This window comes from Leiobunum rupestre, chromosome 2, assembly GCF_980474605.1.
Source record: "Leiobunum rupestre chromosome 2, qqLeiRupe1.1.hap1, whole genome shotgun sequence".
In the NCBI taxonomy this organism is placed as follows: Eukaryota; Metazoa; Arthropoda; class Arachnida; order Opiliones; family Sclerosomatidae; genus Leiobunum; species Leiobunum rupestre.
The window spans coordinates 48,818,965-48,891,053 of NC_143385.1; the positions used below are offsets into that span (position 1 = coordinate 48,818,965).

General features: G+C 38.4%; 1 protein-coding gene across 6 annotated transcripts; it reads right to left on the reverse strand.

The window, feature by feature from the left end:
• Nucleotides 1-20,712: 20,712 nt before the first annotated feature.
• On the reverse strand, nt 20,713-55,288 carry LOC149957745 (uncharacterized). Of its 6 annotated transcripts, none has more exons than XM_090164885.1 (3): nt 55,066-55,288; nt 22,004-22,084; nt 20,713-21,332 (listed from the first exon to the last, which is right to left on the reverse strand). In XM_090164885.1, the coding sequence occupies exons 2-3, from the start codon at nt 22,026-22,028 to the stop codon at nt 20,770-20,772; spliced, it is 588 nt and encodes a 195-aa protein (XP_090021011.1). In that variant the 5' UTR covers nt 22,029-22,084; nt 55,066-55,288; the 3' UTR covers nt 20,713-20,769. The 6 variants fall into 6 exon arrangements, 1 of the variants encoding a protein (XP_090021011.1); XR_016478266.1 differs by lacking the exons at nt 20,713-21,332; nt 22,004-22,084 and adding exons at nt 52,465-53,551; nt 53,630-53,891; XR_016478262.1 differs by lacking the exons at nt 20,713-21,332; nt 22,004-22,084 and adding exons at nt 52,465-53,551; nt 53,630-53,897.
• Between the last annotated feature and the right edge of the window lie 16,801 nt (nt 55,289-72,089).

The following is a 72,089-nucleotide window of genomic DNA, read 5'->3' on the forward strand; positions in this document are numbered from 1 at the left end:
AATGTAAATATCACAAATTCACAAGCTTCTCTGCCTGTAACCATCAGTTGACCTTGGCACTGGTAATAATAATCGGACGTCTTCTTTAGCATCAAAACTTCATCTACAAGTTCCAAATAGGGAACAGTTTGCTCATTTATGACATTGTTTCGTGAAGTATATGGGCATTTTACTTCAATGACTGTATCATCTCCTATCAATCCATCAGGAGAAGCCCCAATGAAGGCGTAGTTTTCCGATACAAAAAGTCCACATTTTTCAACAACTTTATCAGTTACTTCCATATATCTTTCAATGGCATAATTTTCGTAACGCCTACCATGTAGTAAAACTCTAGTATTAAATTTTGTCGGGTTAATTATGGAATCTACCAATTTAGGTATGTCCCTTCTGTCAGATAATTTGCAGATGGTCCCAAACTTTGAAGCTGTGAGTCTTAAAGCTCTTTCTTGCTCCCAGTCTTTCGAATTAGATTGATTTCTGGTTTTCAATTCTATACCTTTTATTTGGTCTTTACTTATTTTGGTTATGCAAAGCTTCTCTAAACATATGTCAGACAACATATCTTCCAAGTAGTCATGATCCTTTTCAAAGTCTCTCATAGCGGCAGGCATGTACATTTGCAAAATGGGAAATTTAGGTTCATTATAAGCAAAATTTATGCTTACGTTTCTAATATAATCATTATACCCTGGGGAATGTTTAAATATGGGCAATCGTGGATCATAGTTCATGTACTCCAAATTTTTCAAAGTGGTTTCACCATTCTCTAGAAATCGTTTTAAAGGCAAATCTTTGGCTTTTACTGGAGAGCCACAGTATTTTCGCTTGGGTTTATGAAAATCTTGAAGTTGTTCTGTTTTACTCTGTGACACCTTTACCGACTTATTAATGCTGAAGTCGGCCACAGCTAAAAAAAACTATGATAATATGCTTACAAGCTGCTCTTGGACCATGGCCTACTGTGCATTCGCAATGACATTCATTAACCACACCATGAATATCTAGTTTAACATTAACACCATAGAGTACGTATCTTTTCATTTCAGCCCTAAAAATTGCTTTTAAAAACCAAAAGGTCTTGTTGTATTTAGGTTCTGTCATGGAACAACTTCTTAAAACCACTAAATACCTATTATGCTACATTTGTGTTGCACTATCTGGTATATCAGGAATTTCTTTTTCTAATAGGTAGGTCTTTATTGCCTCCATATTCATAAATGGCAGGTTTGAATTTGCGTTAATGTCCATAAACTTTGAGGTATCAGGCATATCCATAACATAATCATCTTTAATATTTTCTTTCAACTCATTCCCAAAATTAGAGTTTCTGTCATAACTTAAAAGCCTGTAAAAATGCATCATATAAGCAAGGCTTAGAACTCAGAGATAAATTTCAAACCTTTAATATCACTTACCGTTCGACTAGATCCTTTTTTCGACCTAAAACCTTTGCCCCTCGCTTTTCCAACTCTTCTCTGAGTTCTTTTAATGTTTTTCCGCCATAATATTTATCTGACATCTTTGACTAGTTACGTATGGACATTACAAAACCAAAATAATGCCCCGGATTCAGTGTTGCACAAAAAAAATTATATCTATCTTTTTCGTATCTTTTTACATAGATGGCAGCAGCTATACTATACTATCAATTTTTTCCCTCTGAAATTTCTATAAAATATCATTTTATTTTTGATATTTTTGAGCATAGATTTCGACAAAATCATTCACAATCTTTCATTTTATTTAGTTTTGGCCCTTTGATTTTTCACGATCTTTCAAATTTCTTTTTAAGATATGAGAGTTTCAATTATTTTCAATTCTTTTTTGCCCTTGCCTGAAAAATATCAATAGAAATCTTTAAAGATTTAGATAAGTATCATTTCAAATACTTCTTTAGTTTTCATTATTTTGAAAAGTATATTTAAAAATATTTCAAGTACGTTTCACGAGAAAGTAGAATAAAAAATTTTCATATCAAAAGTTCGAAGTATTAAAATGAATATTTCAATTTTTATCTTTTGATTATTAATTTAGTAGTAAACCCTCCAACATTTGATTTTAATTTTATGGATTAGAATCGATTTTAATTTTATGGATTAGAATCGATTTTAATTTTGATTATGGAAAATAAATAAAGCTATTGCATCGCCACAGCCCACACTGCCAGTTTGCAACACACGTGACACTCTAACTGCGTGGGAGTTGGGACGGTGGGAACAATAACTTTTGAGAGTTTTGGTTTTAGTTTTGAAATCGCCTTTCAGGCTGCGCGGCGCAGCTTCTTATTGCTAGAATCAGTCTTTGCTTTCCCTCTTCTGTCTGCCTAGTGATAGAGCGAATGATCCCCCCTCCCCCAGCAGAAAAACCGCGCGACCGTTGACCGCTCCTCTCCCTTCTATCACTTAACAGTGTTTCGGGTTTGGCTATATTTCGGTATCACGTGAGAGATGTTCGCCGCTCAAATAATTGTATATCGGCATATCTAGATGGCGTTAAAATATTTCCTCTCAAATACGAACAAAATTGAAGAGTAACCAGAAAAAATCTATCGTGTAATTTCTAATACAACAAATGGAAGCACTAGCTCTATTCCCGCTCTTTTTTTCGCTAGGCTAGGTAAGAGAAGAATCTTTTCAAATATAGTTCGCTGCCGAGTTTTTTTCTTCAAAATTCTATCGCGATCATTTTGCAATGTAGAAGATCATATCAAAATCGTATATTTTTATTTTTATTTTTCGGATAAAGTATCATCTCGTATCCTAAAAGTATCCAAAGATACGAGCGCGCCCATCACTGCCCGGATTACGCCATTAGGCCCATTATGGAAAAAACGCGTCGTCTACTTAGAGGACCTCTAGCTCGGTCACGCCGCGTGTGGCAAAAATCTTAGATTAGATCCCCGTTCGAAGAGAAATACTCTACGGGAGCTTAGTATAGAATTGCGAGTCCTGTAGTAAAAAATTTGAAATGAATTTCCCTGACATTTCCAGGTTTTCCCTGACCAATTTTTACAAATTTCCCTGACCTTTTTTGATAATTTCCAGAGCAATAAATTATAGATTTGAGATAAAATCTTTAAAAATATTTATTTTTTAGGTTTAGAAAACTTGAACATTTAAGTGTTATCACAAGTAGACTAGAATTATCATTTTTTGAGAAAAAAAATATTACAGTATCGCTCGAGAAAATGAAGTTATAGGATCTGTTTATCAGTTGTAATAATACATAGGAACTTTTTAATCACGATTTTTAAGATATGCCTGGAGGGACATGCTTACCGACTATGGCCGTAGGGATTGCGCTGTGATACTGAAGATTTATATGTATTGTTGCAAGTATAGCCCCCTTCAACTTTGCAGCGCCATCCAACGAACTATAGAGTAGACACACTTCCCTCAATACTATAAATTTCTAATGCTATTTTTTGGATATTTTTATCCAGTTCTTCGTCTTCTAATGAACGTGCAACTGAAAGCTTTTGCCTTTTTGCTTTTAAAGCTTAAGCTTTCTTTTCTTTGCTTCCTTAGCTTCTTCACTTTTCTTATCCTTTTCAACATTATTTTTCAAAGCAATTTCATACTTGGTTCTGGCGCCTTTTACGAAGCTAAGCATTCTTGAATCTACAATAACGTTGTTCAAGCCACCGGCAGCACAGATACCGTCGTTGACTTGTCGAAGTTCCTTGAGTGAATCTTCATGGAGGTTCTCAACTAACATTCCCTTGTTAATGGAAAATCCACTTTCGACAATGGCATTGCCATGCGAAATGGTCAAGATTAGTTTGGTGACAGTCCAAAGATCTTTATATTTGGACTCTGACATGGGTTTTAAGAAGAAAACATCAAGCGTATTTTCTCCTTTGCTTTCGTCGTCCTTCTGCTGTAAAAAAAAATGAAATTGGTCCTTTAGTTCGGTTTTGGAGGTTGAGGCCTTGCAAAATACGGAAAATTGCTGGGATGCTCGTTCAACCACGCCTTCTTCAATCCAGTTACTAATAAGTAAATCCTTTAAACCAGTCTTAAACCTTTCTTCAGCAATTTTGTTTAATAAGTTGTATTTGAGAGGTGACCTTTCAGGTATTTTTTTGGTTGTGGCAACAACAAAGTTTCTGCATTCCATCCTAAATTCCAACTTTTGACGATCACTAAGGCCCTTAGCTTTGACAAGTTGCGAAGACGCCCCGAAACCTATGTCAACTTTCGCAGGAGCGAGCGAGAACTCTTTGTTAGACAAGTCTATTTTCATTAGTTTCGCTGCTGTTTTGTTGTTTTCTATAACGTCAGGCATAACACATCTTCTTAGCAACATATGGACAACTTCTAGAAGGGATGCAGAATATAAGTAAGGCTCAAGAGGTTTATCACTTTGAAAACGTCGTAAAAAAGGTTCAAGATCACTCGTTATCGTTTTGAAGAATGCCAATTTGGGTAACATCAAAGGATCATCGACCCCATTCTTAACATTAGTAATAGAGACATTTGCAGGCAATTTAGCAGAACAAACGTATTTCTTAATATTGTGGTAAACTTAAATGGCTTTGTCGGCACAACACGCATTTTCTACCCATCAAATCGCGCAAAATTTCTGGGGAAACGTTGTTGAACCAGTAATTGCAGTGTAATCGGCTCGTCTTGCTGGAGTGTCCTTTAACAATTGGTATATAGCTCTTAAAAAAGATGTAACGTTCCATTTTACAGCCTTATGTCCTGTTTGTAAAGCTTCGTTTAATACGTTTAGCCCACAGGATCATAAGTCCAAAATCTTGCGGTCGTTGGGTTCGACCTCTTTTTCCGCTTTTAATTGCTTCAAAAATGACCAATTTACATTTGGACCATCCATGCTTAATTTGCTTATTTGAAAAATATTATCTATATCCAAAGGCGAAGTACCCTCTTTAAACTTGGCCAGTATATCTTGCGCTGTGGCGGGTCCCAAAAACACTGAATTCAAATATATAGTTGACACCCGATCAAGACCTTCATCCCAAAACCTTATGTGGATGTTCATTTGGCCTCTTTATGAAATTTTATTTAGTGCTTCGTCGAACCATATTACATAGGAATCAACTCCATCTAATGAATTCCTGAGTTGGTCGTGAAAGTAAGGATCCATAAGCTATCATGGATTTTGCTTTATTTTCCTTCATAGCAAACTCCTGAGCAATCTTACTATCGGGGAACATTCTTTGGAATAGGTCATTATCATCATTCACGGAGTGAAAAGTTTGTCTCTTGTTGACAAGCCTCAAAGCCCACAATACCTCAACTTCAACTCGACGGCACTCTTTCGTTCCTTCGTCACTCAAGGAATGGAATACCCTTCCGGACCAACTCAAATGCATTGTGGACCGCTCAAAGTTCGCCCGCGAGCTAAGCGCTTATTTAACCTGATCTCATTATCCTGTGTAAATTTTCCTGTATATACTCTTTGATCCCATTGTTTTATAAATTTACCTTGCAAACTACTGTACAGCCCTCTGGCGTGATGGGCATCGCCTTTTGCCGGAATAAAATACTTTAGAACTTTAGAACTTTAGATGTTACTTTTGTTTTCTCTAAATAGCCATATATAGTTGGTGTAGTTTCTTTTGAAGTATCCTTCTTTGAAGTTTCATTAGTGACATCACTAGATACTGTATCCACTGAAGATGTGTTGACCATGAAATCCACTGACTTGAATATTGTTCCAATTGTCAAAAAATGTAGCAAAATAACGTTTGTAAAATGGTCAATATTTGGTTTAAGGTCAAAATAACGTTTAATGGTTATTATCCCACTTATTATACATGTTTATATTTAGTAAAATATTGACCTCTTTTAGAACTCATGTTTTTATCAAAATAGTTAGGTTGAAAAAACCACGTTATTTAAATTAGATTCACCACATTCAAAAACGTCACTTTTAATATGGATATTTAGGTTAAAATAACGTTATATTATTATTATTTAACTTTTTTAAGGGTATATCTTTTGGCAAACATGAGACGTTTTTATGTTTGTTAGCTATCAACTAATTTTTTAATCCACTAATAATAAAAGTTTATATTTAGTTAAATATTAACCACTTCTTAAACATGTTTTAATAAGAATATTCTAATTAAAACATGTTATAGAAGTGGTTAATATTTAACTAAATATAAACTTTATTTATATGTTTGTTTGTCCTCGATAGGAATCTACAGTTTTCAACTACGGTCGACCACATTAGGTATACTATCTCATGGTACCCTGACTGTGGTTTTCGACGGTTACTGTCGGCAAAACATCCTTAATTAATTGGATTATTTTAATAATTAGGTATACCCGCTATACACAAGATACTACACTTTGGTCTTAGCCAAAAGACCGAGTTTCTTCATTCTTTGGCCCTGAACACGAAAAACGCTTAAAGTGTAGTAATGTTTTTAAAAGCCTTCTTCTATAGACACTAGGCCGTATTTTAAAAGGCAAATTATTGTGTAATCAACGTAAAATTGCGTGGAGAGTTATGGCAGCGTTGTATCTTGGAGGAATAAAACAAGTATACAGGAGTTGCGGAGAGCTGCGAAATCGGTTACGTCAGTGACCGTGAACTCGAGCGAGACGGAGGGGTTCAAACGCGACTAGCGCCAACTGCATACGGAATTTTGCAACTATTATCATTTTATAGCATTGTTTTCACGTCGTCTGGTTTGTTTTGAAACATTTCTAAATTCTTTGCGCCTTTTTCCAAAATGACTCGTATTTGTTTGGAGGAATAAAACAAACCAGACGACGCGAAAACAATGATATAAAACGATAATAGTTGCAAAATTCCGTATGCAGTTGGCGCTAGTCGCGTTTGAACCCCTCCGTCTCGCGCGAGTTCACGGTCACTGACGAAACCAATTTCGCAGCTCTCCGCAACTCCTGTATACTTGTTTTATTCCTCCAAGGTTGTATTTTCGACCTGAAAGTGACGGTGTTTGGCACTGGCGCTTTTGCCTGTACTGTTTTGTTAAAGATATGTTTCTAAGGGAAGAAACTGCCTTCCCTGGGAAATACTTGGTACCCCATCTTGTTGTCTAATGCCCCGGGTAGCAACGAAACGTTTCACGTTCGTGGATTTGTGGTTTTGTGGTCAAATTGACGTTTTCTCGTTTTTAATAACTTTATATTCGACGTTGAAAATAAGTGAATATTTCACAACTTATCCACTGCATAAATGTTAACGTCCATGTAACGTCATATTATCGTTTAACATAGATCGTAACGTTTTCGTTATTTCATATTAAAATCAAAACGTTTTGCTAACGTTTTTACTACAGACAATCGTAGAGGAGGCGAAAGGGTCTTCGTTAAAAAAATATACCAAAACATTTAGCGTAGCTCAAATGCTTGGGGGCATAAATTTGGCCGCCTTATGAGCCGAACCTGCAGGCAACAACAATGCTACATTCTTTATCTTTTAGTGTAAATATGAACTATATTGATATTATTGTGACCGCACTTTTGACAAAAATTACCCACAAATTTACTTAATAGAATTGCCAGCAGCCAACTGAACTTGCCTAAATGTCCACCTTAAAGTAGCAGATTATTCTGACAATAAAATTTGGTTTAATTCAGGAAATTCTTGTTATTAAAATAAATCAAATATTATTTAATTAATTAGGTAGATTTATTATTTAATTAATTAGGTAGATTTAAATAAATTATTTACTTATTTAATAATAAATTGAATATTCCCACCATATTACGTAAGTACAGCCGACTTAACTGCCATCCAATAAAAATTGAGTTTTACGTATGACAACCCTGTTAACGGTTTTTATCCGGAATTGAAATTTCTAACGGCGCAAAAAGCTTTCCTCAGTAACTGGTATTCTCTAAATATTTTAATATGGTTTGCACGTAATAAGAAATTTGTTAGTACAAGAATTCAATTTTTTGGTATTTTAAGTTTATTTTCTGCCCGATGATTCAGTTCCTTATTACCGAAAACCGGAAAGGTAATTTCTTTCAAAACAGCAGGGGTTAGTCAAGTTTTCGTAAGTACAGTGTTCAAAATTGATATTTTAAGGTGAAATTTAGAGCTTTGAAGGGGTTAGATAATGAGGTTGGTCAGTTAAATTTATTATAAAATATTAGTTAAATGGATTAACCCATATTTTATGTTTTTGATTTGCGACATTCAAGTAATTTCTTTCAAAACAACAGGGGTTAGTCAAGTTTTCAAAAGTACAGTTTTCCCAATTGATATTTTAAGGTGAAATTAAGAGCTTTGAAGGGGTTAGATAATGAGGTTGGTCAGTTAAATTTATTATAAAATATTATTAAAATGGATTAACCCATATTTTATGTTTTTGATTTGTGACATTCAAGTAATTTCTTTCAAAACAGAAGGGGCTAGTCTAGTTTTCAAAAGTATAGTTTTCCCAATTGATATTTTAAGGTGATATTTAAAGCTTTGAAGTGGTTAGATAATGAGGTTGGTCAGTTAAACTAGGCTGGTCATAACAAAATGGGTTTTATAACCCTACTTCTGAAAGATGTTGTTATTGGTAATTTTAATCAACTGTATTTCTTACATTAAATATTTTTGCAAGTAAATTTTTTGTTTTATAGCTGCAGTACGGTCAAACGAGTGCTTTAACAAAGCGGATGAGTTTGTAATTGCAGCTGCGATTAAAATATTCCAAGACTCGTTTGAAGAGCCGAAAACAGCTTTCTAGTACCCCCGTGAGCTCTACAGTAACTTCAGAATCATCTTTGACTGAATCGAAAGAACCAACAGATCCTACTGAAAATGCAGCAAAGACAGCTAATGCTCAAGCTCTTATTATACATGGGCTAGATAAAACCAGGCTTATTGCAAGATTCTTGTTTTGTTAATGTGTTTTTTTTTTAATATTTAATTAGGCGTACAAGACTGTCGCTAATTTTTTTAGTATTTTTATTAAATCATACCAAACCTTTTTGAAACACCACGTGAATGGACAGTTTCTAAGTAATTTTTTTTATAAAAGTTTGTTTTAATAGATAATGGTTTTGAGAATATTTGTTCTGCAAAAATATATATTTTTTAAGAAATTCAAAATTTGATCTCAACTAGCTAATCGTTTAGTTTTTTCTGCATTTAGACTAACGATTCCATTTATCTAAGATTGATTTTGGTAAAGTGTTTTGTTATGGTTAAAATGTGCATGCTGTGATAACGAGTACCGTATTGACCTCAACCTAGAAAGTTTTGTCGACTAAATAGAAAATGACTAAATAGAAACTACCTCGTTTTAAAAGTTATATAAAAAGTAACCTGATATTAAAATCTTCATAAAAAGGATCTGATACTTAATAAACAAATTGAAACAAAAGTACCTTCTTTAAAATACGCCTAGTGTTAAAAGCAATCATTTGATTTTATTAACTAGCATTTGATGTTAAAATCTACCACAGGGTCAACTGTGGTTAAGTGAAATAACTTAAGCAAAAAAAATATTTTGTTGTAAAAGTTAAAAAAAAAGTTTTTGTAAATTTCATTTTATGGTTTTTTTATTGTATTTAAAAGCCGTTAAAATAAAATATCGTCGTTATTCTGTGAGTGTGACGTTTCTTCAACCGTTTTAAACATCGTTTAATTGCCAGACTTTTTCAACGGATTCATAACGTTTTTGTTTAAATTGGTATCACGTTACAAAAACATGTTAATAGAGACGTTCTAAAGACGTTAAAATTAATATCGTGGATATTTGGTGAGTATAAAGTTGTTCATAACGTTTTTTCACCAGTTTTATCTGTCGTTTTATTGCCGGACATTGTTGACGATTTCATAACGTTTTTTTAACAACAAGTTTGTAACCGTTTTACAACCGTTAATCAACGAAATTTTGCTACCCGGGAATTGTTTAAATGTTTAATATCGACATTTAATCGACCATATAAACTATCACAGGAATAGAAGGCCCTGCCTTTGTACGTGCTTTACTAAGATGACACGGGCAAAAGGTTATCACTTCATTTCCGGTTATCTCTGGTCCAATAAAAAAAAGCGTTAGAAATGACGGCCAATTAGATTCAAGCGGAAATGAACGGAGAACCTTTTGCCCGTAACACAATTCATCGACTCTTTCTATTCCTCTTGTAGTTTCTATGAATCGACGTTAGTCCTATAACATTTAAACTTGGTTCATTTTGCATCTTTTAATAGTGTTACAATCATCTCATATTGACGTTTAATAGACGTTAATCCTACAACGTTAACACTTGATGAATTTGACATCATTTAATAGTTTGGTTTTCGTTTAATATATACGTTAAATAAACGTTAATCATATAACGTTTATACTTGGGTTTCTGTTAGAATTAAAAGATCAACCGTTTTATAAACCGTCTATTTTGGTGACATCGTCAACCATTTCATAACGTTTATCTCTCAACATAGTTTCAACGATTCACAAACGGTTTATCAACGAGATTTTGCTACCTGGGTGTCCCTGCGTTCCACTTTTCAAGTTTTTAGCTTCTCGTGGCATCGAAGAGATTGCTCATACGCGGCGGTAGGCTTGAGGCCTTGGAGAGGTAAAACGCGAGCACGTCTTCATCTTTGAAAATTAATTTCCCTGACTTTTCCCTGACCTTTTAGCTAATTTTCCTTCCTTGTAGATGCGCCAGAAAAGCTCAACCTGAATTTCAACTATTTTTTCCAATAAACCTGCTTCTTTTATTTGTCAATGCAAATTTATTTTAGAACGTGAGTCTCCGAGAACTTCATTAATTTGCCAATTAATTACATTAACAGAACTTGACACTATATTGTAGTTAATTTTAGCTCCTAAGCCTTGGTTGTTCAAACCGGTTGGTTTACTAAAATAATGGCCGTCGGTTTATCAGACGTAGAGCTAATTGTGCGACGGCCTAATCGGCATTTGAGATTCGATGACGTCAAATATAACTTAGGGTACGGATGACGCAATATCTGTGAAAGAAACCGTTAGTGAATAGATAGAGCTAGTAGCATACTTATGAGGAATTATGTTACATATGATATCAGTCAATGCACATTTTGATAACTAATATTGAACGCGTTTATGACCTTTGTATAGAACGAAACTCGTTCCATTCTTACACGAAACGTCGTACAACTATGTTGCGGACACTATTTTGTCCCATATTTGTCAAATATATGTGATGTTTCAGTGACAACCCTTTGTTTTTTTGTGGAGTAACCCTTCGAGCTTCGAGCTCCAATAGAGCACGCGATTGTATTGAAATTTTGTATTTTCTGCAGTAAACACCTTTAAAACTATTATTTTTATGTAAAACTCGTGTAATTTTATCATATAATATATGCGTACTTAAAAATACTTTTAAAAGCATGAAAACCAAAGTTTTATATAAGTTAAAGGATAATGATAAAATGAATTGATAATAATTAACGCCAAACTGTTGGAGAGCACTTCTTATTTTCTCGTGAACAGCTTGTGTGACAGCGCTTACTGTACATTACAGAAAATTAAATTGGCCTTTTTCGGACAAAAAATACCCTAGTTATCCAAAACACGAGAAACATTCATATTTACATAAAACTAAAAGTTTTTCCTTTTATGTATTTATTTGTATGTCATGTTCCTAAAAACTCGAGAACGGCTTTGAAATTTTAACTCAATGTTCAGTTCCTGATTTCCAATTAAACGCGGCTTATTCCAAATACCTGACATGGTTATTAATTGGGCCTTTCTATAAAGTAACATTGGATGTCTTGTTTAGATGTATCGGGCGCGTCACTCGTGACGTAGAAGTGACGTTTCACTATGATAGCCAATTAAAATTCGACGAGTCGCCCTTTCCATAAAGATCTAACCTTCAAAACTGAACTGAACTCCTACGTATCTGGTGACGAAAGCGATACATTAAAACAAGTTCGGCAAGCGTAATGACTTTATAGAAAGGTTAAGTAGTTCAAGACTTTTTGCTACGCGTGTTACGTGTGTTACGTTTTTGCTACGATCACTTTTTGCTACTGCGTTTACCTTTTTTACATACAAATCAGACCCCGGGCGAAGCCGGGTATTAAAGCTAGTATACCCATAATTCATCGTTAATATTGTGTGATTTTTCAGTTTAGTTGAAATCAAGATTGCAGCCCTGCAAACTTAACCGAATTCGAACAACGCCTAAATAAATATTTTATTGTATTGGTTTTTTTTTAATTTCATAAATTTTGTCAAATCTAGTGAATATTTAAAGCAAGTGTCGGCTCTTTTTTCAAAAGATGTCGCTTGTGTAGAAATCCAATAAAGATGCTTACGCTACATTTTGACCCAAAAAGCCGGACATAAAAGTACCCCTCACGTTGATTGGCTCGTTTGTAAATTTGGCAATAACCTAAATTATAGTAATTTTTAACAATACATTTTATAAGGGATATATAATTTAGGTTAAAGTCCACTAAAAAGAGTATAAGTTCTCTAATTATAATACTCTACAATGGTTCGCGGATGACGTTATTGTTTCGATATTTTGAATTTTAGCTTCCTTTACCATTAATAGATGGCACCACGCTCTCCAGTAAAGTCGCGTTTTTCGAAGAATCGGATAGATTCACATTTCACAGCCATCTCAAATAACAAATTCCCGATCATAATACTGGTGGCAACGATAGAGCCGACTGTTGCTTTAATAACCGAGGTAAATTTACCGGTAATGGTAAAATTTACCAAATTACCAATTATTTTCATAAAGCAAAAAACACCCAAAAATATTTTGTTAAACTTTTAATAAAAGAAGAAACAATTTTTTTACATTGGACCTGAAAACCAAATCATTTTCCTCTGTTAAAGACTCCGAATTTCCGGCACTGTGATTTTACGTTCCATACATGTAAATGTATTTCTAAGGGGTTATCTAGGAGGTTTCTCTAAGTTTAATGTAACCTAAGGCTTCTGGTAAAATTAAACCATTATTTTGATTAAATAAAAAAGTTAATGGTAAATTTACCGTTTTTATTTTTACCGGTAAATTCACATCACTACATACAAGGCCAATTTTTCGACATTCACATTTTAAATCGCACACATCTTTGCAGAAGCTCTTGCGGGGCTGGTTCTAGGGTGGAATTTATAGGGTTGAGTTCAGTGCCTGTTGTTAAATCTCGATTCTATTAAATTGTTTTTGAATTTAATTAATTAATTAAATGTAAACTAATAATTTTAATGTATATAGGTAAATTAGTGTATTGTTATGTTGAATTTAATTTTGTAATATTTGTAATTTCGGTAGTGTATTGTATGTATTTGTCATTTTAGTTATCAGTATTTCCCCACGTATTTTGTAGGCGCCATTTGGGCCAATACCTTTTGTTAATGAAATAGCTTATAGCCCCCCTATGAAGAGAAGCGAAAAAAGTGAAGTGTGGAAATTCCCCAAGTAGTTAGAGGGAGTTGTTTCCTCATGTTGAGAAAATGAAAGGGAATGTGGGCAAAGTGTCGACCATCCAAAAGAGGGATAACTGGCCGTTAGGGTCATTGTTAAGAAAGAAAAAAGGAAAACCGTTAGAAATCAGAAGAGTTTCAGTCCAGAAAGGAGCGACTGCAGCCGTCTCCAAGTTAAGCGCCCCTTGTTTTAGGGCATTTAGTAAAAGAAGTTAAAGAACTTACGAGTTAGTAAAATCAGTTTAAAATAAAGTAGAAATTATGTTTAATTCAGAGAAAACGGCATGGTATTAGAAGATAAAACTTATTTTATACAAGACGTTTCGAGCCGAGGCTCTTCTTCAGTCGTTCGTTTGATTTAAAATTTTACCACGCGCCATATTCAAGTTCTAATATCACGCGAGTAGAAGGTCAGCGTGTTAAAAAATAAACAAAAGTTTTACTGATTTTAACAATTTACGTGTGTAATAGAATCAATGTAACCGATAAATCCAAAGTATATGTAAGTCAGTGTGAATTATTAAAATATAAATATAAAATAAAATAAAATTTTAAATCACAATATTACCCCAATTAGTTACTTCTTGACATCCTTTATCTAAATTTAAATTACCTAGTTTACGAATATACAATCCTTCATAGAATTTTCTTTTGTACCAATTGGTTTCCCGTTTTAAAATTTTGTAATCATCCCATTTAATAGAGTGGTTTAACGTAGACCAAATATGTTTTGAAATTCCGTTATTCATATCGCCCTTAGCCACGCAAGATTTATGTTCACGTATCCTGTCTAAAATGGAACGTTTTGTTTCACCAATATACGTTTTTCCACATGAGCAAGGGATTTCATAAATAACGCCTCGAATGGCGGAATCTTCTATTTTAGGTTTTAAATGAGAAATTTGATTTTTTAGTATATTAGTGGTTTTTGATACTAGTTTCTCTGTGGTTTTAGGTATATAGGGTAAAACTAAAACCTCCTCTTTAGGTTTACTTTTCATATCATTTATTATTACAAAGATCTCCTCTTAAAATCAATACAATTCTTAAGCTTTCGGAATTATGTTTAAATAGTACTTATTTTGACTTTAATTCCCAAATTTATAAACAAAAAGACGGCCTAGCAATGGGGAATCCATTATCACCGGTTATAGCAATTCTCTTCGTGGAAAATCTAGAGGATACCATTTTTGGGTCGGACATGGACAAAAATCATTTGGCTTGCTGGCTTCGTTTTATGGATGATATATTTTTTGTATGGAAGGGAGACTTGGATTCATTAACGACTTTTCACAATGATTTAAATAATTTACATAACTCTATTCACTTCACTCTTGAACTAGAAGTTAACCACGAAATTCCTTTTTAGACCTATTTATTAAAAATGTTAATGGTAAACTAACCTTTTCATTATTCCAAAAGCCTACTCATTCAAAAACCTTTTTAAACTTTAATTCAAACCACCCCAACCATGTAAAAACATCAGTCGTAAAAGGTTTAAAACACCATATTGAATCCATATCTGATAACCCAATTGCGGATAAATTAAAAATTAAAAATCAGTTAATTGAATCAGATTATCCAAAAACACTTATAGAAACCATATTTGACAGAAACTTAATCAGCATGCCTTCTGATATGAAAAGTAAACCTAAAGAGGAGGTTTTAGTTTTACCCTATATACCTAAAACCACAGAGAAACTTAAACGTATTTTGAAAAATTATAAAATAAACTTAGTATCAAAAACCACTAATATACTAAAAAATCAAATTTCTCATTTAAAACCTAAAATAGAAGATTCCGCCATTCGAGGCGTTATTTATGAAATCCCTTGCTCATGTGGAAAAACGTATATTGGTGAAACAAAACGTTCCATTTTAGACAGGATACGTGAACATAAATCTTGCGTGGCTAAGGGCGATATGAATAACGGAATTTCAAAACATATTTGGTCTACGTTAAACCACTCTATTAAATGGGATGATTACAAAATTTTAAAACGGGAAACCAATTGGTACAAAAGAAAATTCTATGAAGGATTGTATATTCGTAAACTAGGTAATTTAAATTTAGATAAAGGATGTCAAGAAGTAACTAATTGGGGTAATATTGTGATTTAAAATTTTATTTTATTTTATATTTATATTTTAATAATTCACACTGACTTACATATACTTTGGATTTATCGGTTACATTGATTCTATTACACACGTAAATTGTTAAAATCAGTAAAACTTTTGTTTATTTTTTAACACGCTGACCTTCTACTCGCGTGATATTAGAACTTGAATATGGCGCGTGGTAAAATTTTAAATCAAATTAAAACTAACGAACGACTGAAGAAGAGCCTCGGCTCGAAACGTCTTGTATAAAATAAGTTTTATCTTCTAATACCATGCCGTTTTCTCTGAATTAAACATAATTTCTACTAATATTCACCATGGTAAATAATAAGTTTAATATATATAATTTCTACTAATATTCACCATGGTAAATAATAAGTTTAATATACAGGGTCTTTTTTTTTGCTCGGAAAAGTGTTTTTTTTTCAAAAACTATTTATAGTACCGATTTCAAATTTGGAAGGTCAATTCTCTATACCGGGGGACATCAGTTTGAGAAATTTGAGCGTTTTCGGTAATGTTTTTCACCAATTTTGAAAAATTATTTTTCGACCACTAGGTGCGAGATAAAAAATTTCTATTATAAAGTTGTAGGCCGTCATCGAAAACCCTTAAAAATTGTTCACTCGACGAAAAACAATTTATTTATCAGTGAAAATTCGAGCTTGAAAAATTTACAAGTTGGTGAAGCCAAATTACGATTGTTTGAAACGATAATTGAAAAGGGAACAAGTCTAATACAAACGTAGTAGAGTTTTCACACTTGAAAAAATGTACACGTTTGGTTTTTAAATGCAGATATTTTATTCACATAAATTTTTACAAAACATTTTCAATAATATCACCATTGGCTGCAACACAGGTTTGTGCGCGGACAATTAAGTTCTCAAACGCTTTCTCTACCATTTCTGGTGTGACGTCTCGGCAAGCACTGATTATTCGTCTAATGAGTTCCTCCCTAGTTTCAATGGGCGTGGCGTATACCTTTGCTTTAACGAATCCCCAGAGAAAATAATCCAGCGGTGTTAGGTCAGGTGACCTTGCTGGCCAATGCACTGGACCATTTCTCCCTATCCACCTTTCAGGAAACTCGTTGTTGAGGTGCTCAGTTACTTGCCGGGAAAAATGCGGAGGGGCGCCATCTTGCTGAAACCACAACTGACGTCTTTCAGCCAATGGAAGGTCGTCGATTGCGTCACTCAGTTCGTTCTGTAGAAAATGTAAATACCTTTGGCCGTTGAGGTTCGTCGGCAGGAAAAAGGGAACAATCAAACGGTTTCCAACAAGTCCAACCCAAACATTGACCCGTTCAAATTGAACCTGGTGATGATATTCAAAACCCCAATGTGGGTTAATGTCAGACCAAAGATGGCTGTTTTGATGATTAAAGAGCCCATCTCTAGAAAATGACGCTTCGTCGGAGAACAAAACATGGCGCAAAAATTGTCTATCTTCTTGGACAGCATTTAGTAACCAGTTGCTAAATTCATAACGTCTTTGATGGTCTCCGTCAATTAGTCCTTGGTGGAGCGTAGCTCTGTATGGGTGATAGCGATTCTTACGAAGAATTTTCCACACACGATTTGCAGAACAACCCAAATCAGCAGCGGCGTTAGCGCAACTGTGACGAGGATATGCCACAAAGTACGCGAGTACATTGTTCTCGAAGTCTAAATCCGGTTGACCCAATCCGCGAAACCTAGGTTGCAAGTTACCAAATTGATTGAAATCGTGAATTGCTCGTCTTACTGTATTTACAGATGGTGCTCCATTTGGATGTCTTTCTGCGAAGATTTCAGTCACTCTTCTAAGGTTTTGCGCTGCTTCTCCATAGTAAATGGCAACTATCTCGGTACGCTCAGCTACTGAATAACGAGGCATTGTTCGAAATATTATCAAACACTGATAATAATCTCCCAAAGTTTTCCTTTAAATACCCAATGCATGTTTAGGATTGACCTATAGCCTCGTGTTTTTTAAATCCGGTCGTTTTTTTAACCAAAGTTTCAACTGGATTAGGTAATTCGGTTTCAATTATCGTTTCAAACAATCGTAATTTGGCTTCACCAACTTGTAAATTTTTCAAGCTCGAATTTTCACTGATAAATAAATTGTTTTTCGTCGAGTGAACAATTTTTAAGGGTTTTCGATGACGGCCTACAACTTTATAATAGAAATTTTTTATCTCGCACCTAGTGGTCGAAAAATAATTTTTCAAAATTGGTGAAAAACATTACCGAAAACGCTCAAATTTCTCAAACTGATGTCCCCCGGTATAGAGAATTGACCTTCCAAATTTGAAATCGGTACTATAAATAGTTTTTGAAAAAAAACACTTTTCCGAGCAAAAAAAAAGACCCTGTATAAAATAAAGTAGTTGTTTTGTTTTTAAAGAGGTTTGGTTTAAATTTATTTTAATTCTTACGTAACCCATCGTGTCAGGTCAAGAAGTCAGCGATTGGAGTGTTTCAGTCCGCTTTAATTGCCAGTTAATTTAAGCTCTATCTACAAGTGCGTTTTGGTTTTAGTTTTCAACACCTATATGTCTTCAGCCCCAATCTGTGGTGTTAATTTTATTTCCAAACCTAATTTGAATTTGGTGATAAACACGAAATATATGCTGCTTTGCAGCTGCGCTTGTTGGTGGTAGAGATGCTAATTCAAAAATCAACCGCCTACAAAGAAATGGTTAAAAACAACTTCAGTTGGATCCGACGTATGAAGCTGCTCTAGTAACTACCTGAGCTAAGACAGCTTTGATCGTTTTCCTAAATGAAACTTCATCGAAGAGGGCTGGGGCGATTGGTGATAGCTCAAACTGGAGATATTTCTCTAAATTAGCTCCGCGTTTGTAATGCACTGGCTACCGAATAGTTGTTGTGGGTTGACTATTATCTCTTCCCCGTCAAGTCGAATTGTATTTTTCATCGCTCCCAATGGCTTCACCCGATCATTTCTACGGAGTTTGACGAAAGTGATACAAGAGAAGAATCTATAATAAACGGTGAGTGATCTTTTAACCATTCATGCAGTAACTCCACAAAAGTCTTCTATAAGGCCTCGCTTACTAACGCACAAACTGGAGTTGTAAGTACCCATCTTGCAATTGTGCTCTCCGTTAGGCCACGGCCACTTGTTAACCCACCAGATACCTTCATCGCTCTCATCAGAACTTGTTCGATGGTCATGTCAGACCATATTCCCAACCAAGATTTCTTTGAGCGTCTAACGATAATATATCCGTTTGTAGAGAAATTATTATATTATTTCACTGGCATGGTAGTAATTAGGTCAGACATCTGTTGAACATACAGATGACGCGGTTAAGTATGGAAGCATTTTTATAACGCTGCATAAGTGCAAAGACTCCGGTGCGTTCGGCTCTTACAAACAAGTGCATTATATCAACGAGTTCAAAATATAAAAGCCATAATTTAGCTGTTCGACCTGACTTATTTAGATATTCTTTCCGATTTCGGAAAATTTTAGATATTGTTTGTACTTCATAGCACTCTTGTACTTCGTCAATAGTAACTACATTAAACCTTAGTTCGGTGTGGATTCACCTGATATTTTCCCTCAGACTTTCATCTATATCGGGAATAGAGTCGAGCATAACATGTGCAATGGTCTTTTGGGTTAAGAAATGAGCTCTGAGTGTTCTGGAATACGCGTGTCCACTTAGTAAATGTCGTACCGAAGCTTTGGCATAGATTGTCTCCCATAATTCTAATAATCCACTACCAGCCATTATGTAGCCCACAGCTCCCATGAATGACATGAGCGTATGAAAACCTCCAAGCCGAACCACTATTGCTGATAGCTCTTCCGGTAATCCCAAAACCATTTCAGCAGCCTTAATACAAAGTGGCTGATCAAAAGTTACCACGCGAGACTTTTGTTTATGTCTTTGACATTGTTCGAGAGCGAATATAAGCGAAGTGTAGATTGTAGAGAGATTCGTTGGATTTAGATTTACAAATGGTTATATCAAGACTTTGCTTATTTCAAACTCTGTATCATTGCTCGTTGCTATTTGCATATAGCCACTCCATTCCGGGCTGGGACAAAGATGTTTCCAAATGTTTCCAAACATCCAAGTTAGATCAAGGTTTAGAATCTTTTTAACCCTGACCGGTGAGTTTTGTTCGATAATGTCTTTAATAAAAACATTGGTATAAGACCAGAAATATTTGGTTTTTTATACGGCTTGATTTCTATTTTACCGAAGGAACCGACCACGTCAGCTGATATTTTTCATTTTTTCTTGGTACTAACATTTTCATAAGGGTACACATGACGTCTTAACGGAGGACTATGGTGTTACACAATTTTTTTTAATAATAATAATAATAATAATAATAATCAGCTAGGCTAATACCCAAGGCACCACCTCAAGCGACTTTTGAAGCCTTTTAATTCAGGTGGCCGGGTTACAATGCGTAGGAGGGTGGTGGGAAGCCCTCATGCCACGCGAGCCAACAGCTCCCTACACTAACTATTGCCGTTAACCCCAACAAGTTTTTATGGATCGGGAAACCGAAGAGCTCGGGGGAAAACCCCTTAAACCAGTGGGGAGAAAACTTGCAAACTCAACGCAAAAGCAGTACATATTCACGTATTTTGAGAAGCGGACAGGTAGTCGCGAGTCGCGTGACGAAAAGAGGAGTTTCCGATGAACCGTGAATTAAAGAGCTGAAGCGTACTATATTTACAAAGTGTTTTCGAATACCTATGACTTTTACTATCCTCAAAGGGAGTACTAAATTTTACAGGGTTGGCACACTTCAGGGAAAGGTCGGGGAATTTTAAGAATTTGTTAGAATTCAGGGAATTCAATTTTATCTTGACACTTTTTGAAGGTAATTTTACTATAGATCTATGACAAATTCCGTGATTATCAAATTGCTCGTTTGTTTCTAATCCTCTAAACCTTACCTTTAGTTTATCTGAAAACCATATTGTTCACAACGTCTTCTTCGCCAATTTGCAATATTACGAAATGTTGGTTAAAAACGCAACATCGGATGGTATTCTGAAGGAAACTGTTACTAATTTATGAAATCTACCCCTTCCGGAAACGGAGTGTGGAAATTTACAAAATGGTTTTACCTATTGGTAATATCGTTTTAAAGATAATGTGTTTATTGTTTGTCGAAGATTACAAATACTTGGTTGGCGTTTAAAAAGCCCCACGACTATTGAAAATAGAATATACTATCTTAAATACATAAAATTTGTGTACACAAGTGAAATCACAGCTCTCCATTCGGATGGTTAGCAGCGTGAATCTTTCGCCTCAATGAAGCTTGTAGCTCAAGAACGTTATTAATACGTAGTTTTTTTCGACACAGATTTGCGTCCTGAGCTTGATGGTCATCCATCGCCGACTGTATCTGGCTTTTCAGAAATTCGACCAAAGTCTCGTCGCTTTTCGCCACCAATCCCGCGCCACTTCGGACGTCGTTTTGCCAACTTGGGTAAACGATGTCGAAATCTCGCCACAATATTTGTAGGTTTTGCCCCGCGATTTGGTTGAATTGACTGGCGTTGGCGAAATCGTGTTGCAGCTTTTCAATATACTTTCTTACCAAGTGGAAATGAACTCCTATTCGAGGGAGAAAGTATAACCGGCGTTGGGTCCCATCCAGACAATTGGTCAATACTTCGATTCTGTTCAGTACCCACTCAATCAAGTCGAAATTACGAATTATTTCCCGCTGAATTCGTTCCACCGTTGCTAAATTTCGCCGTACGTCTTCGAGATTTTTATCAATTTGTTGGAAATTTTGATTCGCTATTCGCGTGACTTGCTCGGCTATTAGTATTTTTGAAATAAAGAAATAAATTGAAAATTTCGATTTTTTAAAATAGGGACTTGACGACATGACGTCACGCCGTACCTATGGCCATGGCTGTCATGCTGTTGATCTTTTCTATTCCAATTGGAAAACGCACGGGTGACGTGTTATATTGACGCATTCACATATTACCTACAGGGAAATATTCAAAAAGGGTCGAAATCCACCCGAGGTACCTTCCTATTTAAATATGTTTGAGGTAGATGGCGACACTATAAAGTTTATGAAAAATAAACTTTTTTAAAATGTTATTAATTACTAATTATAGTACTTTATTATGTATATAATTTTTGAAATTTAAATTAACAATTACGTTTAACCGTAGTTAACACTCTTCGCCATAGATGGCACCATAATACGATTTTAAACTATCCAATCAGGGAAGATAATTTTGTATTTTAAATCTCTACAAAACCGTTCTCCACTAAAACTGAAAACTTTCAACTAATCGTTGAAAATAAAAATTATGACGTCATGTTGCAATCAGAGCGCCATCTACTAACAAATAACGCCATCACCACGTTACCTCGGATGAATTTTACCCCTTTAAAGTCGTCTTTGCCCGTTATAAATTGTAAATCGATCTATACGTCATGCTGGCAAGCCCCTATATCTCCGTTGTTCTTACCTTTCCTTTTCTTGGACTCGTCCATCTTACGCAGTCGCACGCTGTTTCGCCAAGACTGACTGTTCGTTTATAGTTTTTGACCTACATTTATTCAATTGATCAATATTTGAGTTTAAAAAAATGCCTTTTCAGTTCACACAGAGCCAAGTCGCGTCTTTAATCTACTAGATTTTCATTTGCCAAGTAAACGCAAATCGTTTGTTTAACAAACCAAATCCTGCATTTTATGCACTTCTCGCGTTGGACGCTACGTGGCTCTGCGTAAGCCTAACCATTTTAAACCAAGTGGGATGCCTAGTGTAGTAGCGTAAGACTATCAAGGCCCCCATAAGTTTGAATTGGGCATAAGGTCCCATGTATTCAGCACTAGACAGGCGAGGGATAAATCAAAATTAGGATATACGCTACCTGCATGGCGGATAAAAAGATCCAATCCTCCCAAACCCGCTAACCCCTACCTCTTTTACCCTCTCTCGCCATCCGGTAGCATACATTTGGGGATTTGCGCACAAGTTTCGGTTTTTCACCCCCAGGTGGATTCGTGTAGCCAGTTTGTCCAGTCGTTAGCCTAAAGTTAAATTCCCATTCGTTTCCAACTTAGGGGGCCTTGATAGTCTTATGGTAGTAGTAATAGATGTGGTAGTCGGCAGTGTTTCCGACCTATTGCTTTGTAGTGTATTGATGTTTCTATCTGTAAATCATATGGGAGTTCTCTATGTAAATTGTCTACCCATTATCAATTGTCTTATCGAGTTCTACTTTATCCAAACAATAACCTCAGTAGTAGACTAGAACCTTCTAGGTAAGCCCATTGAGTTGGCGATATAGTACTTCTAGAGCCACAATTTAATCTGCTGTGGTTGGGGTTTTGAGGAACACTTTTTAGAAATGATGTACGAACCGAAACAGTTATCATTAGTTGTAGTGCTCGGATTTCGATTAATTTTTATCCATGAATAAAATAAGCTCGGCGATATTTAAATAATATTTATTCAAATAACCAATAGTGAATAAAAATTATAAAATGTTTAAATAATCGAAAGTGAATAAGCCTTTTATTTAAATAAAACAAACAATTATTTAAATAAATGCCACTTTGGCCTGGAGTAGACGCGGCAACCGACTTATGATAACTGTTTTGGTTCGTCCCTCTTTCCCACAACGTACCCCAAATCCCCAATGGACGAACTACTGAAGGACATTTCTCCGGCTGCTTTTCACTTCACGCTAGCGTTCCGTAGCCGCCCACATGGGGTTAGTTGGTGTCACCAACTTGGTGATTTCCTCACCAAGGTGCGTTTAATAAATTTAATTTATTTGATCAAATCTTGAAATTTTTTTATCAATGTGATCAAAATGAGTTAAAGTAAATCAGAATGAGTTAAAGTAAATCAGAATGAGTTCAAATGAAAAAATATGCCTGTAATTGGCTAAATATTCTAAAATTTTTGTAAATAAAATTATATATTTAAAAAAATTATAAAATTTGAAAAACTTTATTATCTTGATTAAAACGAGGGTAAGACACTCTGTGAACTCGGTGTACACTGCCGCACCTTTAACAGTGCTAAATGGAACTCGCGAACTCTTGAAAATATGTACCTTTAACAGTGCTAAATGCACGAACTCGGTGTACAGATTATCTGAGACTGTCTTACCCCTTGGATTAAAATTGATCAAAAAGTTAAAATGGTTAAAAATTAGAAAAATCTAAAATATTAGAGAAAATATAATTTTGGGTAAAATATTTATGAATTTAATATATCTGATCAAATCATAAATTTGATCATAATGAGTAAAATTTATTCAAAATGTTATATAATGAGAAAATAGAAAAGGAAAGGATTTAAACTAGTTTTTAAAATTTTGATCAAAATTGATCATAGGAGGTTTGGCTCAAGGGGGGCCCATTAATAGAACGAGTTTTGAAGATTTTTCCGAAACGGCTCGGAGAGAGAGAGAGAGAGAGAGACGTGACGTCTTAAGTGGGAGACTCACGTTTTTTGGGTAGCCTATTTCTATATGTGCGTGTCAGTCAGAAACTAAAATAATCAGGTAGTGGCTCAAGGAGTACCAATTATTATTTTTAAAATTATTATTATTTAATATTTATTATAATAATAATAATAATAATCAGCTAGGCTAATACACAAGGTACCACCTTAGGCCTAAGTCATCAATCGACTTTTGAAGCCTTTTAATTCAGGAGGCCGGGTTACAATGCGTAGGAGGGTGGTGGCAGCCCCAACATGCCACGCGAGCCAACAGCTCCCTACACTAACTATTACCGTTAACCTCAACAAGTTTTTATGGAAAGGGAAACCGAAGACCTCGGGGAAAACCCCTTAAAACAGTGGGTAAAGAGCTTGCAAACTCAAAACAGAAGGAGTTATATAATAACGGATATATTATAAACCCAATAAATAATATGTAATTAATTAATGTAATAAAGTTATTCCTATATGATGACGTATGTAATGATTTAATATATCTTAAATTATCAAAAAATTTATTAAAATCACCTCAGGTTTATAGATTGTAGATAATTAGTTTCAAATTTATTATGGCTTTTCAAAAACTAAAAGAGTTTAAAACATTTTATTTAAAAATAAACTAGATAAACTTAACTCCAAATCAATGTACATATTCATAAGACATAAACCGATATAACTACATTAATTAACTACTAACTCATTAATTTTAAAAATGCTTTGGACTTAATTTTATCAATTTCATAAACAAAGACATTACATACGCTTTTAAAAGCTTAATCAGTACTTATACCATCTTGCCATTATTCACAAAAAGGAGAGAACAACGCGGCACCCATGCTGCAGCTAAGCCTTTCCCCGCTTCTTTGGTGTTGTAGCCACGTTTTGTAATTTTTTTCGACGAACCTTGGCCGCGAGAGAGGGAGGACTGAGAGCGCGAAACTTCATCAATCGGGGCGAAACGTGTCTCTACCCCCCAATTCTAAAAACAGGCTTTTGCTGATTTGAGAGACGCGGGAATGTTCCAACCTAAAAGTGTCATTTTTCTCGACGAACCTTGGCCGCGAGAGAGGGAGGACCGAGAGCGCGAAACTTCATCAATCGGGGCGAAACGGGTCTCTACCCCCCAATTCTAAAAACAGGCTTTTGCTGATTTGAGAGACGCGGGAATGTTCCAACCTAAAAGTGTCATTTTTCTCGACGAACCCTCGCCGCGAGAGAGAGAGGACCGAGAGCGCGAAACTTCATCAATCGGGGCGAAACGGGTCTCTACCCCCCAATTCTAAAAACAGGCTTTTGCTGATTTGAGAGAGGCCCTCAAGGGGTCGGAGTGTGCAATAACTGGTGGCTTTACCGGGGAGTCGGGGTCCGGTTCTTGTAACCCGTGAGGGCGGTGGCGCACTGGGAGATGTTAGCTCCGTCCAAAGGGTCCTATCTCCAACCTCCGACTTCGGTCAGGTGTGGGCTGGATACTGGGCTTCGGCCCAGGCTAATGGAGAGGGGCCGGGCAAACTGGCCGCCTCGGCGGATTGAGTTGCCTGCTGTGCGGCTGCGGGCCTCCGTATGAGGGCACGGCGGACCCATCTCCCGGCCTTTTGGGTCACACCGGGATCTCCGGTGCCAGCTGTGCCGGGTTATGCGGGCTGCTGTGTGCCTGCCGTTCCCCTTTAGGCGCTCTCTCCAAAGGGCTTGGCTCCCTGCCTCTATAGGTGGGGTGTCGGCCGGAGTTGCTAGAGCATCCGTTCTCTATCCCACTGCTGTGTGCGAAGTGGCGGGCTGGTTGTCCCATTGTTGCACCTTCTGCTGGGTTGAGCGGCTTGCGTCGAGGGTGCGACCATCAGTAGTAGGGTTCTACTACCCATGCTGGTTTTGTCACCTGTCCGGGCTTGTGGACGCTGGCGTAGGGCATTCTGATGATAGGCCTCCGGTGGTGTGGTTTCTTGATTTTACCGGTACACCGGGCTATAAATTCTGACAATATGCTGATTTGAGAGACGCGGGAATGTTCCAACCTAAAAGTGTCATTTTTCTCGACGAACCTTGGCCGCGAGAGAGGGAGGACTGAGAGCGCGAAACTTCATCAATCGGGGCGAAACGGGTCTCTACCCCCCAATTCTAAAAACAGGCTTTTGCTGATTTGAGTGACGCGGGAATGTTCCAACCTAAAAGTGTCATTTTTCTCGACGAACCTTGGCCGCGAGAGAGGGAGGACTGAGAGCGCGAAACTTCATCAATCGGGGCGAAACGGGTCTCTACCCCCCAATTCTAAAAACAGGCTTTTGCTGATTTGAGAGAGGCCCTCAAGGGGTCGGAGTGTGCAATAACTGGTGGCTTTACCGGGGAGTCGGGGTCCGGTTCTTGTAACCCGTGAGGGCGGTGGCGCACTGGGAGATGTTAGCTCCGTCCAAAGGGTCCTATCTCCAACCTCCGACTTCGGTCAGGTGTGGGCTGGATACTGGGCTTCGGCCCAGGCTAATGGAGAGGGGCCGGGCAAACTGGCCGCCTCGGCGGATTGAGTTGCCTGCTGTGGGGCTGCGGGCCTCCGTATGAGGGCACGGCGGACCCATCTCCCGGCCTTTTGGGTCACACCGGGATCTCCGGTGCCAGCTGTGCCGGGTTATGCGGGCTGCTGTGTGCCTGCCGTTCCCCTTTAGGCGCTCTCTCCAAAGGGCTTGGCTCCCTGCCTCTATAGGTGGGGTGTCGGCCGGAGTTGCTAGAGCATCCGTTCTCTATCCCACTGCTGTGTGCGAAGTGGCCAGCTGGTTGTCCCATTGTTGCACCTTCTGCTGGGTTGAGCGGCTTGCGTCGAGGGTGCGACCATCAGTAGTAGGGTTCTACTACCCATGCTGGTTTTGTCACCTGTCCGGGCTTGTGGACGCTGGCGTAGGGCATTCTGATGATAGGCCTCCGGTGGTGTGGTTTCTTGATTTTACCGGTACACCGGGCTATAAATTCTGACAATATGCTGATTTGAGAGACGCGGAAATGTTCCAACCTAAAAGTGTCATTTTTCTCGACGAACCTTGGCCGCGAGAGAGGGAGGACTGAGAGCGCGAAACTTCATCAATCGGGGCGAAACGGGTCTCTACCCCCCAATTCTAAAAACAGGCTTTTGCTGATTTGAGTGACGCGGGAATGTTCCAACCTAAAAGTGTCATTTTTCTCGACGAACCTTGGCCGCGAGAGAGGGAGGACTGAGAGCGCGAAACTTCATCAATCGGGGCGAAACGGGTCTCTACCCCCCAATTCTAAAAACAGGCTTTTGCTGATTTGAGAGAGGCCCTCAAGGGGTCGGAGTGTGCAATAACTGGTGGCTTTACCGGGGAGTCGGGGTCCGGTTCTTGTAACCCATGAGGGCGGTGGCGCACTGGGAGATGTTAGCTCCGTCCAAAGGGTCCTATCTCCAACCTCCGACTTCGGTCAGGTGTGGGCTGGATACTGGGCTTCGGCCCAGGCTAATGGAGAGGGGCCGGGCAAACTGGCCGCCTCGGCGGATTGAGTTGCCTGCTGTGGGGCTGCGGGCCTCCGTATGAGGGCACGGCGGACCCATCTCCCGGCCTTTTGGGTCACACCGGGATCTCCGGTGCCAGCTGTGCCGGGTTATGCGGGCTGCTGTGTGCCTGCCGTTCCCCTTTAGGCGCTCTCTCCAAAGGGCTTGGCTCCCTGCCTCTATAGGTGGGGTGTCGGCCGGAGTTGCTAGAGCATCCGTTCTCTATCCCACTGCTGTGTGCGAAGTGGCCAGCTGGTTGTCCCATTGTTGCACCTTCTGCTGGGTTGAGCGGCTTGCGTCGAGGGTGCGACCATCAGTAGTAGGGTTCTACTACCCATGCTGGTTTTGTCACCTGTCCGGGCTTGTGGACGCTGGCGTAGGGCATTCTGATGATAGGCCTCCGGTGGTGTGGTTTCTTGATTTTACCGGTACACCGGGCTATAAATTCTGACAATATGCTGATTTGAGAGACGCGGAAATGTTCCAACCTAAAAGTGTCATTTTTCTCGACGAACCTTGGCCGCGAGAGAGGGAGGACTGAGAGCGCGAAACTTCATCAATCGGGGCGAAACGGGTCTCTACCCCCCAATTCTAAAAACAGGCTTTTGCTGATTTGAGTGACGCGGGAATGTTCCAACCTAAAAGTGTCATTTTTCTCGACGAACCTTGGCCGCGAGAGAGGGAGGACTGAGAGCGCGAAACTTCATCAATCGGGGCGAAACGGGTCTCTACCCCCCAATTCTAAAAACAGGCTTTTGCTGATTTGAGAGAGGCCCTCAAGGGGTCGGAGTGTGCAATAACTGGTGGCTTTACCGGGGAGTCGGGGTCCGGTTCTTGTAACCCATGAGGGCGGTGGCGCACTGGGAGATGTTAGCTCCGTCCAAAGGGTCCTATCTCCAACCTCCGACTTCGGTCAGGTGTGGGCTGGATACTGGGCTTCGGCCCAGGCTAATGGAGAGGGGCCGGGCAAACTGGCCGCCTCGGCGGATTGAGTTGCCTGCTGTGGGGCTGCGGGCCTCCGTATGAGGGCAAGGCGGACCCATCTCCCGGCCTTTTGGGTCACACCGGGATCTCCGGTGCCAGCTGTGCCGGGTTATGCGGGCTGCTGTGTGCCTGCCGTTCCCCTTTAGGCGCTCTCTCCAAAGGGCTTGGCTCCCTGCCTCTATAGGTGGGGTGTCGGCCGGAGTTGCTAGAGCATCCGTTCTCTATCCCACTGCTGTGTGCGAAGTGGCGGGCTGGTTGTCCCATTGTTGCACCTTCTGCTGGGTTGAGCGGCTTGCGTCGAGGGTGCGACCATCAGTAGTAGGGTTCTACTACCCATGCTGGTTTTGTCACCTGTCCGGGCTTGTGGACGCTGGCGTAGGGCATTCTGATGATAGGCCTCCGGTGGTGTGGTTTCTTGATTTTACCGGTACACCGGGCTATAAATTCTGACAATATGCTGATTTGAGAGACGCGGGAATGTTCCAACCTAAAAGTGTCATTTTTCTCGACGAACCTTGGCCGCGAGAGAGGGAGGACTGAGAGCGCGAAACTTCATCAATCGGGGCGAAACGGGTCTCTACCCCCCAATTCTAAAAACAGGCTTTTGCTGATTTGAGTGACGCGGGAATGTTCCAACCTAAAAGTGTCATTTTTCTCGACGAACCTTGGCCGCGAGAGAGGGAGGACTGAGAGCGCGAAACTTCATCAATCGGGGTGAAACGGGTCTCTACCCCCCAATTCTAAAAACAGGCTTTTGCTGATTTGAGAGACGCGGGAATGTTCCAACCTAAAAGTGTCATTTTTCTCGACGAACCTTGGCCGCGAGAGAGAGAGGACCGAGAGCGCGAAACTTCATCAATCGGGGCGAAACGTGTCTCTACCCCCCAATTCTAAAAACAGGCTTTTGCTGATTTGAGTGACGCGGGAATGTTCCAACCTAAAAGTGTCATTTTTCTCGACGAACCTTGGCCGCGAGAGAGGGAGGACTTAGAGCGCGAAACTTCATCAATCGGGGCGAAACGTGTCTCTACCCCACAAATTCTAAAAACAGGCTTTTGCTGATTTGAGAGACGCGGGAATGTTCCAACCTAAAAGTGTCATTTTTCTCGACGAACCTTGGCCGCGAAAGAGGGAGGACCGAGAGCGCGAAACTTCATCAATCGGGGCGAAAAGGGTCTTTACCCCCCAATTCTAAAAACAGGCTTTTGCTGATTTGAGAGACGCGGGAATGTTCCAACCTAAAAGTGTCATTTTTCTCGACGAACCTTGGCCGCGAGAGAGAGAGGACCGAGAGCGCGAAACTTCATCAATCGGGGCGAAACGGGTCTCTACCCCCCAATTCTAAAAACAGGCTTTTGCTGATTTGAGAGACGCGGGAATGTTCCAACCTAAAAGTGTCATTTTTCTCGACGAACCTTGGCCGCGAGAGAGGGAGGACTGAGAGCGCGAAACTTCATCAATCGGGGTGAAACGGGTCTCTACCCCCCAATTCTAAAAACAGGCTTTTGCTGATTTGAGAGACGCGGGAATGTTCCAACCTAAAAGTGTCATTTTTCTCGACGAACCTTGGCCGCGAGAGAGAGAGGACCGAGAGCGCGAAACTTCATCAATCGGGGCGAAACGTGTCTCTACCCCCCAATTCTAAAAACAGGCTTTTGCTGATTTGAGTGACGCGGGAATGTTCCAACCTAAAAGTGTCATTTTTCTCGACGAACCTTGGCCGCGAGAGAGGGAGGACTGAGAGCGCGAAACTTCATCAATCGGGGCGAAACGGGTCTCTACCCCCAAATCCAAAAACAGACTTTTGCTGATTTGAGAGACGCGGGAATGTTCCAACCTAAAAGTGTCATTTTTCTCGACGAACCTTGGCCGCGAGAGAGGGAGGACTTAGAGCGCGAAACTTCATCAATCGGGGCGAAACGTGTCTCTACCCCACAAATTCTAAAAACAGGCTTTTGCTGATTTGAGAGACGCGGGAATGTTCCAACCTAAAAGTGTCATTTTTCTCGACGAACCTTGGCCGCGAAAGAGGGAGGACCGAGAGCGCGAAACTTCATCAATCGGGGCGAAAAGGGTCTCTACCCCCCAATTCTAAAAACAGGCTTTTGCTGATTTGAGTGACGCGGGAATGTTCCAACCTAAAAGTGTCATTTTTCTCGACGAACCTTGGCCGCGAGAGAGGGAGGACTGAGAGCGCGAAACTTCATCAATCGGGGCGAAACGTGTCTCTACCCCCCAATTCTAAAAACAGGCTTTTGCTGATTTGAGTGACGCGGGAATGTTCCAACCTAAAAGTGTCATTTTTCTCGACGAACCTTGGCCGCGAGAGAGGGAGGACTGAGAGCGCGAAACTTCAACAATCGGGGCGAAACGGGTCTCTACCCCCAAATCCAAAAACAGACTTTTGCTGATTTGAGAGACGCGGGAATGTTCCAACCTAAAAGTGTCATTTTTCTCGACGAACCTTGGCCGCGAGAGAGGGAGGACTGAGAGCGCGAAACTTCATCAATCGGGGCGAAACGTGTCTCTACCCCACAAATTCTAAAAACAGGCTTTTGCTGATTTGAGAGACGCGAGAATGTTCCAACCTAAAAGTGTCATTTTTCTCGACGAACCTTGGCCGCGAGAGAGGGAGGACTGAGAGCGCGAAACTTCATCAATCGGGGCGAAACGTGTCTCTACCCCCCAATTCTAAAAACAGGCTTTTGCTGATTTGAGTGACGCGGGAATGTTCCAACCTAAAAGTGTCATTTTTCTCGACGAACCTTGGCCGCGAGAGAGGGAGGACTGAGAGCGCGAAACTTCAACAATCGGGGCGAAACGGGTCTCTACCCCCAAATCCAAAAACAGACTTTTGCTGATTTGAGAGACGCGGGAATGTTCCAACCTAAAAGTGTCATTTTTCTCGACGAACCTTGGCCGCGAGAGAGGGAGGACTGAGAGCGCGAAACTTCATCAATCGGGGCGAAACGTGTCTCTACCCCACAAATTCTAAAAACAGGCTTTTGCTGATTTGAGAGACGCGCGAATGTTCCAACCTAAAAGTGTCATTTTTCTCGACGAACCTTGGCCGCGAGAGAGGGAGGACTGAGAGCGCGAAACTTCATCAATCGGGGCGAAACGTGTCTCTACCCCCCAATTCTAAAAACAGGCTTTTGCTGATTTGAGAGACGCGGGAATTTTCCAACCTAAAAGTGTCATTTTTCTCGACGAACCTTGGCCGCGAGAGAGGGAGGACCGAGAGCGCGAAACTTCATCAATCGGGGCGAAACGGGTCTCTACCCCCAAATCCAAAAACAGGCTTTTGCTGATTTGAGAGACGCGGGAATGTTCCAACCTAAAAGTGTCATTTTTCTCGACGAACCTTGGCCGAGAGAGAGGGAGGACTGAGAGCGCGAAACTTCATCAATCGGGGCGAAACGGGTCTCTACCCCCAAATCCAAAAACAGGCTTTTGCTGATTTGAGAGACGCGGGAATGTTCCAACCTAAAAGTGTCATTTTTCTCGACGAACCTTGGCCGCGAGAGAGGGAGGACTGAGAGCGCGAAACTTCATCAATCAGGGCGAAACGGGTCTCTACCCCCCAATTCTAAAAACAGGCTTTTGCTGATTTGAGAGACGCGGGAATATTCCAACCTAAAAGTGTCATTTTTCTCGACGAACCTTGGCCGCGAGAGAGGGAGGACTGAGAGCGCGAAACTTCATCAATCGGGGCGAAACGGGTCTCTACCCCCAAATCCAAAAACAGGCTTTTGCTGATTTGAGAGACGCGGGAATGTTCCAACCTAAAAGTGTCATTTTTCTCGACGAACCTTGGCCGCGAGAGAGGGAGGACTGAGAGCGCGAAACTTCATCAATCGGGGCGAAACGTGTCTCTACCCCCCAATTCTAAAAACAGGCTTTTGCTGATTTGAGAGACGCGGGAATTTTCCAACCTAAAAGTGTCATTTTTCTCGACGAACCTTGGCCGCGAGAGAGGGAGGACCGAGAGCGCGAAACTTCATCAATCGGGGCGAAACGGGTCTCTACCCCCCAATTCTAAAAACAGGCTTTTGCTGATTTGAGAGACGCGGGAATGTTCCAACCTAAAAGTGTCATTTTTCTCGACGAACCTTGGCCGCGAGAGAGGGAGGACTGAGAGCGCGAAACTTCATCAATCGGGGCGAAACGGGTCTCTACCCCCAAATCCAAAAACAGGCTTTTGCTGATTTGAGAGACGCGGGAATGTTCCAACCTAAAAGTGTCATTTTTCTCGACGAACCTTGGCCGCGAAAGAGGGAGGACTGAGAGCGCGAAACTTCATCAATCGGGGCGAAAAGGGTCTCTACCCCCCAATTCTAAAAACAGGCTTTTGCTGATTTGAGAGACGCGGGAATGTTCCAACCTAAAAGTGTCATTTTTCTCGACGAACCTTGGCCGCGAGAGAGGGAGGACTGAGAGCGCGAAACTTCATCAATCGGGGCGAAACGGGTCTCTACCCCCCAATTCTAAAAACAGGCTTTTGCTGATTTGAGAGACGCGGGAATGTTCCAACCTAAAAGTGTCATTTTTCTCGACGAACCTTGGCCGCGAGAGAGGGAGGACTGAGAGCGCGAAACTTCATCAATCGGGGCGAAACGGGTCTCTACCCCCAAATCCAAAAACAGGCTTTTGATGATTTGAGAGACGCGGGAATGTTCCAACCTAAAAGTGTCATTTTTATCGACGAACCTTGGCCGCGAGAGAGGGAGGACTGAGAGCGCGAAACTTCATCAATCGGGGCGAAACGGGTCTCTACCCCCCAATTCTAAAAACAGGCTTTTGCTGATTTGAGAGACGCGGGAATGTTCCAACCTAAAAGTGTCATTTTTCTCGACGAACCTTGGCCGCGAGAGAGGGAGGACTGAGAGCGCGAAACTTCATCAATCGGGGCGAAACGGGTCTCTACCCCCAAATCCAAAAACAGGCTTTGATGATTTGAGAGACGCGGGAATGTTCCAACCTAAAAGTGTCATTTTTATCGACGAACCTTGGCCGCGAGAGAGGGAGGACTGAGAGCGCGAAACTTCATCAATCGGGGCGAAACGGGTCTCTACCCCCCAATTCTAAAAACAGGCTTTTGCTGATTTGAGAGACGCGGGAATGTTCCAACCTAAAAGTGTCATTTTTCTCGACGAACCTTGGGTTTGGCTTACCTTGTAAAATTTTAGCTCAAATATTTATTTTTGCCTGAATTCAAAAAATTTTGTTACATTTCAATAATATTCAGCAAATTCCAAATATATTTGGTACATTCGTATATAATAATATTAGGGTTAGTTCATATAATATTTAAAAAAAAGATACAAATAATGTTGGTACCATTTGATTTCGATATTTGTCCTATAATTGTATGCTTTTCTTAATTTTCACTAATATTTTTCTATTTTTATTAATTTTTATTCTTTTTGAACTTCCTTATGATCAATTTTGATCAAAACCGGTTTAAATTTGGTAAAATTTGGCCGATTTTATAATTTTTGAAAAACTAAAAAAATTAAGTGTAAAATAAAGTGTGAGAAATTTTTTATTATAGCTCTTTTTATCCATTTCCTTTTCTATTTTCTCATTATATAACATTTTGAATACATTTTACCCAATTTGATCAAATTTATCAAAGTTCATTATGATTTCATCAAATATATTACATTCATAAATAACTTTACCCAAAATTATATTTTCTCTAATATTTTAGATTTTTCTAATTTTTAACCATTTTAACTTTTTGATCAATTTTAATCCAAGGTGTAAGGCAGTCTCAGATATTTAATTGAAAAGTTTTGACAATTTTTGCAAGTTGATAGGTTTTTTGTTGAAATTCTTTTTGTCGTGTATTTACCAACACCAGACTCTGTTTAAAAATAAATTCTAAAGAACAGTTTTTAGTGTTACGCTCTCGTGCTGGGGGCGCCATTCTCGCTAATCAAGCTGGGCCTTCTCTATAACGCGACCTAGAGGAACGTACCTAGCTATACCCTACCAAGTATTGACGGGCGTGGGAAATTAAATAAAAAATTAAATAAGCGTTTGCCGCCAAAAAAAAATACAAAACAACTAGAAATTGCCCAAAATTTACAAAATGACCAAAAATTTACAAAACTTTTAAATAATTTACAAAACTTTTAAATAATTTTATAAACTAGCGGAATATCACGTGGAAATTATTCGGCCTGAAAAACACGTGGTGGGGGCGAACACAAGTCGAAAATAATAACAACAACAAGTCGCCCCAGCGTCAATATTAGTTTCACATCGACGCAAAGTATCAAAGGTTAAATAGCTAAGCTACCTTCGAAGTCTTACGACGTACAATAATAATCCAACATAATTAATTTACAACGTCGAAAAATATTCCGATTATAACATATCCAAAGAAATTATCTAATTCAAACATCCCGCCAATTATAATCCTATTCTGGTGTCGTCGCTTTCCACGATGCCGACGCTGACAAACAAACAATACTTAACGACATTCCGTCCATAGCAATATAAATTGTCTAATTCAAACATCCCGCCACCCGCCAATTTTAATCCTATTCTAGCATATCGAAAGAAATTGTCTAATTCAAACTTCCCGCCAATTATAATCCTATTCTGGTGTCGTCGCTTTCCACGATGCCGACGCTGACAAACAAACAATACTTAACGACATTCCGTCCATAGCAATATAAATTGTCTAATTCAAACATCCCGCCACCCGCCAATTTTAATCCTATTCTAGCATATCGAAAGAAATTGTCTAATTCAAACTTCCCGCCAATTATAATCCTATTCTGGTGTCGTCGCTTTCCACGATGCCGACGCTGACAAACAAACAATACTTAACGACATTCCGTCCATAGCAATATAAATTGTCTAATTCAAACATCCCGCCACCCGCCAATTTTAATCCTATTCTAGCATATCGAAAGAAATTGTCTAATTCAAACTTCCCGCCAATTATAATCCTATTCTGGTGTCGTCGCTTTCCACGATGCCGACGCTGACAAACAAACAATACTTAACGACATTCCGTCCATAGCAATATAAATTGTCTAATTCAAACATCCCGCCACCCGCCAATTTTAATCCTATTCTAGCATATCGAAAGAAATTGTCTAATTCAAACTTCCCGCCAATTATAATCCTATTCTGGTGTCGTCGCTTTCCACGATGCCGACGCTGACAAACAAACAATACTTAACGACATTCCGTCCATAGCAATATAAATTGTCTAATTCAAACATCCCGCCACCCGCCAATTTTAATCCTATTCTAGCATATCGAAAGAAATTGTCTAATTCAAACTTCCCGCCAATTATAATCCTATTCTGGTGTCGTCGCTTTCCACAACGCCGACGCTGACAAACAAACAATACATAACGACATTCCGTCCATAGCAGTAAAAATTGTCTAATTCAAACTTCCCGCCACCAGCCAATTATAATCCTATTCTAGCATATCGAAAGAAATTGTCTAATTCAAACTTCCCGCCAATTATAATCCTATTCTGGTGTCGTCGCTTTCCACGATGCCGACGCTGACAAACAAACAATACTTAACGACATTCCGTCCATAGCAATATAAATTGTCTAATTCAAACATCCCGCCACCCGCCAATTTTAATCCTATTCTAGCATATCGAAAGAAATTGTCTAATTCAAACTTCCCGCCAATTATAATCCTATTCTGGTGTCGTCACTTTCCACGATGCCGACGCTGACAAACAAACAATACTTAACGACATTCCGTCCATAGCAATATAAATTGTCTAATTCAAACATCCCGCCACCCGCCAATTTTAATCCTATTCTAGCATATCGAAAGAAATTGTCTAATTCAAACTTCCCGCCAATTATAATCCTATTCTGGTGTCGTCGCTTTCCACAACGCCGACGCTGACAAACAAACAATACATAACGACATTCCGTCCATAGCAGTAAAAATTGTCTAATTCAAACTTCCCGCCACCCGCCAATTATAATCCTATTCTAGCATATCGAAAGAAATTGTCTAATTCAAACTTCCCGCCAATTATAATCCTATTCTGGTGTCGTCGCTTTCCACGATGCCGACGCTGACAAACAAACAATACTTAACGACATTCCGTCCATAGCAATATAAATTGTCTAATTCAAACATCCCGCCACCCGCCAATTTTAATCCTATTCTAGCATATCGAAAGAAATTGTCTAATTCAAACTTCCCGCCAATTATAATCCTATTCTGGTGTCGTCGCTTTCCACGATGCCGACGCTGACAAACAAACAATACTTAACGACATTCCGTCCATAGCAATATAAATTGTCTAATTCAAACATCCCGCCACCCGCCAATTTTGATCCTATTCTAGCATATCGAAAGAAATTGTCTAATTCAAACTTCCCGCCAATTATAATCCTATTCTGGTGTCGTCGCTTTCCACGATGCCGACGCTGACAAACAAACAATACTTAACGACATTCCGTCCATAGCAATATAAATTGTCTAATTCAAACATCCCGCCACCCGCCAATTTTAATCCTATTCTAGCATATCGAAAGAAATTGTCTAATTCAAACTTCCCGCCAATTATAATCCTATTCTGGTGTCGTCGCTTTCCACGATGCCGACGCTGACAAACAAACAATACTTAACGACATTCCGTCCATAGCAATATAAATTGTCTAATTCAAACATCCCGCCACCCGCCAATTTTAATCCTATTCTAGCATATCGAAAGAAATTGTCTAATTCAAACTTCCCGCCAATTATAATCCTATTCTGGTGTCGTCGCTTTCCACGATGCCGACGCTGACAAACAAACAATACTTAACGACATTCCGTCCATAGCAATATAAATTGTCTAATTCAAACATCCCGCCACCCGCCAATTTTAATCCTATTCTAGCATATCGAAAGAAATTGTCTAATTCAAACTTCCCGCCAATTATAATCCTATTCTGGTGTCGTCGCTTTCCACAACGCCGACGCTGACAAACAAACAATACATAACGACATTCCGTCCATAGCAGTAAAAATTGTCTAATTCAAACTTCCCGCCACCAGCCAATTATAATCCTATTCTAGCATATCGAAAGAAATTGTCTAATTCAAACTTCCCGCCAATTATAATCCTATTCTGGTGTCGTCGCTTTCCACGATGCCGACGCTGACAAACAAACAATACTTAACGACATTCCGTCCATAGCAATATAAATTGTCTAATTCAAACATCCCGCCACCCGCCAATTTTAATCCTATTCTAGCATATCGAAAGAAATTGTCTAATTCAAACTTCCCGCCAATTATAATCCTATTCTGGTGTCGTCGCTTTCCACGATGCCGACGCTGACAAACAAACAATACTTAACGACATTCCGTCCATAGCAATATAAATTGTCTAATTCAAACATCCCGCCACCCGCCAATTTTAATCCTATTCTAGCATATCGAAAGAAATTGTCTAATTCAAACTTCCCGCCAATTATAATCCTATTCTGGTGTCGTCGCTTTCCACGATGCCGACGCTGACAAACAAACAATACTTAACGACATTCCGTCCATAGCAATATAAATTGTCTAATTCAAACATCCCGCCACCCGCCAATTTTAATCCTATTCTAGCATATCGAAAGAAATTGTCTAATTCAAACTTCCCGCCAATTATAATCCTATTCTGGTGTCGTCGCTTTCCACGATGCCGACGCTGACAAACAAACAATACTTAACGACATTCCGTCCATAGCAATATAAATTGTCTAATTCAAACATCCCGCCACCCGCCAATTTTAATCCTATTCTAGCATATCGAAAGAAATTGTCTAATTCAAACTTCCCGCCAATTATAATCCTATTCTGGTGTCGTCGCTTTCCACAACGCCGACGCTGACAAACAAACAATACATAACGACATTCCGTCCATAGCAGTAAAAATTGTCTAATTCAAACTTCCCGCCACCAGCCAATTATAATCCTATTCTAGCATATCGAAAGAAATTGTCTAATTCAAACTTCCCGCCAATTATAATCCTATTCTGGTGTCGTCGCTTTCCACGATGCCGACGCTGACAAACAAACAATACTTAACGACATTCCGTCCATAGCAATATAAATTGTCTAATTCAAACATCCCGCCACCCGCCAATTTTAATCCTATTCTAGCATATCGAAAGAAATTGTCTAATTCAAACTTCCCGCCAATTATAATCCTATTCTGGTGTCGTCGCTTTCCACGATGCCGACGCTGACAAACAAACAATACTTAACGACATTCCGTCCATAGCAATATAAATTGTCTAATTCAAACATCCCGCCACCCGCCAATTTTAATCCTATTCTAGCATATCGAAAGAAATTGTCTAATTCAAACTTCCCGCCAATTATAATCCTATTCTGGTGTCGTCGCTTTCCACGATGCCGACGCTGACAAACAAACAATACTTAACGACATTCCGTCCATAGCAATATAAATTGTCTAATTCAAACATCCCGCCACCCGCCAATTTTAATCCTATTCTAGCATATCGAAAGAAATTGTCTAATTCAAACTTCCCGCCAATTATAATCCTATTCTGGTGTCGTCGCTTTCCACAACGCCGACGCTGACAAACAAACAATACATAACGACATTCCGTCCATAGCAGTAAAAATTGTCTAATTCAAACTTCCCGCCACCCGCCAATTATAATCCTATTCTAGCATATCGAAAGAAATTGTCTAATTCAAACTTCCCGCCAATTATAATCCGATTCTGGTGTCGTCGCTTTCCACGATGCCGACGCTGACAAACAAACAATACTTAACGACATTCCGTCCATAGCAATATAAATTGTCTAATTCAAACATCCCGCCACCCGCCAATTTTGATCCTATTCTAGCATATCGAAAGAAATTGTCTAATTCAAACTTCCCGCCAATTATAATCCTATTCTGGTGTCGTCGCTTTCCACGATGCCGACGCTGACAAACAAACAATACTTAACGACATTCCGTCCATAGCAATATAAATTGTCTAATTCAAACATCCCGCCACCCGCCAATTTTAATCCTATTCTAGCATATCGAAAGAAATTGTCTAATTCAAACTTCCCGCCAATTATAATCCTATTCTGGTGTCGTCGCTTTCCACGATGCCGACGCTGACAAACAAACAATACTTAACGACATTCCGTCCATAGCAATATAAATTGTCTAATTCAAACATCCCGCCACCCGCCAATTTTAATCCTATTCTAGCATATCGAAAGAAATTGTCTAATTCAAACTTCCCGCCAATTATAATCCTATTCTGGTGTCGTCGCTTTCCACAACGCCGACGCTGACAAACAAACAATACATAACGACATTCCGTCCATAGCAGTAAAAATTGTCTAATTCAAACTTCCCGCCACCCGCCAATTATAATCCTATTCTAGCATATCGAAAGAAATTGTCTAATTCAAACTTCCCGCCAATTATAATCCTATTCTGGTGTCGTCGCTTTCCACGATGCCGACGCTGACAAACAAACAATACTTAACGACATTCCGTCCATAGCAATATAAATTGTCTAATTCAAACATCCCGCCACCCGCCAATTTTAATCCTATTCTAGCATATCGAAAGAAATTGTCTAATTCAAACTTCCCGCCAATTATAATCCTATTCTGGTGTCGTCGCTTTCCACGATGCCGACGCTGACAAACAAACAATACTTAACGACATTCCGTCCATAGCAATATAAATTGTCTAATTCAAACATCCCGCCACCCGCCAATTTTAATCCTATTCTAGCATATCGAAAGAAATTGTCTAATTCAAACTTCCCGCCAATTATAATCCTATTCTGGTGTCGTCGCTTTCCACAACGCCGACGCTGACAAACAAACAATACATAACGACATTCCGTCCATAGCAGTAAAAATTGTCTAATTCAAACTTCCCGCCACCCGCCAATTATAATCCTATTCTAGCATATCGAAAGAAATTGTCTAATTCAAACTTCCCGCCAATTATAATCCGATTCTGGTGTCGTCGCTTTCCACGATGCCGACGCTGACAAACAAACAATACTTAACGACATTCCGTCCATAGCAATATAAATTGTCTAATTCAAACATCCCGCCACCCGCCAATTTTGATCCTATTCTAGCATATCGAAAGAAATTGTCTAATTCAAACTTCCCGCCAATTATAATCCTATTCTGGTGTCGTCGCTTTCCACGATGCCGACGCTGACAAACAAACAATACTTAACGACATTCCGTCCATAGCAATATAAATTGTCTAATTCAAACATCCCGCCACCCGCCAATTTTAATCCTATTCTAGCATATCGAAAGAAATTGTCTAATTCAAACTTCCCGCCAATTATAATCCTATTCTGGTGTCGTCGCTTTCCACAACGCCGACGCTGACAAACAAACAATACATAACGACATTCCGTCCATAGCAGTAAAAATTGTCTAATTCAAACTTCCCGCCACCCGCCAATTATAATCCTATTCTAGCATATCGAAAGAAATTGTCTAATTCAAACTTCCCGCCAATTATAATCCTATTCTGGTGTCGTCGCTTTCCACGATGCCGACGCTGACAAACAAACAATACTTAACGACATTCCGTCCATAGCAATATAAATTGTCTAATTCAAACATCCCGCCACCCGCCAATTTTAATCCTATTCTAGCATATCGAAAGAAATTGTCTAATTCAAACTTCCCGCCAATTATAATCCTATTCTGGTGTCGTCGCTTTCCACAACGCCGACGCTGACAAACAAACAATACATAACGACATTCCGTCCATAGCAGTAAAAATTGTCTAATTCAAACTTCCCGCCACCCGCCAATTATAATCCTATTCTAGCATATCGAAAGAAATTGTCTAATTCAAACTTCCCGCCAATTATAATCCTATTCTGGTGTCGTCGCTTTCCACAACGCCGACGCTGACAAACAAACAATACATAACGACATTCCGTCCATAGCAGTAAAAATTGTCTAATTCAAACTTCCCGCCATTTATAATCCTATCCTGGAGCCCTATTATGTAAGCAGTTCTCGTTCGAGATCTCTCTCGATCTCGAATCGCTCTCACGAGATGTCGAAAAACGCTATTCTATAAAATATTTGTAGAAAAATGCTACTCGAATTCGATGGACTTCTCGAAGTCGATCTCGTCGTGTCCGAAGCTTACGAGATCGCTTTCGACAGAGGTTTCAACCAATCATCGAGCTGGTAGTTCTTTTTATCTCCCTCCCCCCACCCTTCTCTTAGGGAAAAAAGCAATGGCGCTTGCTATAGCTCGGCTTGAATTGTTCATGATGAGACAAAAATTCCACTATTGCCTCTTGCTGGGAAACTGAAACACGACTTTGTCTCTCCGACATTGAAAAAATTAGTTCAGCGATTTAATTTATTTCTTTATAGAAGATAATTCTAAGCTAATAAAAGAAATTTAACAAAAAAAACACAACCAATTCTTTACACCAAAACTTTTTACCAAACAATAAATCCTTTGGACTTTAAATATATACTGCAGTATTACAATGAAAATAAATATCCTAAACTATAAAACATGTGCGTTTGTAATCAGCTGTTTTTGTGATGGTGTATTCTTATTGGTCGGAAAATAGAGAGCCTATGCGCGATTACAACCGGAAATATGTAGAACCCACGTGGTCTACTCGCTTGTCGAGAGTCGAGATGTATCACTTCGAAGTCGATTTAGATGAAGTATAGAATAGCGTTTATCGAGAAATGACTTCTCGATCGAAGTGATCGCCTTCGAGATCGACTTCGAGTCGACATCGAGAGTGAGATCGAGATAAATTAGAGAATAGCCTCCCTGGTGTCATCGCTTTCCACGATACCGACGCTGACAAACAAACAACACTTAGGATTGGTTTTCACTAGCGCAAAACCGTCGTGACGGCGGGCGTGAACGCAAAAATTTTCTAGTAAGGCTGGTTTACACTAAGGCGGGCGCTAACTTTTGAAATCCTCGTTAGGCCTAATAGAAATTTTTTGCGTTCACGCCCGCCGTCACGACGGTTTTGCGTTAGTGAAAACCAACCCTTAGGCCTAACGACGATTTCAAAAGTTAGCGCCCGCCGTCACGGCGGTTTTGCCTTAGTGTAAACCAGCCTTTAACGACATTCCGTCAATAGCAATAGTGTCACTTCGAATATATATTCGACGTGAAACTAAAAAACGAGGTACAAACATTTAAAGCAAATGTCGGCTCTAACATTGCCACTTGTATTATGGAAAGGCCCTTATTATTAGAGATGGCCATGAATCTATCCGACTCTTGGGGAAAATCGACTTTAGTGGAGATTGTCCAGGAAGTTAAATACAAAATAGCCAAATGATCCATGGTCAGTGAGCCATTGTTAATATTTTTATTTTGTAGAAAAAAACATTCCCAGCTAATTGAAAAAGTTATCGGACAAATGTCCAATGACCCCCTAAGATTGTTAAAAGTTATCGGACATATGCAAAATTTATCGGACAATGTCCAGTTTCCTGTGCTTATTTCATGCCCTGGATAAACCCTCTCGGGGAAAGCAAGAAAAACCTTGGAAGATAAAAAGTCATTTTGTCCTCCAAGGAGAAACGATAGTATTTGACCTTGAATCGAACCTTACAGATCGGCAACGGTGGAATATAAATGTTTGTAAGTGCTCCGATATTGATTGATTTTAAAATCAAAATATTTGTACATACGAGCACAGGTTTCGGGGGGGGGGAGGGGGTGTGTGCCCACTGTGTGTCTATTTTTCTCAAATAGAAAGTTTCTAAGTTACCACATATTTGCTTGGGGGTGCGAGTTTTTATTTAAATCAGTTTTAATTAAAGCCATTTCGAAGGTCGAGATCGCAATTTTCAATGTCCAACTCACTTCGTGTATATAAGCTATAATTATTATAAGATTTTCAGTACATTTTCGAGATTAACATTTCGTTAAAAATTATGTTAATTTATTTACATTTTTAAAAATTAAATTATAATTATGTAATTGAATAATTAATATAATTAAACGAATGAAATGTTTATTTCCTAGTTGAGGTAAATAACTCGGTTTTTGGATACAAACCGATACAAGCCTACGAATTTCAATCCGTGAAACGAAGCCTTTTTAAAGTTTTTATATTGGCCAGTAAACCAAAACAAAATATTTTTTTTCAAAAATTGAGGACAAAATTGGAAGTGGCTCTACATTACTATACTTAATATAACCCTTAAAAAAATCATAACTTTACCACCCGAGTTATAAGTATACTTCGAATACGCGTTTTTGAAATATTGCTAAATTCGCGGGCTTGGAAAACTAAATAGTGCCATCTACGTTTATTATATAAAATACACAAATTACGTTTATAATACATAATTTATAAAATATTTAGAAGTTAATTAACTACTAACTATCATTTTTTTAATTATATTTTTTTACAATTATTTTTTTTATGGGAAAATTTCCAAGTACCATCTATTAAAATGTGACTTTTAAAGCCCCTCCGGTGGCTGGGAGCTTTGGCAAGTTCTTGTAATCCCGCGTCTGGGAAGCCTAGTTATTTGGATTGCGATGGTTATTAAAACCTTGAAGCCTGATACTGTAGACATTTCCACGTCCGCGCCGAAGGCGACCCGCTGCCAAGATAAGTCCCATCTGACCTCTCGACGAGGAAGGACTTTGGCGGTCGCTGCGGACGTTGGGAACAGCGAGTCTCGAGGACAGTGTGGAAGCGTTTGATCCGTTGTAGACAATAACTTTTTATCTACATTTTAGTAGTAACAAGATGTCACGGACATTTAAGTACCCACAATCCCCCCCCCCCCCCCCCGATGTATTAACTTTATTTCAAATATTAAATTTATATTTGAACAAATTTCCGATCATAAACCCAAGAGGAATTTTATCGAAAACGAATTTTTCGAGTTACCTGTTTTTGGAAATAAGGTAGCGAAACGTAAACCCGTTAATTAAAATTAATTTTAGACAAATCGAATTTTTCGAGTTACCCCGTTTTGGACATAAAGTAGCGAAACGTGAACGAGTTAGATGGCGCCTGTATAGAGCTCGGCGGAACAGATAGATTAACAGCAAAAATTTAAATTATTCATAAAAATTTCGTTTAACTGTTTATTTATGAATATTATTCGTAGTTATAAAACGAATTAATATGCCAAAAATAAGTTTATATCGGATAATTTTCGGCTATGGATAAAAACAAATAAAACGGATATTTCTTATCCTGTATCAATTGGCACGAAATTCAAATATGACAAAAGTGCGTTGTGGGGTCACGCGAATTGACCAAAATTCTCACTTAAAATTAAAAATTCTGAATGCACCCGAAATCGTAGTTCAGAAATGATCAGTACCAACTAAAAATATAATATTCAAACAATTCACTCTTAATTTTAAAAAAGTACGTACATTTTAAGACGAAAAATCGCCCAAAATCACTTAAATGGGCAAATACCCCACTTCCAGGATCCGATCCCAAAAATTATGAAAATCCCGTCGAGGCTATAATAGTGCCTACCGATTGAGATATCAATCGCCTTTGTACCACTAACGTACCGCGAGCAATCGTGTGTACGGCGGCTGGTCATAAAAATATTCACACTTATTCTTAACTTCTGGGCATAACAAATATTTAGGGTCACATCCCGTGTACAAGAAAAATCGCGAAAAATGAAGGGAAACGGAAGTTGGTGAAGCGGATTTTGAAAACACGCAGAATTTCTCGAGCACTTCTAACTTTAATTTATGCATAATAACTTCGACTACGCTTTTTAGAAACATCGCTAAATTCGCGGGCTTGGGAAACTAAGTAGTGCCATCTACGTTTATTTTATCTAATTCACGAATTACGTTTATATAACTTCTTACTATGATTATTTTTAATTATATTTTTTAACAATTATTATTATTTATTATTTTTGAGAAAAATTCCAACTACCACCTACAACAATTAGACTAGAATACGACATTCATGGCTTGCTCTATTGCTGATAGTTCTGGCAAGCTCTTATAATTCTGCGTCTGGGAAGCTAAGTTATTTAGATCGCGATGGCTAATTAAACTATTGGCAATCCCATGTCCGCGCTGAAAGCGCTCCTTAGGCCAAGCGCTCACTGCTCCTCGTATCGTCTACGTACTACCTTCCACAAGCCTTTGCCTCGTAACGGAGACAATGCCCTGTGGAAGGCAGGACGGATACGAAACGGAGAGCCAGTGGGCGCCTAGCATTACCGGCGTAGCGATACGTCACTATTAAAAATTACATATATGTAAATATGAGGGTACCATAAGTAACATCCAGGTTCATCAATAACGCACTCTTTCTCTGCCCGATGCAGGACGTAGAGCTAGGTGTCAACGCGGTCGGTGGTGCCGTCTACAAGTATTACTTCCTGCACAGGAGTAAGCACGTGCAAATACCTAAGTGGATGGGTGTCCATCACGGAATTGACATACTCTACGTATTCGGATATCCGTTGTTGCCTGAACATAATTTCACTCCAGAAGAAAGGCAGTTCTCCAAGGACATCATGCGGATGTGGGGCAATTTCGCTCCAGAAGAAAGGCAGTTCTCCAAGGACATCATGCGGATGTTGGGCAATTTCGCTCCAGAAGAAAGGCAGTTCTCCAAGGACATCATGCGGATGTGGGGCAATTTCGCTCCAGAAGAAAGGCAGTTCTCCAAGGACATCATGCGGATGTGGGGCAATTTCGCTCCAGAAGAAAGGCAGTTCTCCAAGGACATCATGCGGATGTGGGGCAATTTCGCTCCAGAAGAAAGGCAGTTCTCCAAGGACATGATGCGGATGTGGGGCAATTTCGCTCCAGAAGAAAGGCAGTTCTCCAAGGACATCATGCGGATGTGGGGCAATTTCGCTCCAGAAGAAAGGCAGTTCTCCAAGGACATCATGCGGATGTGGGGCAATTTCGCTCCAGAAGAAAGGCAGTTCTCCAAGGACATCATGCGGATGTGGGGCAATTTCGCTCCAGAAGAAAGGCAGTTCTCCAAGGACATCATGCGGATGTGGGGCAATTTCGCTCCAGAAGAAAGGCAGTTCTCCAAGGACATCATGCGGATGTGGGGCAATTTCGCTCGTACGGGGTAAGAACGAAAAACTGCCGACTATGTATGCTTTTAGGCCATTCACACCCAAACAACTTAAGAAAATCGCTAGATTTGAGGTGCCCATTGCGGGGGAAATCTTATATACCCACTAACGTGCATTTGAGGGCAGGAAGCCAAGGTTTCCTTCATAACCATATGCAGTGGTGGATTAACTACCACTCGGACCCCTAGGCTTGAGCCTCACTACTGCCCCTGGCCTTGTTCCTTCTACATCACTTAGGGCCCTTAAGCTTGAGCCTCACTACTGCCCCTGGCCTTGTTCCATTTACCTCACTTAGGGCCCTTAAGCTTGAACCTCACTAGTGCCCTTAGTATCGTACCTTCTACATCAAACAAAGCCTATAGGCTTGAGTCTTAATAGTGCCCCTGGTCTTGCTGCTTCTACATCGCTTAGGGCCCCTAGGCTGAGCCCGCACTATAGTGTCCTTGGTCTTGTTCCTTCTACCTCACCTAGGGCTCATAGGATTGAGCCTTAAAAGTAGCCCTGGTCTTGCTCCTTCTACCTCACCAAGGGCCGCTACGTTTAAGCCTACTCAGTTTATTGGTTAACCCGCCCAGTGGCGTAGCTAGGGGGGGTGGCCTCGGCATTCATTGAGCCGTGATGCGGTGTACACATCCGCGATTTGGCGTAAAATTATCATCCAAAGGGTTCATGTTTCATTTTAATAGCCTAAACGTTATTACCATATGTAATATAATACCTCATGTATAACCAAGGATCATATATGGTAAAAAGAATCCTTGGTATAACATTTCCATAGAAAACAATTTCAATGAGACCTTGTTGCACACGGAACAAACAATAAAAGAGACCCAAAATCGCAAAAATTCTTACAATCCTTGCGCTATCGCAAAGGTTACCATGGAAACGAAATCAAGTGATCGCGAGGCAAAGAGCTTAACTAGAGAGTAAAAGCAGAGGCAAATATGAAACTTCAGAGGGGAACTAAAATAACGGAGGGAGACAAATAGCTAGGGGTCGCAGCTAATGAGTTTTGGTGCTGCGTCACTCTCCATTAATTCCTTATTATAAAAATGTACATATAATTTGTAACAGACCATTTTTTAATTTTTGCCAAAATTTGGGCTCTTTGAAACACTGCGCCCTAGGACTCACTCGGAGCAAGCTAGGTTTCGCGTGTTCCTTTTAAGATTGGGAACTATGAGCCTAAATCATCTTCCATTTCTCTGTCGATCGGAGTGACATAAATGACGTCATCGATGGACTAGGATCGAACCTCGATCTAAAAACAAATCCTCTCCCTTTAATGAAAATGAATATTCACGGTAGAAATCCATACATTGATGATGTAATTTCACGTAAAAAAGCAATCAAATTCAAAGAAAAAGACGAGTCCGTAGTCCGTAGAGCGTTTCTGAACGCAGCCCTTAATAATAATAATAATAGTGGATCAACGAAATTCACATTTCTGCCACTAGGTTTTAGAGAAGCTAGGGGTGATTGGCGCATGGATTAAACACTAAAGGATGTTCCACGAGCGAAAAAACGCAAAAGTAACCAGTAACCTTGCCACGTAGCGGCGCGAACCCGCAAACCGGAAATTGTTTTCTATCCAGGGGCAAACAAACGGGCGTGCAATTCCGTGCTTGATTATCTTAATATTTACATTCTTTTTAATATGCATTCGGCTTTATTTTAGGATTTGAAGCTTTGCAGATTCAACCTTTTCACTATTTACTATTTGTAATTTTAAACGAAATTGAAGATTGATAAAAGAAGCGTGTTTTGATCCATGTGGTTATAATCTTCAGCTAAAATAGCAGACGAAAAACACGAAATTCCAAAAACCCGCGAAATTATTTAAAAAATACGAGATGGCGCTACAAAATCATATCCGGTGCTCCTAGGGGAGTTAAGCGCGGGGGGAGGAAACACGTTACGACCGAGCCAACGCGAACTCAGCATTGAAATCTTAGCTCGTGTAACATCCTTTAGTGTTTAATCCATGATTGGCGCTAGGTTAAAAATGAAACGGAATTTGAAAGTCAATCGGATCCAAAATTATAAGACTGCGTAAATGTTTTTAAATGGGGGGCAGTTGCGCCCCCCGTTTACCTGACAGAGCTGAAACGTGCACCCAGTATATAGGTATAGTAGTAATATATATTAAAAATTAAACGGAATTTAAAAGTCAATCGTATACAAAATTATAAGACTGCTTAAACATGCTAAGCCTTGGTTAAATTAAAATTAAGTCTGGTAAAATATCCGCAATACCCATACACGGCTTCGATAAGTAAGTGTCACACTTAATTGTTACTTCTGGCCATACACGGCTTCGATATGTAAGTCACGCACTCTGCGTAAGTGTCACACTTATTTATTTCTTCTGGCCATACGCGGCTTTAATAAGTAAGTTATGCACTCTGCGTAAGGAAAAAACGAACGCCAATGTAAATGGCACCCAAGGCATACCATTAAAAGTAAGATAAATTTTTTCACTCAGTTCGGTAATAATTAGAGTGCGTAAATCAACGCTCAAAATCGGAAGAGGGGGGATGTAACACCCCCCGTTTAAATTAGTGTTGAAACTTGCACACAGCGTAGAGGTATAGCAATGCTGGGAGTAGTGGCGTACTCCTGTAATCCCAAGCGTCTGGGAGGCAGAGTTTATGGATGGCCGTTTGAGGAAGACCACCAATCCCCCAACGGGTGGTCGGAATACTTCCGCCACGGGTGTCCCCACCCCTGTCCCCACGTATCCCCCGTTGGCGTGGCCGTTACACATATCTCGCCCTGATTAATCAAATGGACGAGAGCACTGAATTGTCCCACACGTCACAATCGACTAAAAAACAAGGTATAGCAGTAATATTATCATAAGTGGTATTACTCTAAGTACCCAACATCGAATGGGTTCTATGGGGGCCATGCCTGTCCGTGTGCCAAACTCTCTCTCTCTAAAATAGTACTATCTATACCTGCTACTAAAATGAATGCTAACCATTGCCGCGGTAGGCTTACTAAAGAGTGCTCGGTTACTAGAAAACCGAAGGGGTAGAAAAAAACGAATGTCTCTCGAGTTTCCTCTCGATTCCCGAGGCTCGGCTCGATTCGCGGAGAGGGGGTTAGTTTTGAATATTCTTTCCCCCAAAATCTTCTATACAAGGGAAACGGCCTAACCCTACCTAACCCTCCGCCCCGTTAATTCCCGTTTGGCACACTAGTGGGCGCCACTAGCAGAAATAAAATTCAAATCTTTCTCTCTTCGATTCTCTGGAGGATTTTTCGCGCTCGCAACGGGCCCCTGCACCACCTCACGTGCTGACGTCACGAAAAGGGGGAGAACACGTCCCAGAGAACAGCGCGTCTTGGGTACTTAGAGTAATACCACTTATGATATTATGTATATTAAAACAGAAACGGAATTTAAAAGTCAATCGCATCCAAAATTATAAGACTGTGTATTTTTTAATAAGTGTTTAACGGGGGTCGGAAAGAAGGACTGGCAAATATGATATGGAACAAGATATAGAAGGTGTTGCAAATGTGGACGCCAACAACGACGACGACACTTCACAACATTCTAACGAAAACAGTAGTTCCATATATTTATATATATATCATGTGGAACAAAAATGGTTGAGTTTACATAGATATATTTGCATTTACCCAAAATAATCTAACTTGCCCAAAAAATCATTTATTTAATCTATAACTATAAGTCTTAAAGTTTGTCCTTTTATTTATTTATTTGTATGTCATGTTCCTAAAAACTCGAGAACGGTTAGCTCTAGAGCTTTGAAATTTTAACTCAATGTTCAGGGCCTGATTTCCAACTAAACGCGCCTAATTCCAAATACCTGACATGGTTATTAATCTAATTCAATTTTCAGTTTTATTTTACTCGACTTTGGACTTTTACCTCTCAGCTGCAGGTTTTGACGGGAAGGGCTGTAAGACGCCCGTAGGGGGCCGTAGGGGAGCGTCCATAAATTACGTGAGGTGTTTAGGGGAGGGAGGTGGTCGGAGGAGAGGGGGGTTTTCGGCAAATATAACGTACTTTTTTTTCCCGCTAACGTATTTACATTAAAAATACGACTTTTTAAAAATCTCACGTGATATTAGGGGGGGGGGTATTGAAAAATGTCGCGAATTTAGTGAAAATTTTACTACTTTCTTGTTTAGTCTTTATTTAGTACCATTGATTCGGAAATATAACGCTGTCAAAATTATATTGTTAAAGGGAATATAACCTCTGGTATTTATGTCGCCCTCCGAAGGTTCCAATATTGTCCGCGGCCTCCCATGTCTTTTCACCTTTGCGGCGCTGATAATCGCTGATTGTGAAGGGAATAAAGGAAATTGATGGGGTCTTCCATAAAGAACGCGTTGGAGGTTCTATTCCCTTTAAAAAGTAAAAGATTTGTAAAAATATGTATAATTTAAAATTAGTAAAAGGAATTCAAATGCTTTTTCAGTCGGTCATTTGAATTTAAAGTCGGAATAGCTCTCCCAATTAGCGTAGTGTCTAATGCAATTCCGCCATCTTCTATCCCAGTTGAAGACTCTACAGAGGAAGGAGGGGGACGAGCCAAATCCTAGGCCAAATCTCACGACCTCTCACTAAGGGGGGTCGAAAAATCGCCTCGCGTAATTAATGAACGCTCCCTAGGCTATACATTGACGGGCGGTAGAAGGGGTCTAATTTGGGGGCTCTTCAACGGACCCAACGCAAGTCATTTGGAAATTAAAACTCGAGAATAGCTCTCCCGAAAGTTATAAAGAAGAATCATCAGAAGGAAATAAAAATACGAGTTTTCTGAAGACGGTTTTGTTATGTTACCGTACTTTTATTACGTACAAATCAAAAAGACCCCGGGCGAAGCCGGGTATTAAAGCTAGTTGAATCATAAGAATATAAAGGCCAAACTGGCGACATGAATCCACCTGGTGGTGAAAAACCGAAACTTATTCACAAATCCTCCAATGCATGCTGCCGGAAACTACTTCGTAGATGGCAAGAGGTAGTATAGGTGGTAGGAGTGAGGGGGATTGGGAGGATTTGCTCTTTTTCTCAGCCAGGTAGCATAGATATGATAGATCCTAATTTCTGCCGGGCCTGTCCTGTGCTGAATACATGGGCCTTTATGCCCAATTCAAACTCAGTGGGGCCTTGATAGTCTTATGGTTGTATATACTCAATATACATAATTTACAAAAATAAAATGGTACCCGAAATTATTCAAATATATTATTATATATATGTTTCTATAAAATACGGAAGGTCACGTTTTTTCTACGTCACTAGCTATAGCCAAGCACGTAGATATAGAAAGTCTAAGGGGGGGGGGGGACCGATTATAACACCACCAGATGAAATCGCGAGCGTAGCGAACGCGAAATTTTTCGTTAGCAATAACGCATATTTAAAGTACTGGCTAGACTCGGGACTCGGGACAATGACATTTCCGCACGTGTATCAATCGAAGTTTTTTAATGCATTTGCGAGAAAATGATAATATTAATGATCCTATTAATATATTTCACTGTGCTGCGTTGCGGATATTTCAATTCATTTTTACGTCTTACTGTTTATTTCTTAATGTTGCGCTCCTTTCATCGAGTCCTAAGGGGGGGGGGGTTTGAACCCCCTAAACCCCCCCCTTATATACGTCCTTGGCTATAGCTATTGAATATAGAAAACATGAAACGGATATTTAGAAATTTTAAAGCCACGTACGAAAACGAGCGTGCCTTTAAAGTACTAAAAAGCTTATAGCTCGTGACAACGAGAAAAACATTTTATATTTTTATTTACCCAAAATACTGACATTCCGCAAATTTAAAACTAATTAATTAAAATTTTACTATTTTTGCTAAATTTTACACCAAAAACAAAGCTATAATTTATTATGTTTCCAATAATTTTACAGAGGAGTACATCATTAACTTTAAATGAATATAAATTACATATACCAATAATTATAAAATTGCCTGCTCATCACTTTACTTGACATCGAATATGCCAAATTTTTTACAGAGTCGTAAGGTTTAGCTTAATTTTTACAATAATTAAGCCAGAGCTCCTTTATGGTAAAATGAATACAGACCAATTGATTTTTTCTAATTGGTAATTAACAATTGACATTTGTGTGTTGGTCCAAGTTGTGTTTCAGGACCAATCCCTTTTGCTTCAAGTTTTGGTGTACTGAATTGAAATATTTGGTGGAGTTGGGTGGACCCAATTAGATTTTTATTTATAATTTGACTTAGTATTTTTTTATAGATAATTCAAATTGGAATTTTTTATGGTTCCAATTGGAATTATTCATTGATTTCTATTGGATATTTTATTAGTTCCAATTGATTTTTTGGTGAATGTAAAAATTATAATTTTTTAGGAAAGTTCCATTGCTATTTTTGCTGGTTCCAATTGTAGTTTTTTTCATGGTTTGTATTCTCTTTTTGTAAATGGGATTGAACCCACATTCAAAAGGGGAAATAGGAAGACATTTATAGCTGTTACTAATTTAAATGTTGAATTTGAGTTTTCACCATTAACCAAAACTATTGGTGACCTGTTTTCTAGTTACGATTTGAACCAATCTACTGCAATATTATTAGCACGAGAGTTTTTAAATGTATGCATGGCTTACCTAAATTTACTCCAATATTCATAAATTTTTCGATTTATTTTTTCTTAAATTTAAATCTGGGTTTCTTACATGTTAAATCATTGAAATAAATTCTAGTTTTAAGTTGTCTAAAACAAAAAATTAAAAAATGTTTCACTTAGTGTTCCACACGGAACTATACTGGGACCACTTTCATTTACAATTTATGTTAATAATTTACCATTGTACACAAAACCATCAATTTGCAGATGATACGACAATTTTTAAATGTGGGTATAAAAGAATTAGATGACGAATACATAAATTGTATAAAATGGTTTGATGATATATAAATGCATGCAAGTCAGAATTTATTCTTTTTGGGTCTAAAAATAAATCAAGCATTGTTAAAGACAAATTAATTACCAATATCTAAGATAAAAAGAGTAAAGGAAGTTAAGTACCTTGGATTCATCCTTGATGAAGGCTTATCATGGAAATTACACATTGAAAATATTACAAACAAAATTAAATCTAGAATTTGTGTATTGCGTAATGTCTTGAATCTATTGTAAAAAGCTTTCTATCCACTAATATTCTTCTACTTTGGTACAAGACTACTAGTAGTTCTTAACTTCTTCCATTATTTGACTATGGTGAGATTTTGAATTATACATCATCCCAAGAAAATTTTTTGCGACTCCAGGTACGATGAGCAAACTTATTCTGCGACTAGAAAGAAGGACTTCAACTCAAAAACCAAAATTCACACGCCTCCTTTGGTGTTTAAATAAAGTCATAGAATGCATCCATTTTACATAAATTACGTGTTTAAGAAAATAAACTTAATTCATTCCCATAACACTAGAGCTTCAACAAACATCAAATAACAGTCAAATGAGTATTGCATAATAAGAAATCAACATTTAAGGAGATGCAGGGGTAGTAATAAGAAATCAACATTTAAGGAGAGGCAGGGGTTGTAATAAGAAATCAACATTTAAGGAGATGCAGGGGTGGTAACATGGGCCAAATAATGATAAATCCAGGACATGACTCTGGTACCTTCACGCGTACTAAATCGGCCGTCCACTAAAAGACACAGGCGGCCATTTTAGTAGGGGGGAAAAGGAGGAAAAAATAAAAAAAATTGGGGGCAAAATCAAGCAAGTTTCCGGTTTCCCGAACGCCATCTAGTGATGACTGAGTCGGAATTCGGAAATAAGTGGCGGTTGTAATTCGAAAATCCTGCCATATTTGGCCCCTCATTTTTTGATAAATTTTAACGATTCTAGGAAAGTATATGTTTAATATTAAATAATTATATATATTATACTAATTATGAACTTAGTACGTATAAAAATAAGTACTTCCTTTAATAACCACACTATATATGATAACTGGGAATAAATATTCCAGGATATTTACTACGACGACCACGTGTATTATTTTTGAAAACTGTCCCTAAAAAATTTGCTCCCAAAATGACGTAGGTCCGCGATCGCGCGTTTTTCCCAATAGGGGGCAATAGTGATCGGGTGTTAGCGCTGTTGGACGGGTTTTTCGCATAGAGTCATGTCCTGGATTTATCATTATTTGGCCCATGGTGGTAATAAGAAATCAACATTTAAGGAGATGCAGGGGTAGTAATAAGAAATCAACATTTAAGGAGATGCAGGGGTGGAAATAATAAATCAACATTTAAGAAGATGTAGGGGCGTCAATAAGAAATATCTAAATTGTATAAAAGGGATGACGCATTATTACTTCAAAAATAAGATTTACATGGAGTGTCAATAAGAAAACAATACCTCAAGTAATTAAGGAAGGGTGGTACTAAAAGGCCTACCGTCCTACCGGGCTTCTAGTAGCGCTAAAACCATCTGGAGACTGGACCTACCTTTAGCCAAGATGAGTGTAACTTTAGCCAACTTTTTGTGATAGTTTCTACTGATTTTAACGCGACAGTTTTTACAGTTTAGCCTTATTTAAATTAAATTGAACGTAATAGTACTTAACTTGAAGTTAATAAAAGTAATATTTGTTATATTTAAATGACGTATCAAAAGGTAAAAATTGTGAAATTTATCATGGTGCGGACACCGCCTACCAGACACCTACTAAGTGTTGCCAATGTTTGAAAGTTTAAATTCCCATTTCTGGGTAATATATTTCCCACAAATTCCCACACCCCAATTTAGTTCCGCCCATAGAAATCTTATACTCCTACCTAGAATGCTCCAGTCTACGGGGGAACCTGACGCCAAGATATTTTGCAGCAACGACTAATTATTATATAGCCTTTGCTTAAGCTTCAGCCAATCAGCGGCCATTCATTGACTATGGCAAGCGCCATAACATGGCGGTTAAAAATAGTAGAAGCTCAGACGATTTTTACACGATCCATCCGAACCAAGCTCGCAGAATTCCCATAGGTTTTTGCTGGAATTTTTCACATGAACCACCTCAACGTTTTTGAATTTTTATTTAATAATAGTGTTAAGATTTTTTGAACTTTTGGTTTTGTTTTCATATTTACTTATAATAAGGAATATTTAAATGCCATTGTGAGGAAGATAAAAAAGATTTCGTTTAGGTTCGCTTTGAAAATATTTAAGCCTAGACCTGACATAGGCCCAACTTTTAAAATAGCAGGCAATGTCAATGGCAGTTTTGCAAGAAGCAGTGACTGAAAGTCCTTAGTATTAAACTTTGTATTTAAAGGTTATTTCACATTTAAAGTAAGTAATATTATATTTATTATTATGTTTGTAGAAACTAAGATAAACAAAAACCTTATGAAAGAGTAATTATATCCCAGAAAAAATACATTACACTAAAGAATGACACTTATGACGAATTGACGAGAGTCATTGAATTAAACAGCAACAATCATACTGATAATTGTCTTATTTTTCAAAACTTTACCTTCTATTTAATAATATGCTTTTTCTCTTAGAAGCTTAGCCAAGATAAATGTCTCACACTCAGCTTAAATTCAACATTCCACTGTTAAAGGGGCTCCAAAGTTCGGTGGAAAAATGTGTGTAAAGTCAGTAAAGTGCGAAATTTACGGTTGACTGCCCGCCTCTGCCAAGGCCGAGTGAGGGGTTGGGGGGGAAGGAAAAGTATGCTCAATTTTCTTTGTTTTGCCACCGAACTTTGGAGTCCCTTTACGAGTAAAGAAACAGTCTACCATTGACGAAACCTCCGAAAATGTAATTGGCCCATTTTGTATTTATACGGAATCATTCTATGTTTTAAGATTTCTATGGTTCCGCCCACCACGAAAACTCAACGGAAAACATGCCATCCTTTTAAAAATGTTTGAAAAATGAACATTTTAAAATTAAATTTTATTGAAATTACAATGTTTAAACATTTGGGTTGTTAGGCCCATGCATTGATTGATTGTATTATTAGGGGGCACCTCCTTTATTATATTTATAAAACCAAAGATTCACGAAAATACACTGCTCTAGATATGTTTGGGCTTTCTATTGATAGATAAATCTTGGATTAACTAAATTAATCCAAGGATAAATACCCGCAGACATGAAAATTCCCACAAAATCAACGTTTTTGAAGAAAAAAAATTACATTTTCCCCGGAGAGCCAAAATGGACCCCAAAAATTTCCACAATATGGGAAATTTCCCTAAATATGGTAACACTGCACCTACTGTCCCAGAATCGATTAATTTAAAATTTGAGGAGAATTCACGTTCACGACCACGGTTTTTCAGATAGGACCTACATCCAGTTGAACGATTATTTTTTTTTATTTTTACACTGATTCATTGTTTTGTTGAAAGGTCCTACCTTTGCATGGTTAATTGATTATTATAAAATTTTAAGCGGATTTACGGTATTTAAGAAAGGGCGTACGCTCGATTAACCGATTATTTTCCAATTTTAAGCGGATTTACTATATAGTAGAAAGGGCCTACCATAGTTTTACGATTATTTATCACTTTTAAATGATTCTGCTCGAATTTAAGGTTATTTTCACGTGGTTTTACGATATTTGAGAAAGGGCCTACTATACTGTTAGTGTTAGTCGATTGTTGTATACTAAGAATTTTGAAATTTCACTGCCCAAGTTTTTACGTGATGAAAATCCGACCTAGTTAGTATTTTCAGGCTAATATTTACTGACAGCATATGTAACATAATTACAGTATGCCACTGTACCTTTATTCCATTCAAAAATCTTCACTAACGGTTTGTTTCACCACGAACCAGTAAAAAGGTGGACTACGTTAGATTTTAACCTTTTTATTAATCCTAGTAATTTTTGGGAGTCACACTATTCGCTAGTAACATATTTATTTAAGCCAATGGAAAACCTAGAAATTGAGAAGGAATTTTAGTCAGCCCAATGTACCTTTATTGAAATTTATAAACTCGCTCGGTTTGTGCGGATGAAGTTAAATTATGAGTAATTTAGAAAAACAAAAGGTTGGGGAAAATGACCAATAAGTGATCGCTTTCCGAAAATGGAACAAGTCGTCGAAGTGGAATATTCCACCAGCGTTATTAAAGTGGCTCCAAAGTTCGGTGGCAAAATGTGTGTAAAGTCAGTAAAGTGCGAAATTTACGGTTGACTTTGCTCTCCTCTGCGAAGTCCGAGTGAGGGGTTGGGAGGATGAAAAGCATGCTCAATTTTCTTTTTTTTTTTCCACCGAACTTTGGAGCCCCTTTAAAACCCATATCAAGCCTAGAAGAGTTAGGCCTAGGCTCTAAAGAATCTGCAAAGACTCCAACCAAAGATAATATAACTACGTACCCTAGATTCGAAATCACGGAGTTTCTCGATAGTGCGTTTTCTCGTGAGGCTTTTACTGAGTTCGCGCCGGAAGTCGGAAAAATCAGGCTCCTTAGCAGGGTGAGAAATAAGAAATTTCAATAGATAACCCAAGATTATATTACTTACCTTTAGTTTTCTTTCGTTTAGAAACATTTTTAGAGCTACAGGCATGTTCCATTATATTTTTTAAAACAATATAACGCAAAAATATCTTGTATCTTGAAAACCGCAAGTCAAAAACCACGGCGCAATTTTCACTAAAACTTTACGTTTTAACTAGATGTCGGTAGCCCTGCCCGCTCCATGGAAGCAGTTTTTTCCGACTTCCGCCGGGAACTCAGTAAGAGCCTGCGTTTACGTGAAAGTGCTTGATTTCGAATCTAGGGTACGTAGTTATATTATCTTTGCTCCAACCTTGTAGATGCGCCAGAAAAGCTCAACCTGAATTTCAACTATTTTTTCCAATAAACTTGCTTCTTTTATTTGACAATGCAAATTTATTTTAGAACCTGAGTCTCCGAAAACTTCATTAATTTGCAAATTAATTGCATTAACAGCACTTGACACTATATTGTAGTTCATTTTAGCTCCTAAGCCTTGGTTGTTCAAACCGGTTTGTTTACTAAAATAATGGCCGTCGGTTTATCAGACCACGGCCAACTTTGATCACGCGCTGTTCGCGCTACTACGGCCAACACATTAGTCGAAATTCCGCGAGCAAGGATTTTCCCCCTATAAACTGTACTATAATGTGTAGGAGTTCAGCGCCACGCTCGGTGGTTATATTGTTTTCAATGTAAAAACTATACTAAAAATAATAATCCGCTAGGGGCGCTGACGTCATACACATCTTTTGCTCATAGGTTAACACAGAAACGTCAACGAATGAGATGGCCGCTGTAGCGCGAGAGATACGCGAGAAATCAAAGTTGGCCGTGATCAGACGTAGAGCTAATTATACGACGGCATTATCGGCATTATCGGCATTTGAGATTCGATGACGTCAAATATTACGTAGGGTACGGATGACGCAATATCTGTGAAACAAACCGTTAGTGAAGAAATAGAGCTAGTGGCATACTTATGAGTAATTATGTTGCATATGCTGACAGGGCATATATTTTGCATACCTTGTAATAGTATTTGGCCAACTATCCTGCATAAATGTTATGTATAAATTTAAATCTTTAACACAGAAGCCTACTTTCAAAATGAATATTAGGCAAGGTATACTGGGTAAAATATTTTTTCGGAAACATTTGAGTGCCATCAAACGGTAGAAACCTTTAAAAATAGTCACGTGGTTATAAAATTGCTGTAAAGTTTACAGTTCAACAGCGATTTCCAGGCTTTCCAGCTCCATTAAGTAAATATTTAAAGGATTAGCTTTTAAAGAAAGTCATAATTAAAATTTTGTGGTAAGTAATGTTTTTAAATATTTTTACTTCATAATAGAAAAAAGATTAATTTGTTAAACTTAATTTAACGACGACTCTGACATAAGTATTATTATTGTGATAGTGATGTTAAGTCTCTGACTAGAAAATTATAAAAAAATGAAAGACTTAGACTAGAATCTAGAACACGTTTTTAACCTAGGCTTAGTGAAGCAGCCCCTATGTTTTGACCACGGCCAACCCCGATCACGTAAGCGCGTTATAGAAGTTGGCAGTGCTATGATGAATTTCCGGGAACATTTTAACTAGAGATTGCAATTGCTGGATCCCTCATCCAGCAATCCAGCGGGATCCAGCGCATTTTTTGGTCTTCTGGATCCAGCACGTGGTGCTGGATCCAGCTATGCGGATTCGCAAGTAATTAACTTTTAAATAATTGGCTCATGAACCGCTTTGCTAGGTGCGCTACGGCCCTGCGTGAGACAAGACCATCAATACCATTTGTTTCTTGAGATTGTTTTAAAAAAGGCCTCTTGTATTAATGTACGTAGTTTAATATTTTTTAAAAAGTAGTTAGTTGCCAGTATTTACAATACAGTCTGGTTTATTTGTAATTGTCTGCATTATTCTTCCAAGATGTCAACAAGAATCCCCTTAACTAGTTGGTGTAGATAGATACCCCAACCCACCTGCGTTACAAATTATACAAACGTAATTGATTTAATCCTTTAAACTACTTCAAGACTAATATTTTATCACTTCTAATTCTAAGAAGACTTTTCCATAACAGAGCTCTCACGAGGGGTTTTACAATTTTTTGGTGTGTCTGTTGGCAAAGTGTATTCACCGCGTTGGTAGTTTCATGAGCTTTGGAAAAGGTTCACCAGGGCAAAACCGGTATAACGGCTAAACTCCTCGTTACATCTGATATATTTTTTAACGTTAACGCACACCGTAACGACGGTTTTGACTTACTTGTTAGTGTAAACCAGCTTTTGAACGTTTGTATTCGAATTCGTGCTTTTGTAATGTTTTGTGTACTGTGTGTTAGTGTTTAGACATGGGTGAATGTTGTGTATGTTCTTTAAGTATGGCGCTTCTTCTCTCCAACTCCTAATTTTGTTGCAACGATACTTATACAAGCAACTTTGGGAAAAGGCCGTCTACATTTACGTTTTTATGAACACATTAACGTCATTTATTCTATATTATTTATTATATATATTAATTTAATCAACAAGATTTTTATTACTTAGATTAAATTAAAATTAATTGAAAACTTCCGAGGAGAGGTATATTTTGGGTTTCTAACTTGTTGGGCATTTTTGATAATTTTTTTTTAAATATATAAATTGCTGGATCCGCGTTGGATCCAGCGGGATTGATGTCAGTCCAGCAAAAATCCAGCTGGATTGAAAACCCTGGTTTGTGCTTCAATCATTTGAATTTAGTCAAAGACACGCTTTGCAAGTTGCTTTTGAGGTTTTTTCCTCCCGCTCTTGGAAGAAAGACCAGTATAACTCCCCTTTAACTTGAGCTTTGGTGTCATGATTAAGGTGTTTTAATTATTTCATAGGGGCGCATAGGGCATCAAAATGTTTAAAGTGCTTAGTTCAGCAAAAGGGGCGACAGTTCCAACCGAAAAATTATAAAATCGAGAAAAATACTATTTTGCTCACGAGAGGCCGCTGCAGGTAGGTTCAACCGAGCGGTTCTGAGATTGTCGAGTCGGGAGAGGGGGATAAAACACGTACTTTGGTTGCTAATAATAAATAAAATACTGAAAATATTTATATGAAATTTTTAACCAATTTTAGGGTTGTGGAAATTTTCCTTTAAAGCTAAAGATAAGTAATTAATAATTTGCACCAGTTTTATTTTGAAAGATTAGACATACCAATGATTTCATTTTTATGTTTTAGGTTTAAAAATTGGAGCTTCAAACTCTGTAGTGGGAATTGATGTGCACGCCACCAGGGGAAATATTTTCAGGATCAATCAGATTGTTAACAGGTACTAGAGTGTTGTGAATGCCAATAAGAATTATATTTTCATTCTCCATATGATTGGAAAATGCAATGGCAAACCCAAAATTTTATTTAACTTTCTTGATTATTCACAACTGATTGAGTTTTTAGGTCGGGTACCCGAACTCGTAACTCGATTAAGAAAAATTCAATACTCGTCGATTATCGAGTATCGAAAATTTACATACTCGGGTACTCGAATGAGCCGCCTTGCTGAATTTGTCTGGTTATTATTTTTTATCATGCTCGGGTACTCGACTTTTCGACGAGTATTTTACTATTTGGTGTTTCCACCGCAATAATTTCTGTTAGTATTTTATGTATTTGCATTATCATAAATTAACTAGTCTTTGTTATATTAACTGAACTGAATAGTTCTGAACTAAACCGCCAGACGTGCTCCTGTTTTTTTTCCTCGAAGCTCACTCCGCTAACAGTCATGATGTGAATAAGATATGTTAATTGATTTTATTAAATCTTTTAATCTTAATAAACAGTTTACAGTTTTTATTAATGCCTCTGCTTTCGTTGCTGATTTCAATTGAAATATCCAACAAATGGTAGCAGAGCGTGGTTGTCAACAAACTTAAAGATGCATCTACAGCAGCGGTTCCCAAATTTATTTTGCTATGGAACCCTAAATTATCCACCTAATTCTGGTGGAACCCCAACTTATTTTAAAAGACTCTTGACACAAACAAAGATGGCCGCGCTGCGAATTCTCGGAACCCCTGTGATCCTTCCACGGAACCCTAGGGTTCCGCGGAACACCTTTTGGGAACCGCTGATCTACAGTGAGTGCCAAAGCTTAAAGATCGTTTTGTGTACGGGCGGTTCAAGATGGAGGAAGGCGGAGTTCCTGGTCTAACGCGGCACATTGAGAAATTAAATCATGTTAATTATCATGACTGGAAATATGAGATGGCCCTGGTATTACAAGACAGAGGTTTATGGGAAATTGTGAATAAAACTGAAGCCCCACCTGATGCTACTAAAGTTTCAGCAGATGTTGTAGCTAAGTACAAATTACGCGTATCCAAGGCCTTTGCAGCTATTGCCTTGGGGATTTCATCGGAATTAAGAAGCATAATAGCAGAAGCTAATACTCCAGATGAAGCATGGTACAGCCTTTCAACCGGTGTCAAGAGCACGTATATCAGTATTAAGAAAAGAGTTCTATACTATGGAGTATAAATCGTGTGAGAGTATTCCCTCCTGTATGGGGCGCCTATATGAAATCTAGAAACAATTGACTGAGGCTGGGGAAACTATAGCCGAGAAAGAAATAGCGTATCAGTTAATATCCTCCTTACCATTAATTTGATGACAAAGATTTAACCCCAGAGATTATAAAAAAGAAATTGATCGGAGAATGTAGTCGACAATTTGAAAATAATTGTCGGAACAGAAGCCTGATATTTATATGACTCGAATCAGCTCGAAAAATTACAGATCGGGCGACGGTAGGGCAAGACAGAATCGTTCAAGACCTAATCAGTGATTTTTCCGTTTTATGTTATAACTGCAACCAACCAGGTCATAGAGCCATCGATTGTAAGAAGAAAGACAATGATAGCGAAAATAAATATCCAAAAGACCAGCGGGACACACCGAGTTCTAGAGGAAGACGTGGTCAGGATCAAAGGAGAAGAAAGTATGAAAGACGCATTTTCATAGCATCTGCGCATTGTTCATATACGTCTCCAGATGACTGGATTATTGATTCCGCTGCGACGCATCACTTTTGCAATAGACGTGAGTGGTTTTCTCGTTTTAAGAGTTCCAAGGCTGATGCGGTTTTCGGAGAAGGCAAAACTATAGAATAGATATTCAAATTCGTGGAAGAAAAAACGTAACTATTAGTTTAAAAGATGTGATCTTTATCCCTGGTATGAAGTGGAACTTAATTTCTGGGAGGTTCATAGACCAGGCTGGATATAAAGGAATTATTTTCAAGAATAAATATGCTGCCTATGATAGAGGAGGAAAAACCGTTTTTACGGCTCCATTATCTAGATATAATTTTATATGTTAAATGAAGTGCAAGTTATAATGGAAAGTCAGCAAGGGAGTTGCTGTGAAAGTAATGCATCATATTGAAGTTTAGTATTAATAGATGGAATGAACGCCTCGGACATGAGAATGAGCTTGATTTAAAGTATATGTCAAGGAAAGGAATGCTCAGAGGGTTAGAAAATCTAGAAGGAGATTTCAATACCTGTGTCTCTTGCAGGTTAAATAAAAGTATTAAGCAGAGCCACAAGAGCATTGGTCAGAGACGAAGTAAGAGAGTCCTTGAATTGGTACGCAGAGCGGCAGAGATGTCTGGGGACCTGTGTGAATATCATCCGCAGGGGGAGCTTGTTATTATATCAGCTTTGTGGATGACTACAGTCAATACGTCTGGGTTTGCATCATGGCAACTTGACAAGTAAAAATCAAGCATTTTAGTGTTTCCAAAAATTTAAAAGCTATGTAGATAATCAATATGAGAGAACAACAACAATTATCAGCTAGGCTAATCACCCACGGCATCACCTTAGGCCTAAGTCATCAAGCGACTTTTAAAGCCATTAATTCAGGTGGTTACAATGCGTATGAGAGAGGTGGCAAGCCCTTCATTACCGTTAACCTCAACAAGTTTTATGGAAGGGGAAACCGAAGAGCTTTTGGAAAAACCCCTTAAACTAGCGGGGAGAGAACTTGCAAACTCAACGAAGATGGAGTTGTTCCGAGTTTTCACCCAGTGAAGAATTAAGATATTAAGAACCGATAATGGTTTAGAGTATTGGGCTGGGTATTTTATGCAATTTTGTGAAGAAACTGGAATAAGGCATAAAAACCAATGTTTATTCCCCAGAGATGAATGGTGTCGCTGAACGGATTAACCGCACCTTTTTGGGCAAGGCACGATCGTTATTAACCGGTGCAAATTTACATGATAAGTACTGGGCAGAGACTATTCATACAGCAGTGTAGCTGAAGAATCGTCGGCGACATTCGTTATTGGAAGATATAGTTTCATACGAGTATTTAACTGGTAGCGTACCCAGTGCTGGACATTTAAAGAGGTTCGGATGTTTGGCTTTTGTTAACATCCCAAAGTAACGGCAAAAAGGCAAATTAGGCTTCAGAGTTAAGCTCAGTATATTTATAGGCTATGCACATAAAACAAGAGGTTACCGTATCCTATATCCAGACGAAAATACAGTGGTGGAGACAAAACACGTAAACTTCGATTAAGTTAAATTGGGAATTAATTGCTTCCAATGTTATATTGGCATTTTGAAGATGATTTGGACTCAGTACAACCAATTGGGGATAAAGTTGAAGATACCGAAGTAGCTGGAATATCTGGAAGTTAATTAAGCGATGATTCTGAAAAACTAGAAGGAATTACCACCCTGTTGGAGGAAAGACATCGTTATTGGGCAGTCGGGGAAGACCAAGGGATTATCGGATATATATTTTTATTATGGTAAAGGGAATAATTTCCACAACAAGAGAAGTACAGGAGCATCTCACAAGAAATAATCTACCATTCAACTTCAGTAGGAAGCAGACAATGACGCAATTATCAGTTTCAGCGATCACAGATGCGGATGTTTCAGACATTGTTTAAGCTAACTGTATGGAAGTTGAAGTGCCTAAGTCATCTAAAGATACCATGAAGTCGCCACAATCGACGAAATGGCAAGAAGCTATGGATGAACAAATGGGTATCATAAATGAAAGGAAAGTTACGAAATTGATAGAGAAACCAATGGATACAAATATAATTGGCTGCCGATGGGTTTGTACATTTAAGCGAGATTGTAATGGAAGAATAATTCGTTACAAGGCGAGAATTGTCGCACAGGGTTTTACACAGATTGAAGGAATTGATTATAACCCAGGTAGCAAAATAACGTTTGTAAAATGGTCAATATTTGGTTTTTGGTCAAAATAACGTTTAATGGTTATTATCCCACTAATTATAAACGTTTATATTTAGTAAAATATTATTTACATTATATTGATCACATTCAAAAACGTCACTTTTAATGTGGATATTAAGGTTAAAATAACGTTATTATTATTTAACTTTTTAAGGATATATCTTTTGACAAACATGAGACGTTGTTATGTTTTTTGCTATCAACTAATTTTTTAATCTAACTAATAATAAAAATATATATTTAGTTAAATATTAACCACTTCTTAAACATGTTTTAATAAAAATATTCTAATTAAAACATGTTATAGAAGTGGTTAATATTTAACTAAATATAAACGGTATTTATATGTTTGTTTGTCCGCTATAGGAATCTACAGTTTTCAACTTAGGTCGACCAAATTTGGTATACTATCTCATGGTACCCTGACTGTGGTTTTCAACGGTTACGGTCGGCAAAACATCTTTAATTAATTGGATTAATTTAAAAATTAGGTATATCCGCTATACATAAGATACTACACTTTGGTCTTAGCCAAAAGACATAGTTTCTTCATTCTTTATCCCTACACACGGAAAACGATTAAAGTATAGTAATGTTTTTAAACGCCTTCTTCTATAGACACTAGGCCTTGTGATAAAAGGAAAATTATTGTGTTATCAACGTATAATTGTTTAAATTTGCATAAATCAGTTGGTTATATGTGGTACGGTGCCATGCGTGGAGAGAGTTAGGGCACCGTTGTACCTTCGTTTTCACTGTGACCTTGTTTGCCACTGCCGCTTATTAATAATTATTTGCCTGCACTGTATAGTGAAAGGTATATACCTAAGGTAAAAAATCTTATGTGCCGTCGTGCTGTATATTCTCGAGAAATAACGGGTACCCTATCTAGTTAAGTAATTTACAAAATGTTCAGAACCGATGTTTAATCGACTTTAGTCCTATAACGCTTATGCATCGTTTAATAGTTTTAATAACATTTCATATTGACGTTTAATAGACGTTAATCAAATAACGTTTATATTTGGGTTTCTGTTAGTATTAAAAGACTTAATATCAACCGTTTTATAAACCGTCTATTTTGGTGACATCGTCAACCATTTCATAACGTTTATCTCTCAACATAGTTTCAACGATTCACAAACGGTTTATCAACGAGATTTTGCTACCTGGGAATGAAACTTTTTCAACAGTAGTGAATTTTTCATTAGTGCGACTTTTCTTTGCTATTTTTGTCACAGCGTTAGAATGGATTCACAATCACTTTGACGTGAGAAATGCATATTTGAATAGGAAACTCGATAGGGATATTTATATGAAGCAGATTCCGGGATACGGAGATGAAAATCCTAATACCCATTGTTTAAAGTTATACAAAGCATTATACTGTCTACAGCAAAGTGGCCGTCATTGGTTTCAAGAGCTGAATAAAACCTTTCACAACCTTGATTTTCTAAAATAATTAGGCACGAGCTGTGTCTATTACATTCCATATAAAGCAATAATTTTGGTCTATGTAGATGATTTAGTTGTTATTGGAAAAAATGAAGCAGTTGTACATTAAATATATAAATGCTTATCTGGAGTTTATGAGTTAAAGAATCTTGGAATTTGAAGACAAACCAGATGGATCTATTAAATTACATCAGAGATCTTATATTACTCAGCTAGGGAAGAAGTATGGTTTATATTGTGAGGAATCAATTAGTTTACCGATTAACGCAAGCGCAATATTGACAAGAAATTATTGTCCAGCAGGAAAATAAGATATTGAAGCTATGAGTAAATAGTTGGAAGTTTGCTTTTTCTTGCTCAGCGTACGAGGCCAGACATTTTGTTTTCAGTCGTGGCACTTTCTCAATATAACAGTAACCCCGCCTTAAAACATTGTTATTATTTATGTCACTTGACAAGATATATTTTGTATACTACAAATTATGGTTTAGTGTACCGTCCATCCGGTCCAGAAGGAGACTTGACAATATTTTAAGATAGGAAGTCCACATGCGGTTACGTAACTTTGATTGGAAATTCAACTGTGACCTGGAGATCCTTACAACAAAAGTCTGTGTCTCTGTCAACGATGGAGCCGAATATGTGGGACTTTCCGAAGCAGTGATGGAATTATTATGGTTAACCCCAATAATTCACGGATTAAAAAACTTTAACATTAACTTATCAACTCATTAATTTACTGTAACAACCAATCTGCCATACTCTTTGCAAATGATACGATAGAGAACCAGAGATCAAAGCATAAAGATATCAGATATCACTTTGTACGCGATGAATTAAACAATTTAGTTGGTTTAAACTTAAATTTACTCCCTTTAAAACTAACATAGCGGATGTTTTTACAAAACATTTGGTCAAATCATCGTTTGATAATTGTTGTCGGAAACTAAATATTAATAATTAGATTTGTATATGAGTGTATTTGTTTATATATTTATGTATTATGATAAAGAGGGGGAGTGTTTATATATTTGCTTTATCATAAATTAACTAGTCTTTGTTATATTAACTGAACTGAATAGTTCTGAACTAAACCACCAGGCAGCACGGCCTTGCTCCTGTTTTTTCCCTCGAAGCTCACTCCGCTAACAGTCATGATGTGAATAAGACATGTTATTTGATTTTACTAAATCTTTTAATCTTAATAAACAGTTTAACTAGCCAAAAATTTCAACGAGACGCTCTCTTATATTACTTTATTAGAATATGTTTTTAGCTGAAAGAGAGGGAAGCAATGATTGAACACGGTAAAAACGGTTTAACCACCCCTTTCCATGTTTGATAGTTTAATACATGTAATCAGTCAACGTATCTATGTATTATTAAGTTATAAATCGTTAATTTGTTATGAATTATCATACATCAAATGTAATACAGTTATGAATAATCAAGTATACCGTTATGAGTAATTAAAACGTTTACTTAGCTATTCGAATAAGGAAGTTTTTGGCTTAATCGAGTACTCGATTACCCGACTCGACAAAAATACTACCCGACTCGATACTCGTCGAAAAACATTTCCGATACTCGGTACCCGACTCGATTCAAGGCCCATAGGCAGATAAAGAGTCTGGGCGCCCTTTTCACGCGCTGTATTTACTCTTATCCCTGGAACTAGGCTGTGCCTGAATTTCCCTGATTCAGCGTAGAAGTTTGAGCTCTACGGTTATATTAATAAATAAAAGCTCTTAACAATCGTCGACTAAATATGCGATAATTATGCAACATTGCGATTTAAGGCTGCGTCCGTAAACTGCCAGGCAGAAATTTTGGTTATTTCAAAACAAAGTCTTCTACCTAGGAATTTCTCCAATATAAATTACGATTGATATTATAAATATATGCCATCGATTACAGTAATTACGGTCACTGGAGGGGCCCCTAGGCCACGGCCTAGGTTGGCCTAGGCGGAAATATGGCACTGCTCGATTGCCTAAAACCACTACTCACACAGCCCTAAAGCTGTTAAAGTAGGCGTAGATTCTGGGTGTCTGGTAGTTAGCCTTTTGTGACTTCTTTTTGAACTGTCACGTGAACCTTTTATATATACAGTATAGTTATATGTAAGTTTATCAATATTTTCAAAAATCTTTATCAACTGTATTCCAGTGTTGCCACAATTATTATCATTCAAATGCTCATTGAGTTTTCTAGATTTTTCCCTGAATATTTGACCCTAAATTACGCAATTTTTACTTTATACTGTACTTATATTTTAACTTAAAACTCTTTCCCACTAAAATTTAATACCCAGTATTTTTCAGTTTTTTTTTTAATTTTCAAATTCTTAAACACAGAGAAAACGGAAAAGTTGCTAACGTGTGTGAACCAAGCTTTAAACCTGTGGAAACCCTGTTCTCTGATGGATCTTGCAAAATGTGAACAACAATTCCACTATTAGATTTTCCTTTAGGACTGGGTACGCCGTCATCAGTTGCTATTCGTGGTACAACACGAAACTAAGCTCTAGTTTCCGTTGTAGGCCTAGGTCGAGAAAATGGGTTTTCACTACCCGTGGTATCTGTTTATGAAAGTACTTCATAGTTTTTACGTGACCTTTTTGAAATGTACCGATATTTGCGACCAACACTTCCACGCTTCTAAACTTATTTCCTTCTGCGGGCTCATCAATTTGGGAAGCTAAACAAGATTGTGTTTAACCAATGAAACTGTGATTCTACTTCTAATTCCATTTTACCATGTCTCTTCAGTCAAAAATCTATAGCGTCACCACCCAAGCTTGTTAGCGTATTAAAGGGGGTAACCCAAAATAGCCCTAAGTTAGGTTTTTTCTTTTCCCTATCTAGGGCTTGAGCCTTTTTATTAACGGTGCTTTTGTAGTCAGTCAACTTGGTTCTAATTTTTGCTGCGGTTCTTATGAGGCCCTTACCCACACAGGCAATCTCTTGGGCAATTTCTGCCCATGTCTTCTCCACATCTTCACTACTTTTGTAGTTTTTCCTCATACCCATTTCCCTGTTTAATAAATCAGGTCTAGCTTCCAAACCATTAATAAGTGCTTGAAGTTCTCTTACAATAAAGTTCGGTTACCTCTCTTCTCCTGGTTTCATTTTCCCCATGTTCTTTCTCCAAAAATATAAATATTCAGCTAACTTGTAAACTTAAAAAAGACGTAACAGATGTTTAAATTTTTTCGTCAAAATAACACTTTCTCATTGGTTGATAACTGGGCATAACCGCTAAACAAAAAGAAAGTCCAAAATACCAGACTCGTCATTTACGAGTACCCGAAAAATTGTTTCCGCACCGCGATTTCGATTTACGACATCGTAAAGTTCTGATAATTTGTAAAACGTTTCTGCACGGGCCCTAGTTTATGATTAATTTTAATATTGTGCTCCTTGACCATGTAAAACGTTTTACTAACATTTAACCGACGCAAATAAAAATTGGACAATGTTTTACTTTTATTGCATATTTATTTCTTTTAAGCCTATCCCGTATTCAACTTCACCTACAATTAAGCATATCCTACAATGTGTTAGGATATCGATTTCATTTTTAGGAAGTTCTCAGAGTTAGGACAGACGCCATGATATCTTTATATAGTTAGACCAGAGTTTTCTAATAGTCGTATTTTCATTTCAGAAATAAATTTGTCTATTAATTCGAAATAGATGAACCTCATCTGGTCTATCAGGGTTTTTGCTTCAGTTTCCCTGGTCCCCGTTGTACTTATTACCACACTATGTTTTAATCTCCTGTTAGGGATAATTTTACTTTTCTTTAAAGCCAATTCCGCGATTTTAGTAGCTTCTTCCCAAATATAATCGAAGCGTTCAGAGTTTGTACACTCTTCTAAGGTCTTGAAAGTAGCTTGGCAAATGGCAACGGCTTCCGTAAGAATAACTTTGGAACTTTGTAAATATTCCGACAGTGAATTTGTTACACCTAATACTTCGTCTAAAGCAACGACTAATATTATACTTCCTACCGCCTAGGATAAATGAATTTCTTCAACGAGCCTTACCAGAGCTACTGGAGGACGTTCCGTTAGCGACTAGACAGCGAATGTGGTTCTTGCACGATGGAGCTCCACCGGCCTCCCGATTTGAACTCATGCAATTTTTATCTTTGCAAACGTTCGTCAATCATTTTTACGGCGTTTTCGTTTGTGTATTAGAGCCCAAGGTGGGCATTTAGAATAGTGGTTGTAAAATTTTATTTTTTATTTTCTAAAAAATGATAACAATTTCATTATGTGTCCTTGGTTTTTGCGTATCACTCACTACAAAGGTTTAGCTGATTTTATCATTAACTTGAAAGATTTACTAAATTTAAGCTGGGAAAATTGACTAATTATTAATTTCCCAACCTGGCGGTGCATACTCCTGAACGATCTCTTAATTATCTTTTGATATTCGACAATCTGTTTATCACCAAGAATGTATTTATTTATACCATAAGTGGTATTACTCTAAGTACCCAACATCGAATGGGTTCTATGGGGGCCATGCCTGTCCGTGTGCCAAACTCTCTCTCTCTAAAATAGTACTATCTATACCTGCTACTAAAATGAATGCTAACCATTGCCGCGGTAGGCTTACTAAAGAGTGCTCGGTTACTAGAAAACCGAAGGGGAAGAAAAAAACGAATGTCTCTCGAGTTTCCTCTCGATTCCCGAGGCTCGGCTCGATTCGCGGAGAGGGGGTTAGTTTTGAATATTCTTTCCCCCAAAATCTTCTATACAAGGGAAACGGCCTAACCCTACCTAACCCTCCGCCCCGTTAATTCCCGTTTGGCACACTAGTGGGCGCCACTAGCAGAAATAAAATTCAAATCTTTCTCTCTTCGATTCTCTGGAGGATTTTTCGCGCTCGCAACGGCCCCCTGCACCACCTCACGTGCTGACGTCACGAAAAGGGGGAGAACACGTCCCAGAGAACAGCGCGTCTTGGGTACTTAGAGTAATACCACTTATGTTTATACCTAGGGAGAATGTCTATGTCGAGACGGTTTTTAGCCTTTCTCTCAATCCAACCGTTGGTCCCCCCAGTAGGCTCCTCCACTCAAAAAAAAACGAATAGTCCCGGTATTTCATTGGCTGCTTAAAATTTACGTCACCTAACGCGATGGTAATCAAACGCCGGTGACGTTTTGTCTTTCCCCCCGCGCGAGACGGGGGAAAGGCGTTCAACGTGCCCGGCGATTGTCGCAACATAATCATTCTTCCTAAATATAAATAAATACATTCTTGTTATCACTTTATCTCTAAAA

Bases quoted from the DNA above. Each gene is read 5' to 3' on its own strand.
- LOC149957745 (XM_090164885.1), bottom strand. From the start codon at position 22,028: ATGGACGAGTCCAAGAAAAGGAAAG. The intron at 21,333-22,003 runs GTAAGAACAACG...AAATACTAATAG, and splicing joins CGAGTCCAAGAAAAGGAAAG to CCGAGCAAGTCACGCGAATA.